At 41.3% G+C, this 72,089-nt stretch overlaps 1 protein-coding gene across 1 annotated transcript; it reads right to left on the bottom strand.

Moving 5' to 3' along the window:
• Positions 1 to 24,048: 24,048 nt before the first annotated feature.
• On the bottom strand, positions 24,049 to 25,502 carry LOC114373829. Its single transcript, XM_028331375.1, has 2 exons — positions 24,671 to 25,502; positions 24,049 to 24,203 (listed from the first exon to the last, which is right to left on the bottom strand). The coding sequence occupies exons 1-2, from the start codon at positions 25,500 to 25,502 to the stop codon at positions 24,049 to 24,051; spliced, it is 987 nt and encodes a 328-aa protein (XP_028187176.1).
• Positions 25,503 to 72,089: the final 46,587 nt, after the last annotated feature.

Genomic DNA, 72,089 nt, shown 5'->3' with positions numbered 1-72,089 from the left:
TTATCAAAGGTAAAAGATTGGCAGCCATGAGCCATGGGCAACTATATCAAAACAGAGCGAAAAATGCTTTTGACAAGAGGGTGCGTCCGCGTAAGTTCAGCGAGGGGGACCTTATTCTAAAGAAGGTGTCTTAGGTTGAAAAGGACCACAGAGGGAAATGGGCCCCGAACTATGAAGGGTCATTTTTTGTGAAGAAGGCTTTCTCAGGAGGAGCGTTGTTGCTTATGAACATGGATGACGAAGAGCTGCCTTCGCCTGTGAACTCCGACATCGTCAAGCGGTATTACACGTGATGCTTGTGGCAATTCGAAGACTCAATGTTTGGGCTTCCTCAAGGACTAATATGGATCTCTGAGTTTTAAAATTTTTGTAAAACATAATCACAACATTAATAAATATGGATTAATGATTTGGATCTCTACCTCCAGTGTTGTGTCCTTTACATTTTATTGTCTTTAAGAACATACATTCTTGTTTTTGCTCACTTATTCCAGAGCCACTTTGGCACGTTCAGCAGGGGTGTCGTAAGCGTTAAGTAAAATTGAATAGGACAACATTCATTTAATTATTACATTTTAACATTCGATCATAAACATGCATGCATCTACATCTTATCATCAAGGGACCCTGCAAATCGGAAAATGAACGAAGAGTCATTTTGGGTGTTGGTCAACACCACACCGACTTGGGTAAGCACTAGGGGCAAGTGAAAGGTGATACAAGCATCTTGTAGTATTGTTTCACATTTGCAAAATAACATTTTCTTTGTCAAAGCACTAGGGCAGGTACTAACAGGTGCTAGGCCTATGATCAGATCGATCATCACCCCGCGTCTGGCTAAAGAAGTTAAAGAAGCACTCCTAGGAGGCAGCCTAGTATCTCTAACTTTGCTTTTTAAATTTCATATTTGATACTTAGTCATTTTTCTTGAATTATCTCATGAACTCACCAAAGCTTATACATAATTAATGAGATTTAAAAGAGGAGTATAAATGACCAAGTGTAACGACCCGCCTCATCGATACGATATCACCATTCTAAATCACGAGAATTTCAATTTTTAAATGAAAACTTCATTAATTTGCTTATGAAAATTGAATGTAATTTTTTTCTCGATATACATTTACCAAAAAAAGCACCATTACTTAAGTGAATATATATATATATATATATATGTATATATATATATGTATGTATGTATGTATGTATGTATGTATAGTAACTCAATACACATCATTCACATAATGGAACCAGCTATGGAGGAGTTGATTAACAAAACACAACTCTCACCCAAAATAATCCAAACGTCATCACGTCAGCTCGGCGACTCCACAAAAGAATTTCACTTCTCGTACTCTACTGCTACCATTCTACTCCCACAAACAAAGGTTCGCGATCATCACACGTACCAACCACACGACAAAAATATTGCGAGGGGTGAGCTTATTATAAAAGAAATTAATAGAAAAAAAAAAGCACATAACCACAATTAGTAAGAAAACATTAACAAATATCATAAGCTTACACAAATATTAATTAGCCCAACACACACTCAATGAATAGTCATCATACGTTCATAGTTCCAATCAATCATGCTCAATATGATGCATGCACCTGACCTCAACTTTCAAATGTATTGTGGTACCATCCCAATGGAAATAGCCTAAGCATGTCCACACGACACTCTCACTTAGGAAAACTAGGCAGTAAGTGTCGAGGTCACCCTGTCGTGCATAGGCAACTCCCCCCCATGGTGATCAGCCTGAGTCTCAAGGGAGTTCCAAACCAAGTGACATGCCCCAAGTACAAGTATTCCTCCTCATGAGAAACTACAAGTACTTACTGACAAAGTTTATACTATTTTCATGTCATATGAAGTATGAAACATGGGCACCATCAATGCACTGACTGTGGATAATTAAATATTCTAAGTCATCCCCCTCTAGAGATGGTTAAAACTCTTTAACCACTTTATTTCCCCCACCAGGGATATCCAACAAGGTCACTGCACCCCCCATGTACATACACAACATACAACGTATGAAACATGGGCACCATCAATGCACTGACCGTGGATAATTAAAGATTCTAAGCCATCCCCCTTCAGAGATGCTTAAAACTGTTTAACCACTCTATTTCCCCCACTAGGGATATCCAACAAGGTCACTGCACCCCCCATGTACATACACAACATACAACGTATGAAACATGGGCACTATCAATGCATTGGTCGTGGATAATTAAAGATTCTAAGTCATCCCCCTCCATAGATGCTTAAAAATCTTTAACCACTTTATTTCCCCCACCAAGGATATCCAACAAAGTCACTGCATCCCCCATGTACATACACAACATACATCATCACAGTGACATTTTCAACATCATTAACATCTCACCTCAATATCATTATCTACATCAACATTGCCTCATCTTATTTCAATGACATTATCCACAACAACAACATCATATCAAATTAACATAATCATCAATAACAACATCAACTTATATCAACATAATCATCAATGACAACATCATCTCACATCAATTAATATCCTCAATAATAGTATCATTAGTAAGTCGCATTCCGCATATACATATATGTATAGTTCATGCCTGAGATTCACACTCTCGAGGTCTTCAGACCATACAAATCTAATAAAAACAATAATGTTATTCATCAATAATAGATATATCGCATCGCATTAATCAAAAACATTGTTTTCTTGAAAACCAACATGCAATAGGGACAGGCATACATCCCCATAGTTAGGTTCCCTGAACCCCAACTATGGTATTAAAAATTGTAAATGATAATAAACCCCCCTCACCTATCGTGAGCTCTCTGTCAGTTCCTTTTTGCATCACTCAGAGGTCTCTCTCGTTCACGCTCGTCAGTCCAAACACAAGGTTCTATATACCAAATTGAAGGAAAATTTAGTATAGATTTCAGAAATAAGGTTAATAACAATATTCAAAGTCAAATACCCCTGTCAAAACATAAAGGGCTAAGGGGTGTTTCTGATTCTACTAAAAGGAGACATCATTTTGAAATTTCACTCACGACAATGTGATCGGGGTTCAGTGAAGGTCACGAAAATAACATCAATGTTATAAAAGGATAACTTTTACAATGTCTCATTTTCAAGGGTTTTCAAAAGAAGTGTAAAAACACCCTATTACAGTACCCAACACGAGAGATGCTAAGAGAAACTCAAACTAACTAGGAGAAAGGCTTAGAAGTCAAGATTACCTCAAAGAAGCTACATAATGAAGGATTGGGGGAATTTTCTCCACCAAATCCTTGAGGAGGATTCTAAGGATTCCGCTCGATTACAACGTTCTTCTTGGCGTGGAGGTTTGGCAACAATCAACGGTGGCTCGTGGTGGCCACCGGTAGTCATGGGTGGTGGAGAAGGAGGTGTTAGGGTTTGGGTGGCGTTTGGAGAGAAGTAGAGGGGGAAAATCATGTTTTTCACACTGGAGAACGTATTTATAATCTACATATTTCGCTTAGCGAGCTTGTCTCGCTAAGCGGGAGTCTGCTTTCTGCTCTTAGCACGACAATTCGCGCTTAGCGCAACTCCCTATGCACTAGTTCTCGCTTAGCGTAATTCCCTCTTGGTTTGGAATTGCACTTAGCGTGCCCCTCGCACTTAGAAAGACATTAGAAGTTGTTATTTTAAAAACCCCAATGCTAAGAATGTGGGGAATTGTCTTAGGAACCTCTAGCCAAAATTTGAAGACGATCCAACGGTTAACGAATCCGGGATCGCGATTTTACTGAAATAGATTTAGGTAAAATTTGAAATCTCATAATTTCAACTTAACTCAACAAAACTCCACATAACTCAACATCCACATCAATAAATTCACACATGACTAATTCAACCCATACCTCAACTCATTCAAGTCAACCATATAGTCAAATAACACGATAAATACAATTAAACATCGATTTATAATTAGTAATATTTCAGGGTGTTACAACTCTCCCACCCTTTTAGAAATTTCGTCCCCAAAATTTACCTGACTCAAACAAGGATGGATAGGCTGCTCGCATCTGACTCTCTAATTCCCACTTGGCATCTTCTACTGATGCACCTCCCCAGTCCATGGAGTGACTCTCAAGAATACATGATCACCAACCTCGAGTTCCAAGTCTTTCCTCCTCTTGTCCTAATAACTTTTCTGCCTACTCTGAGCAGTTCTCATCCTTTCTTGGATCAACTTGACCTTCTCAGTGGTTTGTTGTACCATTTCAGGTCCTAAGGTGAGGTATTCTCTGGGCTCTAGCCAACATAGGGGTGTCTTACACCTTCTACCATACATAGCTTCAAAGGGAGCTGTCGCAACCTACCCTTCGGCGGGAGGGCGACGCGTGACTCGCGGGATGCGTGTTCCACGAAAGGAATACGCGCGGAGTCGCCACCAACGTTTATTTGAGGAAAACGTCGGAAAAACCGGAAAAGACGAGATCTACGAACTTTTTAGTGAAAGGTTCGGGAGTTGTATTTACGCACGGGGAAGGTATTAGCACCCCACACGCCCGTCCCAAAGGACGGCAGCCTTTAATCGAAGGTGCAAACATGACTTTGATTTTTATGTTCCCTTTTATGTTCTTATATCCTTTATACCCTTTTTATATTTTTTTCTTTTTTTGTGGTCGACAAGGGTGTTTCCCTTTGCTCCTACGTATTCCTCAATTTGGGATGAGAAAATCAGACCTACGTAGTTCTTTCTTATCAAGTGATTCTTTTTTACTTAAGTGGTGATCATTTTAAGGCGTTGGACCTTAAAAATGATCCATTTTACTTAGTGAGAAATTGAAATGACAAACTTCAAAAGCCTATTTTTGTGGACGAGCTTGACTAGGCGAGTTGATTTTAGCCTTAGTTTCACTTTAGTTATTAATCAATTCGGTTAAGAATGAGAAATCCCAAAGAGAAAACGTCCGATTGATTTTCCGCTTTATTTTACTAAAAGATGTCTTTTTGATTATTATATTATTTTTTTACCTCTTTTTGATTTCCAACGTGGTTACGGCATGACCGAACGGTCGGAATTTATTTTAACCGAAGCTAATGGATAATACAATTCAAACATTCGGTGGAAATTTATTTTATTTTTAAGTTAAGCGAGAAACGACTTAAGTAAAATGGCTTAAGCACGTCAACAGGGGGTATAAAAAGTAAACAAAACGAGAATCAAAATGCACGAAACACAATGTGGACCACTACGGGTACATAGAATGAATCGAAAAGCTTGGTTCGAGGCACTTACCCGTTGAAGATCGAAGAATGATGAAGAACGAATGAAGAACGTCGAAGAACGGTTCAAACCTTTGCGAGATTCCTCACGGAAAACGTTACGAAAACGTTTTGGAAGCGCCTCGGCTTAGATTTTCTTCACGGAAACGATTTTTCCAAGCAAATTCGAAAGAGAGAGAAGTGCCTAAGGGGCTGGGATCCCTTTCTTCTTGCATTCCTCCCCTATTTATAGCAAAATAGGGGAGGTGGTTGCCGCCCAGCTCGCCCAGGCGAGCTCAGCTCGCCCAGGCGAGCAGGGTTGCTTCCTCCAGAAGCAACCGCCTTCTGGAGGAATCTTCTGGAGGGCCCAAATGGGCCTGGGTGCTATTTGCACCCCCATTTTTACTAAGTACACCCCCCTCTGCTGTTTTTTGGTGATTCTTTTTTCGTAAAGTTACGGAAACTTACGAATTTCGTAACGATACTTGTTTTCTTTCCGTAATGTTACGGAACCTTGCGGATTACATAATCATCCCCTTTTTGACTTACGGAATGTTACGGAACCTCACTTAATTATGCAACGATGCTTTCTTTTGATTTCCGGTGTGTCACGGAAACTTACGGATTGTGCATCAATATTTTTTGGTTTTCCGGCATGTCCTGAAATTTCACAAATTGCCTAATGATGGGTGCCAAGCACCTCACGAGGACCAAAGAATGGTCGCACGTCGTCGAGCAAAGGTCCCCGGACGAAATTAGGGTATGACAGTTGCCCCTCTTTACTTGTCTTTTATTGGAGATAAAAGAAAAGTAAAGATAAGACACTAATTTCGTCCCTCTCGATTTGACGAGAGTCGCGGGTGACCATAAAATCTCCACATGCAAATGACTTGTTGTTCCCAGAATTTCACAAATTGCCTAATGATGGGTGCCAAGCACCTCACAAGGACCAAAGAATGGTCACATGTCATCAAGCACAGGTCCCCTGAAAATCAGTGTATGACACTAATTTCGCTCCTCTCGGTTGACGAGAGTCGCGGGCGACCATGAAATCTCCACATGTAAATGACTTTGTTGTTCCCGGAGGAACAAAAAGGTGCAGAAGACTGTGTCAGCCCCTGCATGCTATCAAGCGTTCTGTCTTACAGATAACAAAAGAATGGGTGCGAATAACCATAAGGTATCTCCGCGTATCATGGGTGCAGAATGACCAAACTTGGTCTCTGCTTGCCATCGGACACAACTGTGTCTGAATGGCACAGGGGTGCGGATAACCGTAAGGTATCTCCGCGTATCATGTGTGCAGAATGACCAGACTTGGTCTCTGCTTGCCATCGGACACAACTGTGTCTGAATAGCAAAGGGGTGCGGATAACCGTAAGGTATCTCCGCGTATCATGTGTGCAGAATGACCAAACTTGGTCTCTGCTTGCCATCGGACACAACTGTGACTGCCTAGCAAAGGGGTGCGGATAACCGTAAGGTATCTCCGCGTATCATGTGTGCAGAATGACCAAACTTGGTCTCTGCTTGCCATCGGACACAACTGTGTCTGCCTAGCAAAGGGGTGCGGATAACCGTAAGGTATCTCCGTGTATCATGTGTGCAGAATGACCAAACTTGGTCTCTGCTTGCCATCGGACACAACTGTGTCTGCCTAGCAAAGGGGTGCGGATAACCGTAAGGTATCTCCGCGTATCATGTGTGCAGAATGACCAAACTTGGTCTCTGCTTGCCATCGGACACAACTGTGTCTGCCTAGCAAAGGGGTGCGGATAACCGTAAGGTATCTCCGCGTATCATGTGTGCAGAATGACCAAACTTGGTCTCTGCTTGCCATCGGACACAACTGTGTCTGCCTAGCAAAGGGGTGCGGATAACCGTAAGGTATCTCCGCGTATCATGTGTGCAGAATGACCAGACTTGGTCTCTGCTTGCCATCGGACACAACTGTGTCTGCCTAGCAAAGGGGTGCGGATAACCGTAAGGTATCTCCGCGTATCATGTGTGCAGAATGACCAGACTTGGTCTCTGCTTGCCATCGGACACAACTGTGTCTGCCTGGCAAAGGGGTGCGGATAACCGTAAGGTATCTCCGCGTATCATGTGTGCAGAATGACCAAACTTGGTCTCTGCTTGCCATCGGACACAACTGTGTCTGCCTAGCAAAGGGGTGCGGATAACCGTAAGGTATCTCCGCGTATCATGTGTGCAGAATGACCAAACTTGGTCTCTGCGTGCCATCGGACACAACTGTGTCTAAATAGCAAAGGGGTGCGGATAACCGTAAGGTATCTCCACGTATCATGTGTGCAGAATGACCAGACTTGGTCTCTGCTTGCCATCGGACACAACTGTGTCTGCCTAGCAAAGGGGTGCGGATAACCGTAAGGTATCTCCGCGTATCATGTGTGCAGAATGACCAAACTTGGTCTCTGCTTGCCATCGGACACAACTGTGTCTGCCTAGCAAAGGGGTGCGGATAACCGTAAGGTATCTCCGCGTATCATGTGTGCAGAATGACCAAACTTGGTCTCTGCGTGCCATCGGACACAACTGTGTCTAAATAGCAAAGGGGTGCGGATAACCGTAAGGTATCTCCACGTATCATGTGTGCAGAATGACCAAACTTGGTCTCTGCGTGCCATCGGACACAACTGTGTCTAAATAGCAAAGGGGTGCGGATAACCGTAAGGTATCTCCGCGTATCATGTGTGCAGAATGACCAAACTTGGTCTCTGCGTGCCATCGGACACAACTGTGTCTAAATAGCAAAGGGGTGCGGATAACCGTAAGGTATCTCCGCGTATCATGTGTGCAGAATGACCAAACTTGGTCTCTGCGTGCCATCGGACACAACTGTGTCTAAATAGCAAAGGGGTGCGGATAACCGTAAGGTATCTCCGCGTATCATGTGTGCAGAATGACCAAACTTGGTCTCTGCTTGTCATCGGGCCCGCCGCCTCTGGATGACAAAAGGGTGCGGATAACCGTAAGGTATCTCCGCGGGCTACCGGCTCTTGAGTTATGGCAACAAAAGACGGTGTGGTCGACAAAAGCGAGGCTCTTGCTCCTACGTATCCTCCAATGAGGAACTCAGACCTACGTAGTTCTGGATAACTTGTGAGACTTGAAAAAGTCTCGGTGTTTTCTCCACTAAAATGCAAACATGCTTTAGCAAAGAGACAAATATTCCAACTGATTTAGAGCAGCATATGATTTGAGTGACAAACAATGCGCCTACCAGGGAAGGAGAGTCTGCTGATGAAATCTCCCATAACCATAAATGAGATTTTGGATGTTAGCATTTCGTTTCTAAATGACCATTTAGAGGAAACACTGGTTTCGACAAAAATAGAAGAAATCCACTCAAAGTGTATCAATCTCGCACAGGTAAGTGTTTCATCCTAATTCCGAACCATAGATATGTCATGACTTGACTTTGCAAATTATTTCCTATCAAATCAAAAATTACACGCGTGATCATGGATCAATAGGGCTTTCCTTGGGAATGGGTTCTTTTGGTGGTTTCTTCTTTCGGCTTTTGTGTGTTTTTGGCTTTTGATTTTTCTGGCTTTTTCTTTTTTCTGTTTTTTTTTTCGTTTAGTGCGGGGCGAGGAAAAAAGGGGCCGCTAGCGCACGGGATTTTGGTTGGTAATTAAAGGGAGAAGACCATTTTAAGTCGTGGTTTCCTTTCCTTCCTTTTTTACTTTCTCCCATTCTTTGGTTGGGAATTTTCTTTCTTTTCTTTTTGCTTTCTCCCACTCTTTGATTGGGGAATTTTCCTTTTTTTTTCCTTTTACTTTCTCTTTGATTGGAAATTTTCCTTCTTTTCCTTTTTTGCTTCCGAGGGTAAGGATTACGGTGAGTCAGGATTTTGGCTCAAGGTTTGTAGAATGGCTAGACATGATACATGTCGGGGTTTGGTTTGGTTCAAGGATAAAAAGGGGTGCCCCACATTATTTCCATGACACAAATGCAAAAATGATGATTTGGAAACCTTATGCAAAACTGGTCATGCATGCATCTATGCGGACACTCAAATGTCAAATTTTTATGGTCATGTGATGCTAGGGCTCAGGATTCATTTCCTCTATTTTAATCAACCCAATGTTTCCAAAATATGTTCTTTTATCAATGTGTGCATTCACCCGAGTCCATTTCGGGCGTCCGGGGAAATTTCACAGCATTCACCCTTCAGGTGTAGACACATTTTCCAAAAATTGGTTATGATCAATGAACTTTTTCAAAGAAAAGTTGGGAAATCGTCTCTTTTCAAAAGCATGTTGGTTTTTCAGCTTAACAACTTATTTTCTTTTTTTTTCACCTTTTTCCTTATTTGCTTTTTTCTTATTTGCTCTCTTTTTTCTTTTCACTTTCATTTGTTTATTTCTTTTTCTTGTTTGTTTTCTTTTTTTTTTTTTTTTTTCTTCTTTTTTTTTTTCATGAGGTATTTTGCTACCTAAACATGTGCATATTTTTGTGAGGTATTTTTGCTATATACATGCATATCCAAGGTATCTTGCCACCTAAACATACATATATATGTTTTGCGAGGTATTTTTTGTTTACATACACGCACATCTAAGGTATATCTCTACCTAAACATACATATATGTATTTTGTGAAGTATTTTTTTGTTTACATACATGCATATCTAAGGTATCTTTCTACCTAAACATACATATATATATTTTGTGAAGTGTTTTTTGTTTGCATACATGCATATCCAAGGCATCTTTCTACCTAAACATACATATATATATTTTGTGAAGTGTTTTTTGTTTACATATATGCATATCTAAGGTATTTTCACTACCTAAACATACATATATATATTTTGTGAGGTATGACTACCTTTCGAGCTTGCGCTTGTTTTATTTAAATCCCCAGGATCATGAGCAACTAGGTGCGTCCTACTATAAAAAGTGATCAAATAACAAGCATAGATTCAAAAGGTACTAGGTTGCCTCCTAGTAGCGCTTCTTTAACGTCTTTAGCTGGACGCCTTATGACTTGTCGGTCACTGACCTAGTACTTTCCTTACCTTTGGCTTTGGACTTGGTTGCCTATTGGTCGGCCATGTGTCGTAGGCAACGCTCTAACCTTGCTGGAGGTGACAGGTACTCCGTAGAACTGACAGAGACCCGTAATTAGAGCTTGACAACTCCAAGACCCTGTTGGACTTCTTCGGGTCCACTGGGTGTCTTGCAGGCGCGATCCCTGCAAACAATAGATGAAATCAGAAATCAGTTGAGTGATGTGCATACTTACCTATGATGACATAACCTTGCCGGGGGGGTACGGGCACCCTGTAGGACTGATAGAGGCCCGTAACCAGAGCTGGAAACCCCAGGGCCCTGTTGGACTTTTCCGGGTCCACTGGGTGTCTTGTGGGTGCGATCCCTGCAAACAATAGATGAAATCAGAAATCAGTTGAACTATATGCATACTTACCCATATCGGGACGACACAGACCAACTGATACTTTTGCAGGGGGAGATTGGCGTTGCGGTCGCTGGGCAGAATGTTGCTAAGTAGCAATGTCATCTATATCTGTGTAAGAGTGGTCATGTTGGTGCGCATGATCCGCACTCGTCTCTTTGCAGCGGCACGGGTGAAATCTTGCCCCAGTATGCATAGTAGCAGTGTGATAGCCTCCCTCTCTAGTTGTGCTCGCACAGTTGGCCCTCCTCCAATATCAGGGGATGGCCCAGGAACCGTTAAAAGGAAACTACTGGTCCCTTAACCGGGAGTGCAAGTCTCGGTTAAGCATTTAAGGGCAGAGGACCTTAAATTCTTTTAAGGTGTGGATGTGGAGCCCACTGAAAGTGAGGACGCGTAGTCCTCTAAAGGCGAGGGCGTGTAGCCCTCTGAAGTTCAGGATGCGTTGCCTTTCGAAGGCGAGGGAGTGTAGTCCTATGATGGCAAGGACGTGCAATCCTCTAAAGGTGAGGGCATGCCCCCCTTTGAAAATGGGGAACATGTAGTCCTCTGATGGCAAGGACGTGTAGTCCTCTAAAGGTGAGGACGTGTAGTCCTCTGAAGGCGAGGGCGTGTAGCCCTACAAAGGTGAAGGCACATGACCCTTTGACGGCGAGGACGTGTAGTCCTCTGAAGTTGAAGGTACATGACCCTTTGAAGGCGAGGACGTGTAGTCCTCTGAAGGTGAAGGTAACTAGTACCCAAGGTGAGGGCGTGTAGCCCTCTCAAGGCGAGGACTTATAGTCCTCTGGAGGTGAGGGCGTGCAGCCCTCTGGTGGTGAGGACGTGTAGTCCTCTCAAGGCGAGGACGTGTAGTCCTCTGACGGTGAGGGTAACTAGTACCCAAAGTGAGGGCGTGTAGCCCTCTCAAGGCGAGGACGTGTAGTCCTCTGATGGTGAGGGCGTGCAGCCCTCTGATGGTGAGGACGTGTAGTCCTCTCAAGGCGAGGACGTGTAGTCCTCACAACGGTGAGGGTAACTAGTACCCAAGATGAGGGCGTGTAGCCCTCTCAAGGCGAGGACGTGTAGTCCTCTGATGGTGAGGGCGTGCAGCCCTCTGATGGTGAGGACGCGTAGTCCTCTCAAGGCGAGGACGTGTAGTCCTCTGACGGTGAGGGTAAGTAGTACCCAAGGTGAGGGCGTGTAGCCCTCTCAAGGCGAGGACATGTAGTCCTCTAGAGGTGAGGGCGTGCAGCCCTCCGATGGTGAGGACGTGTAATCCTCTCAAGGCGAGGACGTGTAGTCCTCTCAACGGTGAGGGTAACTAGTACCCAAGGTGAGGGCGTGTAGCCCTCTCAAGGCGAGGACATGTAGTCCTCTAGAGGTGAGGGCGTGCAGCCCTCTGATGGTGAGGACGTGTAGTCCTCTCAAGGCGAGGACGTGTAGTCCTCTCAACGGTGAGGGTAACTAGTACCCAAGGTGAGGGCATGTAGCCCTCTCAAGGCGAGGACATGTAGTCCTCTCAACGGTGAGGGTAACTAGTACCCAAGATGAGGGCGTGTAGCCCTCTCAAGGCGAGGACGTGTAGTCCTCTGGAGGTGAGGGCGTGCAGCCCTCTGATGGTGAGGATGTGTAATCCTCTCCAGGCAAGGACGTGTAGTCCTCTCAACGGTGAGGGTAACTAGTACCCAAGGTGAGGGCGTGTAGCCCTCTCAAGGCGAGGACAGGTAGTCCTCTGGAGGTGAGGGCGTGCAGCCCTCTGATGGCGAGGACATGAAGTCCTCTCCAGGCAAGGACGTGTAGTCCTCTCAACGGTGAGGGTAACTAGTACCCCAGGTGAGGGCGTGTAGCCCTCTCAAGGCGAGGACAGGTAGTCCTCTGGAGGTGAGGGCGTGCAGCCCTCTGATGGCGAGGACATGAAGTCCTCTGATGGCGAGGACATGTAGTCCTCTGATGGCGAGGACATGTTGTCCTCTCAAGGCAAGGACGTGTAGTCCTCTAAAGGTGATAGGTACAAGTACCCAAGGGTCCACCCTTATGAGAAAGCAAGAGATCGACTCATCGAGAGGGCCGGTCATCCCAAATCCACAAGATTTGGACATTAGATGTAGGAAATCTATGCAGTTAACATGATTTTTAGGGATGCAGATGCATGCAACCTTTGTCGTGAAATTTGGTAAATGCGGACTTCATTTGAAACAATGCAATGTAATGGAAAGTTGTACAATGTTCATGACATTCTTCCCCTATTTTGAAAAATTTTTTTTGGAAAACACAGATTGACTGTCCTTTTGAAAGAGGTGATAATTCATGCAACCTCATCCTATCTTTTTTGCAAACCTCTCCGGGAACTCCCTCAGAGTGTGTGTTCTATTTGATTTAGTCACTTGACCATTTTGGAGTGACGACAATGGAGTCGTTTGATGTTTGATCAATCCATTAAAATTCCAGGGCTTGTCTCCCTTTTTTTCTTGTTAAAAAAACATCGACGGGTGTGAACTTTTGATCGGCCCTTATGTTCACTTGAGGCTCATGCACGATGCCCCTCATTGCCCCAGCGTAAGGCTTTGAGGTACCAATCGTTGCCTTTCGTCATGACCTTGTAGGAGGGAACCTATTGGGTGAGAACTGCTAATCTGCCCCTAGGTTCGCTTGAGGTTTTTGCATAGTGCCTTTCGTTGCCCCAGCTAGGGCTTAGAGGTACCAAGTGTTGTCTTGTTTTCACGACCTCGTAGTGAGGAAGAATGAAAGAAGCAGTTGATTCTTGCAAAAAGAATTTTCCAAGGACGAGAAATAATTGAAGGATCTTTCAGTTGATGGATTAAGTCAAATGACTCCTATGTAGAAGCAAAATGTTTTGATGTTTCGATGATGCCAAAGGATCAAGTGCTTCCAAGTTTTATTCAAGACAAGAATCCAAGAAAATCAAGATATATGATCAAGTTGATCTCTAGAATCTTAGGAAGAAGTTTCCAAATTGAAGCAAAAGGTTTGACCAAGGAATTCTATCCTTTCAAATTGAGATTTGCTCTCTGGTAATCGATTACCAGCAGTTTGAAAATGTTTTAATTCAAATTTTTAAAACCTGTAATCGATTACATAAGTCTTGTAATTGATTACTAGAGGGGATTTTCAGAAAATAATTTCCAAGAGACATATCTATTCAAATGTTTTATGAACGGCCATTCAAATGTTTTAAAGAGAGTTTTCATTGCCCAAACAGTTTTATCCTCTCGAAAGATCGAGAGTTTTTCTGAACTGAAAATGTCTTATCCTCTCAAAAAGATTCCTTGGTCAACCACTTGTTTATTCAATAAGGAATTTTTGATTGATCTTTATTTTACAATCTACCTCTTTTTACGAGAGACCTCTTCTTCTCTTCTTCTTTTTTCTGAAAAGGGATTAAGAGACCGTGGGTCTCTTGTTGTAGGGGATTCTTGAACACAAGGGAAGGGTTGTCCCTATGTGCATTGTTAATCCGAAAAGAGAGAGTGAAAGTTTAATTGGGGAATAATATTTGCATCTTAATTCAACCCCCCTTTTTCTTAAGGTAACTGAGGCCATTTGTCCAACATCCTATTCTTGATAACTCACTTCTCTCTAAAAAGACAAAATGAGGTCACATGAATGTCTATATTTTTACTTGAAAACACAGTCAATCAAATGCCTTTTTATTTTTTATTATTTTTTTATTTTGAAACTTATTTGTTTTGAACTTTGCTCGTTGTTTTACGGCACCCCCACCATCGTGCAAGACGAGTAATCTCTGATTGAACGGTCTTGGAAGTCCAAACTCAGGAGCACAGGTCGCTTGAGCAAACTGACCAATGGCTTGCACTTGAAAATCCTGATGAGTCATTAGAGACATCTAACAACAGCTTTCAAAATTGCCCCATGTGTGGCATCTCTTGTCAATGTCAGGATTTACACGCGATTCTCCTCAAATTTCAGCTAGCCCGCATCAATTAGACCTTGCACCTTACGCCTGAGGGTCATACAGTGCTCAATGGAATGCCCCAGGGCTCCCCCACGATATGCACATGTTGCGTTCGAGTCATATCCTCAGAAAAATGGGGGTTTGAGGGAACCTAGCAGGGGTTATGGCTACCATTGCGTTATCAAGTACATATGGGAGCAAGTTAGCATATGACACCGGAATTTGGGGTGAATCCTACAGGCTTTTCGCTGCAAAATTCATTTCTTGGTTGGTGTTTTTTTTTTGTTTGTGCTAAAGGTGGTCTTCGTCATTGGAAGTGCGGTAGACAGGCTTTGTGGTTGATTTAGGGATGGCCTTTGTGGATAACTGGGTGGTGGGTAAGGAGGTGGTTTGTTATTGACTGAGTAATGACATTGTTGGGTTTGGTGGGAAACTTGGCCGTATAGGAATGGCAGTCACAGCATGGGTTTCTCCCTCATCCTCACCCTCTTTATTTGCCCCAGTTTTCTCATTCGTTTAAGCAGGATGATTAAATTTGCCTCTTTTCAGATCCACTTCGATCCTTTCACTGGCGAAGACCAAATCCGCAAAGCTTTGAGGGTGTGTAGCCCACCATCTTTTCATAGTAGAGTATCGATAATGTGTCTACCATCACGATTATCGTCTCCCTTTCCATCATTGGGGGTACCACTTGGGCCGCCAGATCCCTCCACCTTTTGGGCGTGTTCTTTGAAAGATCCGTCCCCCTTTTTGCAAATGTTCTGTAGTTGCATCCTATCCAGAACCATATCAAAATTGTACTAATACTGCCTAACAAAGGCAACCATTAGGTCCTTCCAAGAATGGACTCGGGAAGGTTCCAAGTTAGTGTACCAGGTAACAGCTACCCCAGTAAGACTTTCTTGGGAGGAATGTATCAGCAATTCCTCATCTTTTGCGTATTCCCCCATCTTCTGACAATACATCTTTAGATGGTTCTTGAGACAAGTAGTCCCCTTGTACTTGTCAAAGTCCAGCACCTTGAACTTGGGAATGACCATGTTTGGGTATTAGGAACAACTTTTCTAGGTTAGCAAAGGCATAATCTTCACCTCCTTCAATGGCCCTGAGCCTTTCCTTTAGATGATCCACCTCTCCCTTTTCGGCCATAGCAGGAGGGGCTCTTCCCACCGCAAAATGCAATGGTTGTGGTTGTGGGCGAAACTGAGGGCCCTCCAAAGTGTTTTCAAAGGGTATACCACCAACTGCTTGCCCTTCAGTGGCATATCCGAGCCAAGGCTCGAAGTCAGCTAGATTGTGGTGGGGAATTTCATGAGTCTCTTCCACGGTTTAAGAGACATGTGCATGATCAGTTTGGGGTTGTTTGTTCTCAATGAGTATCGGAGTGGAGTTATTGAGATTTTCATTGAGAGTGTATGCCACATTGGGTGGTGTATAGTTGGGAGGCAAGCCATATGATGGGAAGGCGTGCTCGTTTTGAATTTGCACATCATGGGGTCATCCGTACTTCCCAAATCTTTGCCTACCATATTTGAGGTTGGATGATTCATTTGCTTGAGGCCAGATGGGAGCATCGGGTTCACCTTAGCGACAGCGCTAATAGCGGCAACTATAAACGCATTGGCTTCCATTATCTTCTTCATGCTCATCATGGCCTTCATCATTGTGGCCATTTGCTCTTTTATGGCCTCCATGTCGGCCTTCATCTTCTCTTGCACCTCCTCTGCTTCACCCATTACTCTAGCTCTAGCACGAGTTCGGTAAGGGCGCCGTAAAGCGTGTCCTTTTCTTTTTGATAACAATGATTAAGTTCATTTTATTTTATTTTATTTTATTTTTCAAGGAAAGAATGCAATGAGCAATGCAACCAATGAAAAGCATGGATGTATGCGAATGATGTACAGTTGAAGTATTGCGAATTTTTACGCAGGATATGGGGTTGAATCAATTTAGATTTCCAACATGGTCCATGACATTTTTGTCAAGGTGAAACTGGAAGTAACAAGGACATCAATAATCCTAAATATGTTTGGCAGTAGACGAAGCAGTGATGTGACTCGATTCATCTTTTGCCCCAATTTTGCAAGACGGTTACTTCCATATTTCAACTTGACTTGATGAACCTTTTTGTAAAAACATGAGCTTGGTTCAACCCTATAATCCAAGGAATGGCAATTCTGGTCGCCAATACTTCAACAACATCTCATAGGGATGAATGACTCGGGCATACTTTAAGCTATGCATGGAAAATGTAATTATGAAATTGAGATGCCTGAAGAAACACCATTTCCTAGTTAACCATGCATTAGGTACCATGTTCAATTCTTTTGTTTTGTTGTTGTGTGTTTTTTTTAGAAATGGGTTTATGATCCCAACATGGTTGGCTCATGGTGCCTAACACATGCAACTAAGAATGTAGTGTGAAGTTTCACGCTTCCCCTTTTTTGTTTTTGTTTTGTAGAGGAAAATGCAAGGATGAGCAAACATGAAAACAAATGGGATGCAATTTTGCAGACCAAAAAGTTTGTTGAACGCATATGCATGATGATGCCATGACTCATGCAAAATGTGAGGCTGGAATATGATAACGGACAAATGCAGGATATGTCCATTATGATGTTATGAAGAGATGCTTATGCGATGCATGATATGAATGCATTTTACGGACACGAGAGCCCGGAAAATTATCTCTTCTTACTTGCGCATTTGGGGGCGTAGTGCCCCATGTGTACAATTAAGAAGGTGATATGGACCTTCCGGCTTCCCGTGACAAAGGATGAGACCAACATACAATGCATGCTAGAGATAAAATGTAGGAGTAATTTGATTTGCACAAGCTTTTTGGAGTAGAAACATGGGACCAACTCATTTTATTTCAAAAAAAAGAAATCATATCTAGTCAAGGTCTGAGATACCATACAAGTTTCTTAACGATTTCTAATTATGTGGGCCATTAAGTCTATCATATGCTGACAATAGCCGAGAAGCCCATGAATCTCTTCGGGGGCGGAGTAGGTGTCTGCCATCGCCTTGGCCTTGGCTAACAATCTGGGAAGTTCTTGACTCCCGTTCAAGGTAAGAGCAAACCGATCCATCCACATGGTTGCCTTTTGGTGTAAAGAGTCGATCACCCTTCCTCTAGCCTCTTTTTCCGCATATACTTGGGCATACTCATCCGCGATTCTATGCTCGTGGGCCGTGGCTAGACCTAACTCTTCTTGGTACTTGGCAATGATAGCTAGCATGTTGGTCTCCGTCTCGCATAAACGCTGAGACAAGCTTCTTTTGGACCTCGAACAGGCAACTAACTCCTCTTTCAAAACCATGCTATGTGCTCGCGACTGGTCCCTTTCTTCCTTTCGCAACTTGAGTTCACTATTGCTACCCCATAGAGCTCCGCGAAATTTGTTCCGGCCATACTCTTCCTTGCGAGCCCTCTTGGTCTCTTGTTCAAGGGCTCTTGCAGTAATTGCATTCTCTTCCCGTAACCCGGCACACTCCTTCCGAACGTGTGTAGCGGCCAACTTGAACTTCTCCTTGGCAAGTTTTGCCTTTCCTAACTCGCTTTTGAGAGCTTGGACTTCTTCGTCCTCTTCCGGTGCTTCAAAGCTCTCTTTGCTGACGACTTTTAACTTGGCGAGCCAATCTAAACCTCGTATGCGAACTTTCAGCCATTCGTGGTACCCACCAATGATGCCATTACGAATGCCTCTAAGCTCTTGATCTTTCCTTAACGGGGTTTCCCATGCCTTATGGATTCTTGGTATAGTCTTGGAATTTTGTGCGCCGAAATCCCTCACAAGGAAAGGAGACATGCTTTCTTCCGTCGGTGCTCCCCTCATGGGGTACCCTAGTTGTCTTATAGCGAGCGCGGGATTGTAGTTAATACAACCCCTCGTTCCTACCAGCGGAATGTTTGGGTATCTTCCACATGAGAAAAGGACTCCTTCTTTTCCTTCCTTCCATCGGGGAAACCAACTGATTGTTCTACCTCCTATCCCGGCCAAGAGCTGGTCCCAATCTATTCTCCTCTTTTCAGTACATGAGCGATGGCTCAGGAGCGGACATGGATGTCTTGTGTCTTGTTGGAACAAGTGTGAAACCAACCAAACACAGAGGGCGGGTAAGCAACAGATGATCCGTGCGCTACTCTTTTCGCACCTTCGGTCAAATGTGTCAAATAGATCTGCCAAGACAGCTACCACCGGACTTTCCTTGCTATGGTGGTAGGCAAGGAAAGCGTCGATTGCTGCTAGGTCTATCAAACCATCCACGTTTGAAAAGAGGACGACCCCAAAAATTAGCAAAGCTAACACATCCATAAACGGGACCCAGTCTCCTTGATTGGCCATACCCCTCGCCTTGTCTTCTAGGTACTTCTGTGGCAGGCCCGCTATGCCGTTCCGAGTCTGTTTTATGCGGTCCAAACCTCTGGCTGAATCCTTGACCACAGTTGCAATTCTGCTCAAAGAGGGGAGACACCCGGAGGAAAGATATGGTTTCCTTCCCCCGAGAGGACATCCTAGAATTTCCTCAAATTCTTCAATGGTTGGTACTAATTGGAAGTCCCCGAATATGAAGCATCTCAAGGGCTGGTCGTAGTATTGGGTAAGTGATGCAATGGCTTCTATGGACACCTCTGCTATGGTCAACTCTAAGATCTTTCCGTAAGTCTTGTGGAAGGCTTGCATTTGGAGGGGTTCCATCAACCGCCCTAATTCCTTGATGCTGGTGGTATCTAGGCTTTTGACCTTGACTTGGTAGAACCTCTTGCCGGTTTGATTTGTTCCCATGCTTACTAAAGTGAAATAAAATCTAGTGCGAATCAAAACTCTGACATCTATCATGGGTGGAATGGACGAATGCATGAAGAAATGCGTATGACACAGATGCAATTTACGAATACGGGAGCCCGAGAAACTGTCTCCTTCTTAGATACAACGTCTAGGGGTAGCAAAGTGCCCCAACGTATGTATTTAAAACGGTGACACGGACCCTTCGTTGGTTTGTTTACAGAGGGGATCAAGACAGAACCCATGTGCGATGCATATGCGAAAGGCGCAACACGGGAATGTACATAGTATGACAATACTCACTGAATATAAGCAAAAGGGTATATGACACTTATGCATGGCAGTGTGAAAAATGGCACGCAGCGTGTTTGCTCCGTGCCCCTATTTAAGGGACCTATAAGGGAGAGAGCTAACTAGGCTTTTAGTAATAACCCCCAAGGTAGTCATATTTCTCTTGATGGTTTCTAGAGGTATCATCCCCTTCGAAGAACATACTGCAGCAGTAGGGACTACTAGCAACAATATGTTTTCAAAGAGAAAAACTCTAGATGAGGGTTCACTGTAATCAAGCAAGTCGGAGACCTAGCATGATCACGGATTCACCTCCACTCCTTATGTTCCCACGAACCCGGGTATAGGGCCCTTTTTCACTCACAGTGTGTGCAAATAGTGTATTGTTTGTGTGCATCAAATGAATAAATATTTACCTCATGCATACAAAAAAATGCACTAAAAGCATCAAAGAGTTATATATACAAGAACATAATGAAAGGAAACCAACAAAGGGGTAAGTCACGGTAAAACATTGCACAAAATTAAATGGCCTAACTCTCTAAAAACAGTCCCCAGTGGAGTCGCCAACTGTCGCAACCTACCCTTCGGCGGGAGGGCGACGCGTGACTCGCGGGATGCGTGTTCCACGAAAGGAATACGCGCGGAGTCGCCACCAACGTTTATTTGAGGAAAACGTCGGAAAAACCGGAAAAGACGAGATCTACGAACTTTTTAGTGAAAGGTTCGGGAGTTGTATTTACGCACGGGGAAGGTATTAGCACCCCACACGCCCGTCCCAAAGGACGGCAGCCTTTAATCGAAGGTGCAAACATGACTTTGATTTTTATGTTCCCTTTTATGTTCTTATATCCTTTATACCCTTTTTATATTTTTTTCTTTTTTTGTGGTCGACAAGGGTGTTTCCCTTTGCTCCTACGTATTCCTCAATTTGGGATGAGAAAATCAGACCTACGTAGTTCTTTCTTATCAAGTGATTCTTTTTTACTTAAGTGGTGATCATTTTAAGGCGTTGGACCTTAAAAATGATCCATTTTACTTAGTGAGAAATTGAAATGACAAACTTCAAAAGCCTATTTTTGTGGACGAGCTTGACTAGGCGAGTTGATTTTAGCCTTAGTTTCACTTTAGTTATTAATCAATTCGGTTAAGAATGAGAAATCCCAAAGAGAAAACGTCCGATTGATTTTCCGCTTTATTTTACTAAAAGATGTCTTTTTGATTATTATATTATTTTTTTACCTCTTTTTGATTTCCAACGTGGTTACGGCATGACCGAACGGTCGGAATTTATTTTAACCGAAGCTAATGGATAATACAATTCAAACGTTCGGTGGAAATTTATTTTATTTTTAAGTTAAGCGAGAAACGACTTAAGTAAAATGGCTTAAGCACGTCAACAGGGGGTATAAAAAGTAAACAAAACGAGAATCAAAATGCACGAAACACAATGTGGACCACTACGGGTACATAAAATGAATCGAAAAGCTTGGTTCGAGGCACTTACCCGTTGAAGATCGAAGAATGATGAAGAACGAATGAAGAACGTCGAAGAACGGTTCAAACCTTTGCGAGATTCCTCACGGAAAACGTTACGGAAACGTTTCGGAAGCGCCTCGGCTTAGATTTTCTTCACGGAAACGATTTTTCCAAGCAAATTCGAAAGAGAGAGAAGTGCCTAAGGGGCTGGGATCCCTTTCTTCTTGCATTCCTCCCCTATTTATAGCAAAATAGGGGAGGTGGTTGCCGCCCAGCTCGCCCAGGCGAGCTCAGCTCGCCCAGGCGAGCAGGGTTGCTTCCTCCAGAAGCAACCGCCTTCTGGAGGAATCTTCTGGAGGGCCCAAATGGGCCTGGGTGCTATTTGCACCCCCATTTTTGCTAAGTACACCCCCCTCTGCTGTTTTTTGGTGATTCTTTTTTCGTAAAGTTACGGAAACTTACGAATTTCGTAACGATACTTGTTTTCTTTCCGTAATGTTACGGAACCTTGCGGATTACATAATCATCCCCTTTTTGACTTACGGAATGTTACGGAACCTCACTTAATTATGCAACGATGCTTTCTTTTGATTTCCGGTGTGTCACGGAAACTTACGAATTGTGCATCAATATTTTTTGGTTTTCCGGCATGTCCTGAAATTTCACAAATTGCCTAATGATGGGTGCCAAGCACCTCACGAGGACCAAAGAATGGTCGCACGTCGTCGAGCAAATGTCCCCGGACGAAATTAGCGTATGACAGGAGCCATGCCAATGGTAGAGTGAAAACTATTATTATAAGTTAACTCTATCAACGGTAGAAAACTCTCCCAATTCCCCTTTTACTCTAAGACACACGCCCTCAAAAGGTCCTCCAGAGACTGAATGGTCCGTTTAGTTTGGCCATTAGTCTGAGGGTGGTAGGCTGAACTTAGTCTAAGCTTGGTTCCCAATTCTCTATTCAGGCTCTCCCAAAATCTAAAGGCAAACCTAGGATCTCTATCAGACACTGCTAGATAGCACACCATGTAATCTGACAATCTCGATAATATACAGGGAGGTCAACATCTCCAAGGAAAATCTGATATTAATGGGAATAAAGTGAGCAGACTTGGTCAGTTTATCAACAATAACCTAGATAGAATCTAAACCTTTGGGGGCTTCTAGGTAGCCCTACAACAAAATCCATGGAAATATTGTCCCACTTCCACTGGGATATCTCCAAGGGTTGTAAATTCCCTGAAGGTCTCTAATGTTCTATCTTAGCCTTCTGACAAACTAAACATGCATACACAAATTCACTAACCTCTCTCTTCATCTTGGGCCACCAAAACATCATCTTCAAATCCTGACACATCTTGGTAGCACCAGGATGGATGCTCAGGTTACTCCTATGTCCTTCCTCCAAGATCATCTTTCTAAGTTCAGGCACATTAGGAACACAAATCCTATCTTAAAGTCGCAAGGCTCCATCCAATCCAGCATTGAAACTACTATCTCTTCCTGACTCTATAGCTTCAAACTGAGTCCTTAGAAAAGGATCAGTCTTCTGGTCCTTCCTGATATCTCCTAGTAACTCACTGGTGATCCTGAAAGTTCCTAATCTCAAACTGTAAGGGGTAACCTCACATGCAAGGCTAAGGTCTCTAAATTGTTCTAGGAGATCCATCTCTCTAACCATCAAGGCAGATATATGTAGGGATTTCCTACTCAAGGCACCAGCCACTACATTGGCTTTGTCAGGATGGTAGCTAAGCTAAAAATCATAACCTTTAAGAAACTCTAACCATCTCCTTTGATGCATGTTCAGCTCTTTCTGACTAAACAAGTACTTAAGACTCTTATGATCACTAAACACCTCAAACTTGGAGCCAAGCAGGTAATGCCTCCATATATTAAGGGAAAAAACTACAGCAGCCAACTCCAGATCATGGGTGGGATAATTCCTCTCATGAGTCTTAAGTTGTCTAGAAGCATAGGCCACTACTTGGCCATTTTGCATCAACACTCCTCCTAAATCCATCTTTGATGCATCACAATACACCTCAAAGGGTTCTCTCAGGTTAGGCAAAACTAGCACTGGAGCGGTCGTGAATTTTTCCTTAAGGGTTTGGAAACTATGCTCACATTGGGTATCCCACACAAAAGCTTGACCCTTACGTGTCAATTAATTCAAAGGTAAAGCTAACTTGGAGAAACCTTCTATGAATCTCCGGTAATATCCTGCTAAGCCCAGAAAACTCCTAATCTCAAAAAGAAATTTAGGACTCTCCCACTCAAGAACGGCTTCTATCTTAAAGGGATCTATAGCTATAACCCCTTGAGATATCACATGCCCTAGGAAACTAACTTTCTCTAACCAAAACTCACACTTGGACAGCTTAGCATAAACTGGTCGGTCCCTAAGGGTATGCAGCATAATCCTCATGTGTTCTTCATGTTCTTCTCTAATCTTGGAGTATACCAAAATATCATCTATGAATACTACTACAAAACTATCAAGGTAAAGGTGAAAGACTCTATTCATGTAGTCCATAAACACACCTGGAGCATTAGTCACACCAAAGGGCATGACTAGATACTCATAGTGACCATAACGGGTCATAAAAGCAGTCTTCGATATATCCTTAGACTTCACTCGGATCTGATGGTAACCTGACCTAAGGTCTATCTTGCTAAACACCCAAGCTCCTACCAGCTGGTCCATAAGGTTGTCTATTATAGGCAAAGGGTACTTATTCTTAATTGTCACCTTATTCAACTAGTTGTAGTCTACACACAACCTCATGGTCCCATCTTTCTTCTTTACTAACAACATTGGTGCTCCCCATAGAGATACACTGGGTCTCACAAACCGCTTCTCCAACAACTTCTCTAACTATTTCTTAAGCTCGGCTAACTCTATAGGAGACATCATATAAGGGGCTATGGATATGGTCCAGCACCAGGTACCAGGTACCAGGTCTATGGAAAACTCTATCTCTCTCTCGGGTGGTAGACCGGACATATCCTCAGGGAACACTTCAGGAAACTCTGACAATAGGGACGTAACACATGGAAACCTTTGTCTCTATATCCAGGTTAGACAAGATCATGTACACTTGAGCATCTTCTTTTAAAGATGTCACAACTTGGTTGGCGGAGATAAAAATCATATCCTTACTCACTCCAGAATTATCAAGCACCACAGTTTTATCAAAATAGTTTAACAAGACATGATTCGAAGATAACCAGTCCATACCCAGAATAACATCAATTTAGCTCAAAGGCAAACAAATCAGATCAATCAAAAATGTTCTACCAGAAATTTCCACAGGACAATTCAAACACACATTAGAAGTTAACACAAAACCACTAGTTGGGGTCTCTACCACCAGATCTTTATTTAAAGAAAACACAAAAAAGCTTAAGTCTCCCTACACACGAACAGGATATAAAAGAATGGGTTGCACCGGAATCGAATAGCACAAGTAAGGGAATCCCATTTATGAAACATTTACCTTGGATTAGATCTTTGGATTTTGAAGCTTCGGCACTGTTAAGGGTAAAGACTCTTCTCATGGCCTTCGGATGTCCAGTTTGGTCATTCAGGCCCCCACCATTATGCTCCTTCTTGGGATATGGACAATCTCTCTGAATATGCCCCCTTTGTCTACAATTAAAATAGGTTATGCCTTTATCAGCACAATTTGAGGAGATGTGCCCTGGCTTACCACATTTGTAACAAGTGATCTGAGTGGGGAAAGTATTGGGTTTGCTACCACTATCACCCACAAACCCCATAGCAACAGTCCTCTGATAGTTGGGGCATTTACCATATTGCTTAGTAGGGGTTGAGTACGGTTTTCCCCGATGTTGAGGTCCATTCTTTTTGTTCTTCATTGGGCCCGTACTCCTATAATAGCTCGCCCTGTCGCGAGAGTCTTCATCCCAAATCCGGCACATGTTAACCAAGAGTGGGAACTGACGAACACCTTGGTAATTCATAACTTGCTTCACTTCAGGTTGCAAGTCGTTTAGAAACTTCACATATTTGGAAATTTCACCATTTCTCCCTTGATAACGGGGAAAGTACCTCACCAGCTCCTCAAACTTGGCTGCATATTCAACCACAGTCATGTTCCCCTGCTTGAGCTCCAAGAACTCCATCTCCTTCTTGTTCCTAACATCCTCGGGAAAGTATTTCTCCAAAAATACCCTCTTGAAGACATCCCAGGTCACAACTTGACCTTCAACCTCTAAGCATTGGCGAGTATTCTCCCACCAATACTCAGCTTCTTCCACCAGAGTATATGTACCAAAAGCAACTTTTTTCCCCTCTGGACATGCCATCACTTGGAAGATTTTCTCGATTTCCCTTATCCAATTCTAAGCACCATCAGGGTTGTATCCTCCATTGAAAGAAGGAGGATTATTTCGTTGGAAGCGGTCTAACCCTTGGTACTCAGTAGCTCCAGCAGCTTCTCCCTTATTCGGATTCCCAATAGCCTGAGCTAAGGCTTGGAGAGCATCATCTATCGCATGATCATTCCGTCCAGCCATCACTCCTTATACACACCAGGAAGTGAGACATGGAAAGAATACACACAAGAAAAAGAACAACACAAAAATCACAACCATCTCAAGTCCCTACTTGGTTACTTTTGAGAGTTGATGCCTCGAGAAAGTATTCCTTCAAACTAGTCCTCTCTCGAGACATTAACAATCACTTTCCATCATTTGTATTTCCTGATCACTTGCCACATCATCCCATGACACAACATTGAAACTCATGGTATAGCAGACATCAGGAGAACAAACATGTTATGACTACAACAATCAAATCTCTATAACTCATGGAAGCACAACAAAGTGAGTAAGTTCCAATTCCAAACAACAAACATCAAGCATTCAACAAGCCAACCACAAAATGAACAGAAAAACACAATAGACTCACAACTCACTGGCCAAAAAGGTTCGATCGGCTCTGATACCAGTAATGTAACGACCCGCCTCATCGCTACGATATCACCACTCTAAACCACGAGAATTTCAATTTTTAAATGAAAACTCTGTTAATTTGCTTATGAAAAATGAACGTAATTTTTTTCTCGATATACATTCACCAAACAATGCACCATTACTTAAGTGAAAACATATATATATAGGTATAGTAACTCGGTACACATCATTCACATAATGGAAAGTAAATTTGTTCATAGATATAATTAAATTTGTGATTTACATCCTCAATTCAACAAAAAGAGTTATGGAACCAGCTATGGAGGAGTTGATAAACAAAACACAACTCTCTCAAAACATAATCCCAACGTCATCACAACGGCTTGGCGGCTCCACAAAAGAATCTCACTTCTCGTACTCTACTGTTGTAATTCTGCTCCCACTAACAAAGGTTCACAATCATCATAGGTACCAATCACACGTGACAAAAATTGCGAGGGGTGACTTTATTATAAAAGAAATTAATACAAAAAAAAAAGCAAATAACCACAATTAGTAAGAAAACATTAACAAATATCATAAGCTTACACAAACATTCATTAGTCCAACACACACTCAACAAATTGTCATCATCCGTCCATAGTTCCAATTAATCATGCTCAGTATGATGCATGCACCTGACCTCAACTCTCAAATGCAATGTGGTACTATTAGTCGTCTTATACGACTAACTTTTGTATAGAAAACTTTTACAAAATGTATATAAATATCCCAATTTATGGTTATTTTTGGTAGGATTGTAAATATTTCTAGTTTAGTTTTCATATGTGCTCAATAGAAGCCTTCCTTATGAATTTAATGTAAATTTCACCTCAATTTCAGGTAAAAAGGAGAAAATTATGAAGGTGCAAAAGTTGCGGTCTCGCTAAGCCTGAACCATGAGTTTAGCGAGACCAAACCACTAAGCGAGACAGCAGTGGCTTAGCAACTGAGGATATGCCTGAAGAGAGTTCTTCCACACCAGCACGCGCCCAACACGTATGTAGCTCGCTAAGCGAGACAATTGTCTCTTCTACACTAAGCACGAGATTGGCGTTAAGCCAAATCTCACTTACTCGCACTTAGCGTGAGAATGGCGCTAAGCGCGCCTTCACAGACAGGAAGCCCTTTTTTTAAGCCTGATTTGTGGAGAATGAAAGGAGGAAAAAAATACACAAGAAGGAGTAGCCGTCAGAGCTTGAAGAGTGAAATACAGAGGCAAAGAACAGAGCAAAAAGCCAAGTTTTAACTTTTTAGGAAGATTTCTGAGTTTTTGAGTGATTGTGAGATTCCTAGAGGTGGAGGAGACATCCCCACTCCTTTGTAAGCCAGCAATTTCTCTTAATTCTTCTTCTTCATTGTAAAAGGAGCTTCCTTGCTATGGAAGGCTAAACCCTCAGTTGGGGATTCTTGCTGAGTAATTGATGTAAACTCTTTCCCTATCTAATTAAGGTTGTTTTATGTGTTCATTGTTTCTATCAGCACTATATTATTGCATGCTTGTGGCTTAATCACCCATATGTGTGTACTTGAGCCTTCAGCATAGAACACAAAAACATCTTTAATTAGAGAAATATCTTTAATTGCATTAATTTGCTCAGTAAGAGGACCCAACGCCTTTAGATATCTGTGTTCACACTTACTTGCTCATGTTTATTGCTTTGTAATTAGGATAGAATATACTTTTACTTTCATTCACAATCATAATTTCTATTTTCAAATGCCTGCTTATTAAACAAACCTTTACCAAATGAACAAGTTCCCTGAGTTCAATACTCGATTCACACTGTTTTAATTATTTACTTGACGACCCGGTGCACTTGTCGGTAGATTTCGCATCCACACAAACAAGTAGTATCCCGAAGCGAATCCATCAAGTATTTTGGCACCGTTGCCGAGGAACTTTTTCCATTTGGAAAGTTTAGTTCAGTTTGAAGGCATTAATTCATTATTCTTTGATTTATTAATTTTTGTTTTTGTTAATATTTTTTTAGTTCAGAATTTATTTTCTTCTTGAATTGGTTAACTGCTTTTCCTGTTAGTGTTTGCATGCGTAGATCTTCTGCAAGTGAATTGGTCCCATTGGATTTAGAAATTAAAGCAACCTTCAGAAGAAACAACGCAGATAAAAAAAGAAAGTTTTGCATGACAGAACAGTAGCATCAATCCTTGAAGAGGCTCACTTTTCTGAGTCATCATCTTCTAATTCACCTACATCCAGGGAATCTCAAGTAGCAGAAATTGAAGCCGAAGTCATGGCTGAAGAGCAACCTAGACGAGTGACCCTAGAAGATTACTCAAGTACATCTGCGCCACAGTTCTTTACTAGCATTGCGTGGCCGGAGGTTCAAGTACAGAATATAACTTATCCACATTCATTAATTCAGTTGGTTCAAAACAATTTGTTTCATGGTCTGCCCAATGAAGACCCGTATGCACATCTAGCCACTTATATTGAGATTTGCAACACTGTCAGACTGGCTGGCATGCCTGAGGATGCTGTTAGATTGATCTTGTTTTCATTTTCTTTGTCCGGAGAGGCAAAAGGATGGCTCCATTCATTTAAAGGTAACAGTCTTAAGACTTGGGATGAAGTGGTTGAAAAATTCTTGAAGAAATACTTCCCAGAGTCCAAGACTACTGAAGGAAAAGCTGCCATCTCATCCTTTCATCAATTTCTAGATGAGTCTTTGAGTGAGGCTTTGGAAAGATTTCGTGGGTTACTAAGAAAGACGCCTACTCATGCGTTTTCAAAACCGATCCAGATCAATATTTTCATTGACGGGTTAAGGCAACTATCCAAGCAGCTTTTAGATGCTTTTGCAGGGGGGAAAATAAAATTGAAGACTCTTGAAGAAGCCATGAAATTAATTAAGAATATGGCTGCTAGTGATCATGCAATCTTGCGTGGTAGAGCACACATCCAAACCAAAAATAAGCCTGCTGGAGCTTTCATCACAGGATGCTTTGTTGGCCCAAAACAAGTTGCTATCCAAGCAACTTGAAGCTTTAACTGAAACACTAAGTAAGTTGCCAACTCAATTGCATGTTGGACAACCTTCACCCTCTTCTATTTTGCAGGTTGCAGGTTGTGTTATATGTGGTGGAGCACATGATTTTGGCTGCTGCATTCCCACAGAAGATACAGCACATGAAGTGAACTACATAGGGAACCAACCAAGACCATACTTTAATGCAGGTGGATATTCTGGATTTCATCATGGCCAACAATATAATTAGTAATATGGACAGTGGAGAACTCAACCTGGTAATCAGTTCAATAAAGACCAGGGTGGGCCACCTAACAGGCCACAACAACAAGGGCCTAGCCTCTATGACAGAACAACGAAACTGGAAGAGACTCTTGCTCAGTTCATGCAAGTATCCATGTCCAATCAAAAGAGCACAAAGTCAGCCATCAAGAATCTAGAAGTCCAGGTGGGACAATTGGCAAAGCAACTGGCAGACTGACCATCAAGCAGCTTTGGAGCCAACACAGAGAAGAATCCTAAGGAGGAGTGCAAGGCTGTTATGACTAGAAGCAAAATGGTGAGCATGAATGAAGGTGAGAAGAGGATAGATGAAGAAAAACAACAGCTAGTAACTGAACAAAAAATTGATCCAGTGGTGGAACCTTTGAGTGAGACTGAGGAAGAAGTGGAAGCAGAAGGAGATACCAATAATAGTGAGTGAAAAAGAAATAAGTGAGAAGGAAAAGAAAGAAAAAGAAAAAGAAAGAGAGAAAGAAAAAGAAAACGAAAAAAATGAAAAAGAAAAAGAGAATGAGAGAAAAGAAAAGAAAAAGACCAAGAGTGAGCTGGCTAGAGAAAAGAGAAAGGAGGCAACTCCAAGCAAAAAGGAGGAGGTGTCATATCCATTGGTACCAACAAAGAAAGACAAGGAATGACATCTGGCTCGTTCCCTTGATATCTTCAAGAAATTGGAGATTACTATGCCCTTTGGAGAAGCTCTTCAACAAATGTCATTGTACTCTAATTTTTTTTAAAAGATATGCTCACACGAATAATAAGTACATTCACAATGAAAACATCATTATGGAAGGAAACTGCAGTGTTGTAATTCAAAGGATCATTCCACCTAAGCACAAAGATCCTGGGAGTGTGACTATTCTGATGTAAGCTCCATTGGAGCTTGTAGGCCTAGGATCTTCTTCATTAATGGATTCCTTTGCTTCTTGGAAGATGAATGGCAGAAGAATGGAGAAGGAAGAGAGAGAGGAGACGCCACTTCAAGGAGAAGATGAGTCTAGAAAAAGCTCACCACCATAGGAGGCCATGGATAAGAGCTTGGAGGAAGAAGGAGATGAATGAAGGGAAAGGAAGAGAAGAGCACGAAATTTTGTGCTCTAAAAGAGCTCTGAAATCTGAATTTTAATTTTCAAATGATCAAAGTTCAAAAAAATACACACACATGACCTATATTTATAGCCTAAGTATCACACAAAATTGGAGGGAAATTTGATTTTTTATTCAAATTTCACTTGAATTTGAAATTGAATTTGTGGAGCCAAATTTTGGAGCCAAAATTCCACTAATTACGATTATTGAATTTTAGATATAGTTCAGCCCACTAATCCAAGTTCAAGTGCAAGATTCTCCACTAAGTGTACTTAGGTGTCATGAGGCATGTAAAGCATGAACGACATGCACAAAGTGTGACTATATGATGTGGCAATGGGGTGTAACAAGCAAATGCTCACCTCCCCCTCTAAAATTTAATTGGATTGGGCTTCTCCAAATTCAATTTAATTTATTTCTCAATACACACATCAAATACTCACTTAATGCATGTGAAATTACAAAACTACCCCTAATACAAAAAACTAGTCTAAGTGCCCTAAAATACAAGGGCTGAAAAATCCTACATTTCTAGGGTACCCTACCTACATTATGGAGCCCTAAATACAAGGCCCAAAAATAATGAAACCTTAATCTAATATGTACAAAGATAAGTGGGCTCATACTTAGCCCGAGTCTTCTATCCAATGCCCTTACGGGGTAGGATTGCATCATATTTCGTGTTCAATTGGTGAAGTTTTTGTTGGCAAGGCTCTTATTCATTTAGGAGCCAGTATTAATTTGATGTCATTTTCCATGTGTCGGAGTCTTGGAGAGTTGGAGATAATGCCGACTAGGATGACTTTACAATTAGCAGATTGCTCCATCACCAGACCCTATGGAGTAATAGAGGATGTTTTGGTTCGGGTCAAACACCTTACCTTCGCCACTGATTTGGTAGTGATGGACATAGAAGAGGACTCTGAGATTCCCTTAATCCTAGGGCGTCCATTTATGTCAACCGTGTTGGATCAAGTGGCCTCGGAATAATTAAGAAGGGGGGGGGTTGAATTAATTATTAATGTACCTTGACTAATTAAAAAACTATCCTTCTTAATGTTACTAGAATCAATTAGGCTTTTACTACTAAGTTAAGAAAGTAAAGAATAGAAATAGAAACATAACCAAAAGTAAAAGCGATAATTAAAGTGCACAGCGGAAATTAAAAGTGTAGGGAAGAAGAAGACAAACACAAGAGTTTTATACTGGTTCGGTAACAACCCGTGCCTACATCCAGTCCCCAAGCGACCTGCGGTCCTTGAGATTTCTTTTCAACCTTGTAAAAACCTTTACAAACAAAGATCCATAAGGGGTGTACCCTCCCTTGTTCTCTTTGAACAACCAAGTGGCTGTACCCTCCACTTGAACTGATCCACAAGAGATGTACCCTATCTTGTTCTTAGTTACAACAACCCAAGTAGATGTACCCTCTACTTGTACCACAAAGGATGTACCCTCTAATGTGCTAAGACAAAGTTCTCAGGCAGTTAGTCCTTTGAAACTTTGTGAAGGGTGTTGGATCGAGTGGCCTCAGAATAATTAAGAAGGGGGGGTACCCTCCCTTGTTCTCCTTGTGCAAAGATCCACAAGGGATGTACCCTCCCTTGTTCTCCTTGAACCTAGTGGATGTACCCTCCACTAGAACTGATCCACAAGAGATGTACCCTCTCTTGTTCTCAGTCAAACCCAAGTAGATGTACCCTCTACTTGTACCACAAAGGATGTACCCTCCAATGTGTTGAGACAAAGATCTCAGGCTGTTAAACCTTTGATACTTTGTGAATGGGGATACAAAAGAATTCTCAGGCGGTTAGTCCTTCGAACACTTTTGTATTAGGGAAAGGGAAGAATCAAAAGAATTCTCATACTGTGTCGTTTTGAATTCTTTGACAAGGGAGAAGGGAGACACAAAAGAATTCAGGCGGTTAGTCCTTTGTTCTTTTGGAAAAGGGAGAAGAGAGACACAAAAAGAATTCAGGCGGTTAGTCCTTGGCGAATTCTTTTTGGCAAAGGGAGAAGAGAATGAAAAGATGAATAGCACAAGTTTTCAAGGTTTAGAAAACCAGAAAACTTCAGAAAGCTTTTGGTACAAAGAAGAAGAAGAAGGTCAAAGAGATTCAAGGCTTGTAAAGGATTGTATGAATATGTGTTCAAGATAATTGAAATGCAAAACAAAGCCTTGCTTTTATAGACTCTTCATGTCTGGTCAAGACAACCATTTAGAAGAGTTATAACTTTTAGAAAAACTTAAAACCAATTTGAAAAAGTCAAAACCTTTTTTAAGAGTTACATCTTTTGATTTATCAGAAACAGTCACTGGTAATCGATTACCAAATTAGTGTAATCGATTACACAAAACTTTTGTGTGAAAGGATGTGACTCTTCACATTTGAATTTGAATTTCAACGTTCAAAGGAACTAGTAATCGATTACCAAAACATTGTAATCGATTATAGCTTTTTAAAAATAATTGGAACATTGTAAATTCAATTTGAAAACTTTTTCAAAACAATTTTGCTACTAGTAATCGATTACAACAATCTGGTAATCGATTACCAGAGAGTAAAAAACTCTTTGGTAAAAGGTTTTGTCAAAAACTCATGTGCTATTCAAAGTTTTGAAAAAAAAATTTAATACTTATCTTGATTGAGTCTTTTCTTCATTCTTGAATCTTGATCTTGATTCTTGAGATCTTGAACCTTGAATCTTGATTCTTGAGATCTTGAACCTTGAATCTTGATTCTTGATTCTAGGCTTTCTTCTTGAGTCTTGAATTCTTCTTGATTCTTTTCTTGAACTCTTGAATTGTTCTTGATTCACTTGAGTTGTTCTTTGATTGATCTTTGAGCTTTTTTTCATCACCTTTGTCATCATCTTTTATCATCATCATTGTTATCATCAAAACACCTTTGAATCACCTTTGATTCACCGTGAAGCTTTGCTTCTCCAAAGGGGAAACAAAAGATATCTCAGGCGGTTAGTCCTTTGAAATCTTTTGTTTAAGGGAAAGGGAAGAATCATAAGAATTCTCAGACTGTGTCGTTTTGAATTCTTTGACAAGGAAGAAGGGAGACATAAAAGAATTCAGGCGGTTAGTCCTTCGTTCTTTTGGAAAAGGGAGAAGAGAGACACAAAAAGAATTCAAGCGGTTAGTCCTTGGCGAATTCTTTTTGGCATAGGGAGAAGGGAATGAAAAAGATGAATAGCACACTTTTGTTTTCTGTGAAAGAACAAAGTTTGGAAACCAGAAAACTCATAAAGCTTTTGGTAAAGGAAGAAGAAGAAGAAGAAGATATTCAAAAGTAAATTGGAAAATTTGTTAAAGAATATGTGAAAAGTTGTTCTTAAATGCAAGTCAAGGTCTTGCTTTTACAGACTCTTCATGTCTAGTCAAGAAAACCATTGGAAGAGTTATGACCTTGAGAAAAACTGAAAGCCACTGGTAATCAATTATCAAAACCATGTAATCGATTACACAAAGCTTTTTATGAAAGGATATGACTCTTCACAATTGATTTTGAATTTAAATGTTCAGATACACTGGTAATCGATTACCAATATCTTGTAATCGATTACACCATTTTGAAATCAATTGGAACGTTGCAAATTCAGTTGAAAACTTTTGAAATTAAACTTTTCCACTGGTAATCGATTACAGGAAACTGGTAATCGATTACCATAGAGTAAAAACTCTGGTAACTAAGAAAATTTTGAGAAAAACTCTTTTGAAAAACAAAATTGTGCTATGTTTATTTTTTGAAAAATCTTTTCAATACTTCCCTTGTGAAGTCTTCTTGATTTCTTCTCTTGAATCTTGAATTCATCTTCTGTTGAATCTTGAAATCAAACTTATCTTGATTCTTGAATCTTCTTGATTTCTTCTTATGAAACTTGAAATTAAACTTGATCTTGAACTTGTTGACTCGATCTTGAAATCATTCTTTGGGCTTTTTGTCATCATCTTTGTCATTATCAAAACTTCTTGAATCAACTTGATTCATCATCATGAAGCTTGTTTCTATAAACCGCTAGTTGTGTAGTAGATATGGGGAAAGGAAAATTAGAGCTAAGTGTCGACAATCAAAACGTTACTTTTGATTTATTTGACTCTATGAAGCATCCGAGTGACCATAAGGCATGTTTTAAGATGGATAAGGTGGAACAAGAGATTGATATGGTAGCTAAAGCCATGGTTAGGCAAACTCCACTCGAAAAAGTGTTGACCAACACCCTTGAGTGTTTGACTGCAGAAGAAGAAAAAGAAGTGCAGAGTTGCTTGGAGGAATTAGAAGGTGAGCAAGAGAGTTTCCTTGAAAGGATGAAAGTTGAAGAGCTAAAGAGAGACAAACCACCAGAGGAAGCAAAAGTGGAATTGAAGACCCTTCCTAAGCTTTTAAAGTATGTATTTTTAGGAGAGAATAACACCAAACCGGTGATTATCAGTAATTCTTTAAAAAGGGAAGAGGAAGCTCAGCTGGTGGAAATTTTGAAGAAGCATACAACAGCTATTGGGTGGCATATCTCAGATTTGAAAGGAATCAGCCCTTCTTATTGTATGCACAAGATCAACATGGAAGCTGATTACAAACCTGTAAGATAGCCACAAAGAAGACTAAACCCAGTCATGAAGGAGGAGGTGAGAAAGGAAGTGCTAAAATTGTTAGAAGCAGGCCTCATATATCCAATGTCAGATAGTGCCTGGGTCAGTCCTATGCAGGTAGTTCCAAAGAAAGGTGGCATGACAGTTGTTAGAAACGAAAAGAATGATTTGATTCCAACAAGAACTGTCACTGGATGGAGGATGTGCATAGATTATCGAAAGCTGAACAATGCCACCAGAAAGGACCACTACCCACTTCCCTTCATGGACCAAATGCTTGAACGGCTGGCATGACAATCATTTTACTATTTTCTAGATGGATACTTTGGATATAATCAAATTGTTGTGGACCCTAAGGATCAGGAGAAGATTGCCTTTACTTGTCCCTTTGGTGTATTTTCTTACAGGCGAATTGTAACGACCCGCCTCGTCGCTATGATATCACCACTGTGAACCTTGACAATTTCAATTATTAAATGAAAACTCCCTTAATTTGCTTATGAAAAATACAAGTTTTTTGTCTCAACATACATTCACCAAACAACACACCATTACTTAAGTGAATATATATATATATATATATATATATATATATATATATATATATATATGGGAATAGTAACTCGATACACATCATACACATAATGGAAATTAAACTTGTTCATACATATAATTAAATATGTGATTTACATCTTTAGTTCAACAAAAGAATCATGAAACCAACTATAGAGGAGTTGATTAACAAAACAAAACTCTCTCCCAAAATCTATCCCAACGTCATCACGTCGGCTCGGCGGCTCCTCAACAGAATCCTACTTCCTGCACCCTACTGCTGTTATTCTGCTCCCACGAACAAGGTTCGCGATCATCACAGGTATCAACCACACGATACAAAATTGAAAGGGTGAGTTCATTATAAAAGGGACCAATACTAAAAACCAGATAACCACAATTAGTAAAAAAGCATAGGTAAACATCATGAGCTTACACAACATTCATTAATCAATACACATATCCAACAATTATTCATCATCCATCCATGGATCCAATCAATTGTGCTTAGAATGATGCATGCACCTGATCTCAACTCTCAGATGCAATGTGGTACATACCATCCCCAAGGAAATAGCCTAAGTGTGTCCAAACGACACTCTCACTTAGGAAAACTAGGTTGTACAAGTATTTCTCCTCACAAGAAACTACAAGTACAAGTATTTCTCCAATGGAAAAGTATTTCTCCTCACAAGAAATCAATTAGGCAACTCCCTCCCCCCCCCCCCCCCACGGTGATCAGCTTGAGTCTCAAGGGAGTTCCAAACCGAGTGACACACCCCCTAGTACAAGTATTTCTCCTCACAAGAAACTACAAGTACTTACTGGCCAAGTTACACTATTTTCATATCATATGAAGTATGAAACATGGGCACCATCAAGTGCACTGACCATGGACAAATTAAAGATCCTAAGCCACCCCCCCCCCCTCAAGAGATGCTTAGACTCTTTAACCACTTTGTTTCTCCCACCAGAGACATCCGACAAGGTCACCTCATATCAATATCATCATACATATCAACACCAGCACATGTCAGTTAAAGTCATCAATAGCAACATCAACAGTAAGCCGCATCGCGTATATACATATATCTTTCATGCCTGAGATTCAAACTCCTCGGGTCTTCAAACAACACAAGTCAAATAAGGACAATAATTTTTATTCATCAACAATATATATATCGCATCCCATTCGTCGAAAATATGATTTTCTATAAAAGAGTCAGCATGCAACAAGGAGAGGCATATATTCCCATAGCTAGGTTCCCTGACCATAACCATGGTATAAAAATGGTAAATATATAATAAACTCCTCTCACCTATTGTGAGCTCTCCGTCATTTCCTCTTTACGTTACTCAAAGGTCTCTCTTGTTCACGCTCGTAAGTCCAAACACAAGTTTCTATATACCAAATTGAAGGAAATTTAGCATAGATTTCAGAAGTAAAGTTAACAACAATATTCGGAGTCAAATACCCCTGTCAAAACATAAAAGAGCTTAGGGGTGTTTCGGGTTCTACTAAAAGGAGACATCATTTTAAAATTCTGATCACGCCAATGTGACCGGGGTTCAGTTAAGGTCACGAAAAGAACACCCATTTCATAAAAAGATAACTTTTACAATGTCTCATTTTCTAGGATTTTTCAAAGGAAGTATAAAAACACCTTATAACAGTACCCAACCCACATGAGACACTAAGGGGAACTCAAACTAACTAGGAGAATGGTTTAGAAATCAAGATTACCTCAGAAAAGCTACGAAATGGAGGATTGGGGGAACATTCTCCACTGAATCCTTGAGAAGGATTTTTGAGGATTCTGCTCCGATTAAAGTGTTCCTCTTGGTGCGAGGGTTCAACGGCACACAACGACGGCTTGCTGCGACCACCGGTGGTCATGGGTGATGAAGCTTGGGGGTGTTAGAGAGGGTTTTGGGGGAAGGGAGGAGGAAGAAATGGTGTTTTTCGTTGCTGGTTCATAATTTGAAGCCTGCAACACTCGCCTGGGTGAGTGTGGCTCGCCTGGGCGAGCTTGTCCACAACTCAAATTTTCTGCTTCGGAAAAAAAATTCATATCTCAAAACGGTCAAACAGTGGATAATTATCTTAGAAACCTCCAGAAAAAGTTTGAAGATGATCCAACTGTTAACGAGTCCAGGATGACAATTTTACTGAGATAGATTTTGGCAAAAATTTGAAATCTTACAATTTCAACTTAGATCAACAAAACTCAATATCCACATCAAGAAATTCACACATGACTAATTCTAGCCATACCTCCACTCATTCAAGTCAACCATACATTCAAAAACACAATAAATATAATTAAACATCAAATTATAATTAGTAATATATTTCAGGGTGTTACATGAATGTCTTTCGGCCTTTGCAATGCTCCTGCAACTTTTCAGAGATGTATGATGGCAATCTTTGCATATATGGTGGAGAAGAGTATTGAAGTGTTTATGGATGACTTTTCTGTTTTTGGATCCTCATTTGAATGTTGTCTATCCAATCTGGAGAGAGTATTGAAAAGGTGTGAAGAAACCAATTTAGTTCTATACTGGGAGAAATGCCATTTTATGGTGAAAGAAGGCATTGTGCTGGGACACAAAATTTCTGCCAAGGGGATAGAAGTAGATAAAGCAAATATTGATGTGATAGAAAGATTACCCCCTCCAGTAAATGTCAAAGGGATAAGGAGCTTTCTGGGGCATGCTGAATTCTATCGATGATTCATTAAAGATTTCTTAAAGATCGCCAAACCACTCAGCAATTTGCTTAACAAGGATAATGTGTTTATATTTGATGAAGAATGCTTGCAAGCATTTAACATTCTCAAAACAAGACTAGTATCAGCTCCTGTGATTACAGTACCAAACTGGGGTCAAGAATTTGAGTTAATGTGTGATGCAAGTGACTATGCAATTGGTGCTGTGTTGGGTCAAAGGAAAGGCAAAGTTTTCCATGCCATTTACTATGCTAGTAAAGTGTTGAATGATGCCCAGATCAACTACACTACAACTGAAAAAGAAATGTTGGCAATTGTGTATGCATTAGAGAAGTTCAGATCGTACTTGGTAGGATCGAAGGTCATACTTTACATGGATCATGCAACAATCAAGTACTTACTTAATAAAGCTAATTCTAAGCCTCGTTTAATCAAATGGATTATGTTACTTCAAGAATTTGATTTGGAGATTCGAGACAAGAAGGGTTCTGAGAATGTGGTAGCTGACCACTTGTCACGACTAGTCAATAAGGAGGTAATTGTGAGAGAGATGGAAATAAAAGATGAATTCCCAAATGAATCTCTGTTCATGATGAGTGAGAGACCCTGGTTCGCTGACTTGGCTAACTTTAAAGCAGTAGGAACTAACCCTAAAGATTTGACTTGGCAGCAAAGGAAGAAATTCCTTCATGACGCTTATTTCTATGTATGGGATGACCCTCATCTATTTAAGATGGATGCTAATAACATTTTGAGAAGATGTGTTACTAAGGAGGAAGCCAAGAATATTCTATGGCATTGTCCTAACTCTCCATGTGGAGGACATTATGGTGGGGACAGAACAACAGCCAAGGTCTTGCAATCAGGATTCATTTGGCCATTAATCTTTAAAGATGCTCACCAAGATGCTTTGCAATGCGATCAATGTCAGAGAATGGGGGGGATCTCCAGGAGAAACGAAATGCCTCTGTAGAATACATTCTGTAGAAGGTGTTCTACCTTCATCCTTGGGCAATGAATACATTCTTGTAGCTATGGATTATGTATCTAAGTGGGTAGAAGTTGTAGCTGCACCTAAGAATGATGCCAAAACCATGGTGAAATTCCTGAAGAAGAACATATTTGCACAGTTTGGGGTGCCAAGAGTTTTAATCAGTGATGGAGGTTCTCATTTTTGTAACAGCCAGCTACAGAAGGTGTTAGGCCCATTATCATGTTACACATAAAGTTGCATCTCTTTATCATCCGCAAACTAATGGTCAAGCAGAAGTCTCCAACAGGGAATTGAAGAAAATTTTGGAGAAAATTGTAGCATCAAGCAGGAAAGACTGGGCAAGCAAATTGGATGACGCACTATGGGCCTATAGAACTGCTTTTAAAACTCCTATTGGCTTATCTCCATTTCAAATGGTTTACGACAAATCCTGTCATTTACCAGTAGAATTGGAGCATAAAGCATATTGGGCTTTGAAGTTTTTGAATTTTGATGAGACTGCTTCAGGGGAACAAAGAAAAACACAGTTGTTGGAGTTGGAGGAAATGAGATGGAATACTTATGAGTGTTCCAGATTGTACAAAGATAAAGTAAAGGCCTACCATGATAAGAAGCTGCTCAAGAAGGAATTCAGATCGGAACAACAAGTATTGATGTTTAACTCCAAACTGAAGTTATTTCCGGGAAAGCTCAAATCCAAATGGTCAGGACCCTTCACTATCAAAGAGATCAGGTCATATGGAGTTGTAGAATTAGTTGATCCTCATTCATCAACTCTAGACAAATCACGGGTAGTCAATGGTCAAAGATTGAAGTTGTACCATGGTGTAAGCATTGATAGGCTAAACACCATTATTCACTTGCAGGAACCATGAAGACTTTTGCGTCAAGCTAATGACGTTAAAAGAGCGTATACTGGGAGGCAACCTAACCCTTTTTAATTTTGTTCTTCTTGCATTTAGTTAAGTTTGATTGCTTGTGATTGTTTGAATTCAGCATGTTTAGTATTGAAAAAGGGGTTAAAAAGCTTTTGTGAAGTTGTGGATAGAAAAATAACTTGAGAAAAAATTTTGTTGTCCACTCGCTAAGCGCACTTTTTGCGCTAAGTGCCATCTTCTTCACGCGCTAAGCGAGCTGTTGTTCGCGCTAAGCGAATTGACCCTGATCATTGGCTGCATGGTACCGCTAAGCGTGTGACCTGTGTGCTAAGCCCAAAAACTCTATCCATTTAATTTTTGGAATTGGGCTAAGCGAGTCATCTCGCTAAGTGCGTAAGTCTGGCCTCGCTAAGCACGCTGATGTGCTAAGCGCTATTCTTCTCTGTCTGATTAATTTCAAGAATTGGGCTAAGCGAGTGCCCTCGCTAAGCCCAATTCCTTCTCTATTTGGAATAGCACTAAGCAAGACAGACACACTAAGCACGGTCCATTACTGCATTTAAGGAGCATTTTATTTGCTAAGCGCGGCCTTGGCCCGCTAAGCGAGAGTTGGGGGACCAATTAGAGCTGCAAAACTCGCTCAGCGCGTACCTTCGCACCCCAAAAACTTCTCTGGAATGTCATAATTTTGTAATGGGCTTAGCGAGCAGATCCGCTGAGCACATGAGCTTTAAAACTCAAACGTCATGTTGACTCGCTTAGCGAGTCCATGCGCTAAGCGAGTCATTCGAAATTGCCAGTAAATAAGGCAACTGCCTTAAGCAGTTGCCATTTTACTTCCTCTGAGCATTTTCATTCACCCCCTGCATTGCCTGCCTTTTTGCTCCCTCTTTGCACTCATATTCAGCAGCACAAGTAAGTTTTTTTAAAACTTTGTTCATTTTATTTGCAAATTTCAAACTTCAGGCTAGTTAAATTAGTAGTGTTACATTAAATTTCTATTAATGCTTAGTTCTGTTAGGTTAGTTGTTTGTTAGACTAGCATTAGGGTCTTATTATGGATACAATGTGCCTGTTTTGATTAGGGTTAGATGACCTAATAGGGGCCTAAGAGGAGGGGTGAGAAGCCCCTATTTTTTCTGGAAATCGTGATGAGCGTGCTAAGCGCCTTGCTGGGCTAAGCGAGTTCATCATTTTTGTTGAACATCTGGATTTCCATATAAACTCGCTAAGTGCGGCTCTATCTCGATAAGCGTGTTCATCTTCTCTGAGTGAAAATTCAATTGCTTATGAACTCGCTAAGCGCATCTATGTGCTAAGCGAGTAATGTGTTCTCAAACACTTAGAATTTTTTGTGTTTTGTTATGCGCTAAGCGTGCCCTGTCATGCTAAGCGCAATTATCTCTCTATTTTTCAAATTGTTGGAATTGGGTTTAGCGAGCTTGCTCGCTAAGCCAGTGTTGTCCAGTAGAGTAGTCGCGCTAAACGCGCCTTGCGGCACTAAGCGCAAATCCTTCTTTGTTTTGAAAATTCGTGGAATTGGGCTTAGTGAGCCTGCTTGCTAAGCCAATTTAGCAGAAAAAATTGGATCTGTGTTCACTTGCTAAGCGTGTGGCTATCGCGCTTAGCGCATGAGTAGATTTTCCTAAGGGGCGCTAAGCGAGTCAGTTGCGCTAAGCGCCCAGTCTGATTTTTAGTTTTATTTTCTGCTTTTTAATTTGAATAAATTCCTGTCTAATCTTGTGTTTTGATTCTTTTGTATTGCAGATGGCTTCCTATAAGAGAAAAGCCACAGCTTTAGCGTCTCAGGCTGGTTATGATAGATCTAGATTTGTATCACAGGAGGCCTGGGATCATTACTCAAATAACATGCTTGCCAAGAACATTCTGCCAGAAAGAAATGTCAAGTTGTATATCAATGAGTTTGACAAGTTCAAAAGAGAATTGATATAAAAGAAACTGGCATAAACAGCTGACCAACTTGACTGAGGGAAGCATTGATGTGGCAATTATGAAGGAATTTTATGCAAATCTATATGTCCCTGATGACAAGTTTCCCAAGCAAGTTAGGGTTTGAGGGCACTTGATAAAATTTGATGTTGATTCCCTCAACACCTTCTTGGAGACTCTAGTGGTTGTGGAGCAAGGGGAGAGCTTACCTTCTTACTCCAGGTTTTCTAGACTAAGGCCTGATCCTCAGGAGCTTGCAGCCCAGTTGTGTATCCCTGGGAGGGGATTTGTTCTTACCCTAATTTCGTCCGGGGACCTTTGCTTGATGGCATGCGACCTTTCTTTGGTCCTTGTGAGGTGCTTGGCACCCTCATTAGGCAATTTGTGAAATTCCAGGACATGCCGAAAAACCAAAAAATATTGATGCACAATCCGTAAGTTTCCGTGACACACCGGAAATCAAATGGAAGCATCGTTGCATAATTAAGTGAGATTCTGTAACATTCCATAAGTCAAAAAGGGGATGATTATGTAATCCGCAAGGTTCCGTAACATTACGGAAAGAAAACAAGTATCGTTACGAGATTCGTAAGTTTCCGTAACTTTACGAAAAAAGAATCACCAAAAAAGGTAAGGGGGTGAACTTATCAAGATAGGGGTGTAAATAGCAATTCAAATCTAGGCTCTTCCAGAACATTTTGGAAGTTGGGTTGCTTAAGGAGGAAGCAACTGGGCGGCAAGCTCCTCCACGTTTTTGAAAAATGGTTTTCGGGGCTTCCGTGGCTTCCGTAATACTTCCGTAAAATTTCCGAAAACCTTGGGTAAGCATATTCCACTTAACATTGGTGAAAGGGAAGAGAAAAAAGATGAAAATCAAATTCGAAAACAGTTCCGTAAGGCTTCCGTAACTTTTCCGTAAAATACGAAAAGGGGGGTGAACTTAGTAATTCGGGTGCGCTTAGAAATCTTCTTGATTAAGTCTTTGGGCGGCAACCACCTCCCCTATTTTGCTATAAATAGGGGAGGAAGTGAAGAAGAAAAGGGTTCAGCCCCTTTGGCACTTCTCTCTCTTTCGAATTTGCTTGGAAAAATTATTTCTGTGAAGAAAATCTAAGCCGAGGCGCTTCCGAAACGTTTCCGTAACGTTTTCCGTGAGGAATCTTGCAAAGGTTTCAACCGTTCTTCGACGTTCTTCATTCGCTCTTCATCGTTCTTCGATCTTCAACGGGTAAGTACCTCAAACCAAGCTTTTCGATTCATTCTATGTACCCATAGTGGTCCACATTGTGTTTCGTGCATTTTTATTCTCGTTTTGTTTACTTTTTATACCCCCTGTTGACGTGCTTAAGCCATTTTACTTAAGTCATTTCTCGCTTAACTTAAAAATAAAATAAATTTCCACCGAACGTTTGAATTGTATTATCCATTAACTTCGGTTAAATTAAATTCCGACCGTTCGGTCGTGCCGTAACCACGTTGGAAATCAAAAAGAGGTAAAAAAATAATATAATAATCAAAAAGACATCTTTTAGTAAAATAAAGCGGAAAATCAATCGGACGTTTTCTCTTTGGGATTTCTCATTCTTAATCGAATTGATTAATAACTAAAGTGAAACTAAAGGCTAAAATCAATTCGCCTAGTCAAGCTCGTCCATAAAAATAGGCTTTTGAAGTTTGTCATTTCATTTTTTTCACTAAGTAAAATGGATCATTTTTAAGGTCCAACGCCTTAAAATGATCACCTCTTAAAGTAAAAAAGAATCACTTGATAAAAAAGAACTACGTAGGTCTGATTTTCTCATCCCAAATTGAGGAATACGTAGGAGCAAAGGGAAACACCCTTGTCGACCACAAAAAGAGAAAATATAAAAAGGGTATAAAGGATATAGAGACATAAAAAGGGAACATAAAAAATCAAAGTCATGTTTGCACATTCGATTAAAGGCTGCCGTCCCTTGGGGCGGACGTGTGGGGTGCTAATACCTTCCCCGTGCGTAAATACAACTCCCGAACCTTTCACTTAAAAGTTCGTAGATCGCGTCTTTTCCGGTTTTTCCGACGTTTTCCTCAAATAAACGTTGGTGGCGACTCCGCGCGTATTCCTTTCGTGGAACACGCATCCCGCGAGTCACGCGTCGCCCTCCCGCCGAAGGGTAGGTTGCGACAGTTGGCGACTCCACTGGGGACTGTTTTTAGAGAGTTAGGCCATTTAATTTTGTGCAATGTTTTACCGTGACTTACCCCTTTGTTGGTTTCCTTTCATTATGTTCTTGTGTATATAAACTCTTTGTTGCTTTTAGTGCGTTTTAGAATGTATGCATGAGGTAAATATTTATTCATTTGATGCACACAAACACTAACACTATTTGCACACACTGTGAGTGAAAAAGGGCCCTATACCCGGGTTCATGGGAACATAAGGAGTGGAGGTGAATCTGTAATCATGCTAGGTCTCCGACTTGCTTGATTACAGTGAACCCTCATCTAGAGCTTTTCTCTTTGAAAACTTATTGTTGCTAGTAGTCCCTACTGCTGCAATATGTTCTTCGAAGGGGATGATACCTCTAGAAACCATCAAAAGAGATATGACTACCTTGGGGATTATTGCTAAAAGCCTAGTTAGTTCTCTCCCTTATAGGTCCCTTAAATAGGGGCACGGAGCAAACACGCTGCGTGCCATTTTTCACACTGCCATGCATAAGTATCATATACCCGTTTGCTTATGTTCAGTGAATATTATCATACTATGTACATCCCCGTATTGTACCTTTCGCATGTGCATCATGTGTGGGTTCCGTCTTAATCCCCTCTCTTGGGCAAACCAACGGAGGGTCCGTGTCACCTTCTTGAATACATACGTTGGGCACTTTGCTACCCCAAGACGTTGTATCTAAGAAGGAGACAAATTCCCGAGCTCCCGTATTCATAAATTGCATCCGTGTCATATGCATTCCTTCATGCATTCATCCATTCCACCCATGATAGATGTCGGAGTTTTGATTCGCACTAGATTTTATTTCACTTTAGTAAAACATGGGATCAAGTCAAAAGCCTTCGCTTAAAAAGAGGTTTTATCAAGTCAAAATCAAGAGCTTAGAGGTCACCAGTTTACGAAAGTTGGGGCAATTAATGGGTCAACTTCAACGACAAGCCTTCCGCAAAGCCTATGGTAAGCATTTGGGACCTAGCTAGGGTAGAAGTCTCCATGGAACCAATTGCCTCCCTCGCCCAGTATTATGATCAGCCGTTGAGGTGCTTCATCTTTGGGGACTTCCAGCTATCACCAATGGTGGAAGAATTTGAAGAGATCCTAGGATGTCCTCTAGGGGGAAGGAAACCATACCTCTTCTCAGGGTTCTACCCCTCATTGGCCAGAATTTCTAAAAAAGTCCAAATCTCGGCGCAGGAATTAGACCGCCAAAGGCAAGTCGAAAATGGGGTGGTCGGAATACCGAGAAAATATTTGGAGGTAAAAGCAAGGCCTTGGCAAATCAAGGCGAATGGGCTTTCTTTTATTGACATCTTGGCGCTTTTGATCTTTGGAGTTGTCCTCATTCCGAATATGGAAGGGTTAGTGGACCTAGCGGTGATTGACGCTTTCCTCGCCTTTCGGCATGGCAAGGAAAGCCCGGTCGCCGCCATTTTGGCCATGTATGACACGTTCGACCGGGGATGTGAAAAGAGCGGCGCAAGAATTATTTGTTGTGCACCAACTCTTGGCTAGCATGGAGGGGCGTCTGTTAAATGGTTCCCTCGCTAGAAGGAAGGAAGAATCAGGATTCTATCTTCATGCGAAGGATGTCCCATGAGAGGAGTGCCATCAGACGAAAGCATCACGCCTTTCATCGCACGAGGTTTCACTGACCACAACGCGAGGGTACTCCAAGGAGTTCGCAAGGCATGGGATGCGGCGTGAAGAAAGGACAGAGAGCTTAGGGGAAGCAGTAATGGGATCATCGGCGGCTATCATAAGTGGCTGAGAGTCCGAACACAAGGACTGGATTGGCTCCCAAATCTAAAGACTGTGAGAGACGATGAGGTTAAAGCTTCGGAAGAAAGTGATGAGGTACAAGCCCTAAAGGCAGAGCTTGAAAGAGCCTGGGTAGTCGAAAAGAAGTTCAAGTCCATAGCCATCAAAGTCTGAAAAGAGTATGATGAACTAAGGGATGTCAATATGGCCACCGATGAAGCCTTGGAACGAGAAACCAAGAAGGCCCGAAAGGAAGAGCACGTGCCAGCAAAGTTTTGAGGGGCTTTATAGGGCAGCAATAGTGAGCTCAAACTCCGAAGAGGTGAAAGGAATCATCACGGGTCAAAGGCATGATCTTGAAGGACGAGCTAAAGGCTTACCTTAGGTCGAAAAGAAATTTGTCCCAACAGTTAAGCGAGACTGAAGGGAATATGTGGGCCATCATTGATAAGTGCAAAGAGAAGCTAAATCTAGCGGCGACTCACGAGCAAAGGCTAGAGGATGAGTACGCCAAGATATCAGTAGAAAGGGAAGCAAGGGAAAGGGTAATTGATTCATTGCACCAAGAGGCAACAATGTGGACGGACTGATTTGCTCTTACTTTGAACAGGAGTCAAGAACTTCCCCGATTGCTAGCCAAGGCCAAAGCAGTGGCGGACACCTACTCCGCCCCCGAGGAGATCCACGGACTTCTCAGCTATTGTCAGCATATGATAGACTTAATGGACCATATGATTAGAAACCGCTAGGAAGTTTGTATTGTCGCTCAGATCTTGACTAGTTATAACTTTTTGAAAAAAATGAGTTTATCCCACATTTTTACTCCAAAAATCAGTGCGAATCAAGTCACTCCCACATTTTATCTCTAGCATGCATTGTATGTTGGTCTCGTCCTTTGTCACGGGAAGCCGGAAGGTCCATATCACCTTCTTAATTGTACACATGGGGCACTGCGCCCCCAAATGCGCAAGTAAGAAGAGATAATTTCCCGGGCTCTCGTGTCCGTAAAATGCATTCATATCATGCATCGCATAAGCATCTCTTCATAATATCATAATGAACATATCGTTCCTGCATTTGTCCGTTATCATATTCCAGCCTCACATTTTGCATGAGTCATTGCATCATCATATGCGTTCAACATACTTTTTGTTTGCTCATGCATGAGCCTTGCATTTTCCTCTACAAAACGAAAACAAAAAAAGGAAGCATGAAAATTCATGATGCATTCTTGGTTGCATATATTCGGTACCATGAGCCAACCATGTTGGGATCATAAACCCGTTTCACAACAACAAAACAAAATAATTGAACATGGTACCTAATGCATGGTTAACTAGGAAATGGTGTCTCTTCGGGCATCTCAATTTCATAATTACATTTTCCATGCATAGCTTAAAGTATGCCCGAGTCATTCATCCCTATGAGATGTTGTTGAAATATTGGCGATCAGAATTGCCATTCCTTGGATTATAGGGTTGAACCAAGCTCATGCTTTTATAAAAAGGTTCATCAAGTCAAGTTGAAATATGGAAGTAACCGTCTTGCAAAATTGGGGCAAAAGATGAATCGAGTCACATCACTGCTTCGTCTACTGCCAAACATATTTAGGATTGTTGATGTCCTTGTTACTTCCAGTTTCACCTTGACAAAGATGTAATGGACCATGTTGAAAATCTAAATTGATTCAACCCCATATCCTGCGTAAAAATTCGCAATCTTCAACTGTACATCATTCGCATACATCCATGCTTTTCATTGGTTGCATTGCTCATTGCATTCTTTCCTTGAAAAATAAAATAAAATAAAATAAAATGACCTTAATCATTGTTATAAAAAAAAAAACATGCTTTACGGCGTCCTCACCGAACTTGTGCTAGAGCTAGAGTAATGGGTGAAGTAGAGGAGATACAAGAGAAGATGAAGGCCGACATGGAGGCCATTAAAGAGAAAATGGCCACAATGATGGAGGCCATGATGAGCGTGAAAAAGATAATGGAAGCCAATGTGGTTGCAATTGCCGCTACCAGCGTTGTTGCTAAGGTGAACCTGATGTCCCCATCCGGCATCAACCAAATGAATCATCCAACCTCAGATATGGTAGGCAAAGATTTGGGAAGTACGGGCAGCCCCCATAATGTACAAATTCAAAACGAGCACGCCTTCCCGCCATATGGCTTGCCTCTCAACTATACGCCACCCAATGTGGCGTACACTCCCAATAAGAATGTCAATAACTCCACTCCTATACCCTTTGAGAGCCAGCAACCCCAAACTGATCATGCACATGTCTCTTAAACCGTGGAAGAGACACATGAAATTCCCCACCACAATCTAGCCGACTTCGAGCCTTGGCTCGGATATGCCACTGAAGGGCAAGCAGTTGGTGGTATACCCCTTGAAAACACTTCGGAAGGCCCTCAATATCACCTCCAGCTACACCTCTTGCATTCCACAACAAGTAAAAACCCTCGTGCTATGGTAGAAATGGAAAAGTTAGATCATTTAGAGGAAAGGCTCAGGGCCATTGAAGGAGGTGAAGATTATGCCTTTGCTAACCTAAAAGAGTTGTTCCTAGAACCCAATATCATCACCCCTCCCAAGTTCAAGGTGCTGGACTTTGACAAGTACAAGGGGACTACTTGCCCCAAGAACCATCTAAAGATGTATTATCGGAAGATGGGGGCATGCGCAAAAGATAAGGAATTACTGATACATTCCTTCCAAGAAAGTCTTACTGGGTAGCTGTTACCTGGTACGCTAACTTGGAACCTTCCCGAGTCCATTCTTGGAAGGACCTAGTGGTTGCCTTCGTTAGGCAGTGTCAGTATAATGTCTTCAGATAGGATGCAACTACAGAACATGTGCAAAAAGGGGGCACAAATCTTTCAAAGAATACGCTCAAAGGTGGAGAACCTGGCAGCTCAAAGTGGCACCTCAATGACAAAAAAAAACGATGAAAATGATAGTAGACACATTACCAGTATTCTACTATGGAAAATGGTGGGCTACGCACCTTCAAAGCTTTGAAGATTTGGTCTTTGCCAGTGAAAGGATCGATGTGGGTATGAAAAAAGGCAAATTTAGTCATCCTGCTTGGACGAATGAGAAAACTGGGGCAAATGAAGAGGGTGAGAAAGAGGGAGAAACCCATGCTGTGACTGCCATTCCTATACGGCCAAGTTTCCCACCAAACCCAACAATGTCATTACTCAATCAATAACAAACCTCCTCCTTACCCACCACCCAGTTATCCACAAAGGCCATCCCTAAATCAACCACAAAGCCTGTCTACCGCACTTCCAATGACGAAGACCACCTTTAGCACAAACCAAAAAAAACACCAACCAAGAAATGAATTTTGCAGCGAAAAGCCTGTAGGATTCACCCCAAATTCCGGTGTCATATGCTAACTTGCTCCCATATCTACTTGATAACGCAATGGTAGCCATAACCCCTGCTAGGTTCCCTCAAACCCCCATTTTTCTGAGGATATGACTCGAACGCAACATGTGCATATCGTGGGGGAGCCCTGGGGCATTCCATTGAGCACTGTATGACCCTCAGGCGTAAGGTGCAAGGTCTAATTGATGCGGGCTGGCTGAAATTTGAGGAGAATCGCGTGTAAATCCTGACATTGACAAGAGATGCCACACATGGGGCAATTTTGAAAACTGTTGTTAGATGTCTCTAATGACTCATCAGGATTTTCAAGTGCAAGCCATTGGTCAGTTTGCTCAAGCGACCTGTGCTCCTGAGTTTGGACTTCCAAGACCGTTCAATCAGAGATTACTCGTCTTGCACGTTGGTGGGGTTGCCGTAAAACAACGAGTAAAGTTCAAAACAAATAAGTTTCAAAATAAAAAAATAAGTTTCAAAATAAAAAAAATAAAAAGGCATTTGATTGACTGTGTTTTCAAGTAAAAATATAGACGTTCATGTGACTTCATTTTATCATTCCAGAAAGTTTGTCTTCTTAGAGAAGCGAGTTGTCAAGAATAGGATGTTGGACAAATGGCCTCAGTTACCTTAAGAAAAAGGGGGGTTGAATTAAGATGCAAAGACTATTCCCCAATTGAACTATCACTCTTTCTTTTTGGATTAACAATGCACCCTTAACATGAATTACTCAAAAGACAAATCAAAATAAACTTCTTTAAAGCAAAAGATAAATAGCAATAAAAGAAGTTTAAAGAAAGAGAGGAATGCAAACTTGATTTATACTGGTTCGGCCACTTCCCGCGCCTACGTCCAGTCCTCAAGAAACCCACTTGAGATTTTTCACTCTCTTTGTAAAACTCCTTTTACAAAGTCTGAACCACACAGGGACAACCCTTCCCTTGTGTTCAAGAATCCTCTACAATAACAGACTCTCAGTCTCTTAATCCCTTTTCAGAAGTAAGAAGAAGGGAAGAAGAAATCTCTCTTAAAAGGGATAGATTGTACAATGAAGACCAATCAAAATTCCTTATTGAATATGCAAGTGGTTGACCAAGGAATCTTTTTGAGAGGATAAGACAGTTTAGTTCAGAAAAACTCTTAATCTTTTGAGAGGATAAACTTTGTGGGCAATGAAAACTCTCTTTAAATTCGTGTTTCCAAGTCACCTTTGATGGCCATTCATAAACCATTTGAATAGATGTGACTCTTGGAAATTATTTTCTGAAAATCTCCTCTGGTAATCGATTACAAGACTTGTGTAATAGATCACAGGCTTTAAAATTTGAATAAATTGCTGGTAATCAATTGCGTCTTTCATTCTTCCTCACTACGAGGTTGTGAAAACAAGACAACAATTGGTACCTCTAAGCCCTACACTGGGGCAATGAAAGGCCCCATGCATAAACCTCAAACGAACCTAGGGGCAGATTAGAAGTTCTCACTCAATAGGTTCCCAGCTACAAGGTCATGACGAAAGACAACGATTGGTACCTCAAAGCCTTACACTGGGGCAATGAGGGGCACCGTGCATGAGCCTCAAGTGAACATAGGGGCCGATCAAAAGTTCTCACCCATCGATGTTTTTAACAAAAAAAAGGGGACAAACCCTAGGATTTCAATGGATTGATTAAACATCAAACGACTCCATTGCCGTCACTCCAAAACGGTCAAGTGACTAAATCAAAAAGAACATACACTCTGAGGGAGTTCCCGGAGAGATTTGCAAAAAAGATAGGATGAGGTTGCATGAATTATCACCTCTTTCAAAAGGACAGTCAATCTGTGATTTCCAAAAAAAAAATTAAATCAAAATCAAAATCACAAAATAGGGAAAGAATGTCATGAACATTGTACAACTTTCCATTACATTGCATTGTTTCAAATGAAGTCCGCATTTACCAAATTTCACGACAAAGGTTGCATGCATCTACATCCCTAAAAATCATGTTAACTGCATAGATTTCCTACATCTAATGTCCAAATCTTGTGGATTTGGGATGACCGGCCCTCTCGATGAGTCGATCTCTTGCTTTCTCATAAGGGTGGACCTTGGGTACTAGTTACCCTCACCGTTGAGAGGACTACACGTCCTCGCCTTGAGAGGACTACGCGTCCTCACCAGCAGAGGGCTGCACGCCCTCACCATCAGAGGGCTACACGTCCTCACCTTGGGTACTAGTTACCCTCACCGTTAGAGGGCTACACGCCCTCACCTTGAGAGGACTACACGTCCTCACCATCAGAGGGCTGCACGCCCTCACCTCTAGAGGACTACATATCCTCGCCTTGAGAGGGCTACACGCCCTCACCTTGGGTACTAGTTACCCTCACCGTTGAGAGGACTACACGTCCTCGCCTTGAGAGGACTACACGTCCTCACCATCAGAGGGTTGCACGCCCTCACCTCCAGAGGACTACATGTCCTCGCCTTGAGAGGGCTACACGTCCTCACCTTGGGTACTAGTTACCCTCACCGTCAGAGGGCTACACGCCCTCACCTTGAAAGGGCTACACGTCCTTGTCGGCAGAGGGCTACATGCCCTCACCTTCAGAGGACTACACGTCCTCACCTTTAGAGGACTACACGTCCTCGCCATCAGAGGACTACATGTTCCCCATTTTCAAAGGGGGGCATGCCCTCACCTTCAGAGGATTGCACGTCCTTTCCATCATAGGACTACACTCCCTCGCCTTCGAAAGGCGACACGTCCTGAACTTCAGAGGGCTACACGCCCTCGCCTTTAGAGGATTACGCGTCCTCACTTTTAGTGGGCTCCATATCCACACCTTAAGATAATTTAAGGTCCTCTGTCCTTAAATGCTTAACCAAGACTTGCACTCCCGGTTAAGGGACCAGTAGTTTCCTTTTAACGATTCCTGGGCCACCCCTGATATTGGAGGAGGGCCAACTGTGCGAGCACAACCAGAGAGGGAGGCTATCACACAACTACTATGCATACCGGGGCAAGATTTCACCTGTGCCGCTGCAAAGAGACGAGTGCAGATCATGCGCACCAACATGACCACTCTTACATAGATATAGATGACGTTGCTACTTAGCAACATTCTGCCCAGCGACCGCAATGCCAATCTCCCCCTGCAAAAGTATCAGTTGGTCTGTGTCGTCCCGACATGAGTAAGTATGCATATAGTTCAACTGATTTCTGATACCATCTATTGTTTGCAGGGATCGCACCCACAAGACACCCAGTGGACCCGGAAAAGTCCAACAGGGCCCTGGGGTTTCCAGCTCTGGTTACAGGCCTCTATCAGTCCTACAGGGTGCCCGTACCCCCCCGGCAAGGTCACGTCATCATAGGTAAGTATGCACATCGCTCAACTGATTTCTGATTTCATCTATTGTTTGCAGGGATCGCGCCTGCAAGACACCCAGTGGACCCGAAGAAGTCCAACAGGGTCTTGGAGTTGCCAGCTCTAAATATGGGTCTCTGTCAGTTCTAGGGAGTGTCTGTCGCCCCCAGCAAAGTCATCAGACCCTCCTACCAATCGAGCTTTCATTAAGAAGTACTGCGCCCCCAGGCAGGCGCAGGGCGAAGCACCACAGCAGCATTGGGATGGTCGGTAGCGGGCAATAGACGCACCGCCACCACCTTTAGAGTTCACCTCTGCTCATCCACAAAAAGGTTTGAGTATTGCCTACGACACATGGCCGACCAATAGGCAACCAAGTCCAAAGCCAAAGGTAAGCAAAGTACTAGGTCAGTGACCGACAAGTCATAAGGCGTCCAGCTAAAGACGTTAAAGAAGCGCTACTAGGAGGCAACCTAGTACCTTTTGAATCTATGCTTGTTATTTGATCACTTTTTATAGTAGGACGCACCTACTTGCTCATGATCCTGGGGATTTAAATAAAACAAGCGCAAGCTCGGAAGGTAGTCATACCTCACAAAATATATATATGTATGTTTAGGTAGTGAAAATACCTTAGATATGCATGTATGTAAACAAAAAAATACCTCACAAAATATACATATGTATGTTTAGGTAGTGAAAATACCTTAGATATGCATGTATGTAAACAAAAAAATACTTCACAAAATATATATATGTATGTTTAGGTAGAGAGATACCTTAGATGTGCGTGTATGTAAACAAAAAAATACTTCACAAAATATATATTTGTATGTTTAGGTAGAGAGATACCTTAGATGTGCGTGTATGTAGCAAAAAAATACCTCACAAAACATATATATGTATGTTTAGGTGGCAAGATACCTTGGATATGCATGTATATAGCAAAAATACCTCACAAAAATATGCACATGTTTAGGTAGCAAAATACCTCATGAAAAAAAAAAGAAAAAAAGAAAAAAAACAAACAAGAAAAAGAAATAAACAAATGATAATGATAAAAAAAAGAAGAAAAAAAAAAGAAAAAAATAAGTTGTCAAGCTGAAAAACCAACATGCTTTTGAAAAGAGATGATTTCCAACTTTTCTTTGAAAAAAAAAATTCACTGATCATAACTAGTTTTTGAAAAAAATGGGTATACACCTGAAGGGTGAATGCTGTGAAGTTTTCCCCGGACGCCCGAAATGGACTCGGATGAATGCACAAATTGATAAAAGAACATATTTTGGAAACATTGGGTTGATTTAAAATAGAGGAAATGAATCCTGAGCCCTAGCATCACATGACCATAAAAATTTGAAACTTGAGTGTCCGCATAGGTGCATGCATGACCAGTTTTGCATAAAGTTTCCAAATCATCATTTTTGCATTTGTGTCATGGAAATAATGTGGGGCATCCCTTTTATCCTTGAGCCAAACCAAACCCCGACATGTATCATGTCTAGCCATTCTACAAACCTTGAGCCAAAATCCTGACTCACCATAATCCTTAGCCAAAAAAGAAAAGAAGGAAAATTTCCAATCAAAGAGAAAGCAAAAAAAGAAAAGAAAGGAAATTCCCAATCAAAGAGTGGGAGAAAGCAAAAAGAAAAGAAAGAAAATTCCCAATCAAAGAATGGGAGAAAGAAAAAAGAGAAAAGGAGGAAAGAAAGCTCCTGATCAAGGATCGAAAGAAAACAGAAGAAATGTGCAGAGAAGTCTTTGGACCGGACAATATCTGAACAATACAGAATTGTCACCAAATGAACAAAAAGGGAAGGAAAGGAAACCACGACCTAAAATGGTCTTCTCCCTTTGATTACCAACCAAAATCCCGTGCGCTAGCGACTTTTTTTTCTCGCCCCGCACTAAACAAAAAAAAAACAGAAAAAGAAAAAGCCAGAAAAATCAAAAGCCAAAAACACACAAAAGCCGAAAAAAAAAAACCACCAAAAGAACCCATTCCCAAGGGAAGCCCTATTGATCCATAATCGCGCATGTAATTTTTGATTTGATAGGAAATAATTTGCAAAGTCAAGTCATGACATATCTATGGTTCGGAATTAGGATGAAACACTTACCTGTGCAAGATTGATACACTTTGAGTGATTTTCTTCTATTTTTGTCGAACCCGGTGTTTCCTCTAAATGGTCATTTAGAAACGAAATGCTAACATCCAAAATCTCATTTATGGTTATGGGGGATCCCATCGGCAGACTCTCCTTCCCCGGTAGACGCATTGTTTTTCACTCAAAAAAAAAAAAAAGCATATGCTGCTCTAAATCAGTTGGAATATTTGTCTCTTTGCTAAAGCATGTTTGCATTTTAGTGGAGAAAACAACGAGACTTTTTCAAGTCTCACAAGTTATCCAGAACTACGTAGGTCTGAGTTCCTCATTAGAGGATACGTAGGAGCAAGAGCCTCGCTTTTGTCGACCATACCGCCTTTTGTTGCCATGACTCAAGAGCTGGTAGCCCGCGGAGACACCTTACGGTTATCCGCAACTCGTCATTCAGTCACCCCAAGTGTGATTGACGAGCAGAGGCCAATATGGTCATCTGCGCCCTTTCCGGAGATGTCAGCATTTTCCGATGGAGACTTTTCAAGTCTCACAAATTATCCAGAACTACGTAGGTCTGAGTTCCTCATTGGAGGATACGTAGGAGCAAGAGCCTTGCTTTTGTCGGCCGCCCCATAATCTTTGTCATACTGACCCTGAGGTCATGTGACGTGCACCCTTGTATCATCCAGAGGCGGCGGGCCCGATGATACGCGGAGATACCTTATGGTTATCCGCACCCTTTTGTCATCCAGAGGCGGCGGGCCCGATGACAAGCAGAGACCAAGTTTGGTCATTCTGCACCCTTGTATCATCCAGAGGCGGCGGGCCCGATGATACGCGGAGATACCTTACGGTTATCCGCACCCTTTTGTCATCCAGAGGCGGCGGGCCCGATGACAAGCAGAGACCAAGTTTGGTCATTCTGCACCCTTGTATCATCCAGAGGCGGCGGGCCCGATGACAAGTAGAGACCAAGTTTGGTCATTCTGCACCCTTGTATCATCCAGAGGCGGCGGACCCGATGATACGCGGAGATACCTTACGGTTATTCGTACCCTTTTGTCATCCAGAGGCGGCGGGCCCGATGACAAGCAGAGACCAAGTTTGGTCATTCTGCACCCTTGTATCATCCAGAGGCGGCGGACCCGATGATACGCGGAGATACCTTACGGTTATTCGCACCCTTTTGTCATCCAGAGGCGGCGGGCCCGATGACAAGCAGAGACCATGTTTGGTCATTCTGCACCCTTGTATCATCCAGAGGCGGCGGGCCCGATGATACGCGGAGATACCTTACGGTTATTCGCACCCTTTTGTCATCCAGAGGCGGCGGGCCCGATGACAAGCAAAGACCAAGTTTGGTCATTTTGCACCCTTGTATCATCCAGAGGCGGTGGGCCCGATGATACGCGGAGATACCTTACGGTTATTCGCACCCTTTTGTCATCCAGAGGCGGCGGGCCCGATGACAAGCAGAGACCAAGTTTGGTCATTTTGCACCCTTGTATCATCCAGAGGCGGCGGGCCCGATGATACGCGGAGATACCTTACGGTTATTCGCACCCTTTTGTCATCTAGAGGCGGCGGGCCCGATGACAAGCAGAGACCAAGTTTGGTCATTCTGCACCCTTTTGTCATCCAGAGGCGGCGGGCCCGATGACAAGCAGAGACCAAGTTTGGTCATTCTGCACCCTTGTGTCATCCAGAGGCGGCGGGCCCGATGATACGCGGAAATACCCGAGTGGTTATCCGTATAAACATTCTTTTGCTATCTGTAAGACAGAACGCTTGATAGCATGCAGAGGCTGACATAGTCTTCTGCACCTTTTGTTCCTCCGGGAACAACAAGTCATTTACATGCGGAAATTTCATGGTCGCCTGCGACTCTCGTCAACCGAAAGGAGCGAAATTAGTGTCATACACTAATTTTCGTCCGGGGACCTTTGCTTGATGACATGCGACCTTTCTTTGGTCCTTGTGAGGTGCTTGGCACCCATCATTAGGCAATTTGAGAAATTCCGGGAACGACAAGTCATGGTCACCCGCGACTCTCGTCAACCGAGAGGAGCGAAATTAGTGTCATACCCTAATTTTCGTCCGGGGACCTTTGCTTGATGACATGCGACCTTTCTTTGGTCCTTGTGAGGTGCTTGTCACCCATCTTTAGGCAATTTGAGAAATTCCGGGAACGACAAGTCATGGTCACCCGCGACTCTCGTCAACCGAGAGGAGCGAAATTAGTGTCATACACTAATTTTCGTCCGGGGACCTTTGCTTGATGACATGCGACCTTTCTTTGGTCCTTGTGAGGTGCTTGGCACCCATCATTAGGCGATTTGTGAAAATCCAGGAACAACAAGTCATTTGCATGTGGAGATTTTATGGTCACCCGCGACTCTCGTCAAATCGAGAGGAACGAAATTAGTGTCTTGTCTTTACTTTCCTTTTATCTCCAATAAAAGACAAGTAAAGAGGGGCAACTGTCATACCCTAATTTCGTCCGGGGACCTTTGCTTGATGACATGCGACCTTTCTTTGGTCCTTGTGAGGTGCTTGGCACCCATCATTAGGCAATTTGTGAAATTCCAGGACATGCCGAAAAACCAAAAAATATTGATGCACAATCCGTAAGTTTCCGTGACACACCGGAAATCAAATGGAAGCATCGTTGCATAATTAAGTGAGATTCTGTAACATTCCATAAGTCAAAAAGGGGATGATTATGTAATCCGCAAGGTTCCGTAACATTACGGAAAGAAAACAAGTATCGTTACGAGATTCGTAAGTTTCCGTAACTTTACGAAAAAAGAATCACCAAAAAAGGTAAGGGGGTGAACTTATCAAGATAGGGGTGTAAATAGCAATTCAAATCTAGGCTCTTCCAGAACATTTTGGAAGTTGGGTTGCTTAAGGAGGAAGCAACTGGGCGGCAAGCTCCTCCACGTTTTTGAAAAATGGTTTTCGGGGCTTCCGTGGCTTCCGTAATACTTCCGTAAAATTTCCGAAAACCTTGGGTAAGCATATTCCACTTAACATTGGTGAAAGGGAAGAGAAAAAAGATGAAAATCAAATTCGAAAACAGTTCCGCAAGGCTTCCGTAACTTTTCCGTAAAATACGAAAAGGGGGGTGAACTTAGTAATTCGGGTGCGCTTAGAAATCTTCTTGATTAAGTCTTTGGGCGGCAACCACCTCCCCTATTTTGCTATAAATAGGGGAGGAAGTGAAGAAGAAAAGGGTTCAGCCCCTTTGGCACTTCTCTCTCTTTCGAATTTGCTTGGAAAAATTATTTCCGTGAAGAAAATCTAAGCCGAGGCGCTTCCGAAACGTTTCCGTAACGTTTTCCGTGAGGAATCTTGCAAAGGTTTCAACCGTTCTTCGACGTTCTTCATTCGCTCTTCATCGTTCTTCGATCTTCAACGGGTAAGTACCTCGAACCAAGCTTTTCGATTCATTCTATGTACCCATAGTGGTCCACATTGTGTTTCGTGCATTTTTATTCTCGTTTTGTTTACTTTTTATACCCCCTGTTGACGTGCTTAAGCCATTTTACTTAAGTCATTTCTCGCTTAACTTAAAAATAAAATAAATTTCCACCGAACGTTTGAATTGTATTATCCATTAACTTCGGTTAAATTAAATTCCGACCGTTCGGTCGTGCCGTAACCACGTTGGAAATCAAAAAGAGGTAAAAAAATAATATAATAATCAAAAAGACATCTTTTAGTAAAATAAAGCGGAAAATCAATCGGACGTTTTCTCTTTGGGATTTCTCATTCTTAATCGAATTGATTAATAACTAAAGTGAAACTAAAGGCTAAAATCAATTCGCCTAGTCAAGCTCGTCCATAAAAATAGGCTTTTGAAGTTTGTCATTTCATTTTTTTCACTAAGTAAAATGGATCATTTTTAAGGTCCAACGCCTTAAAATGATCACCTCTTAAAGTAAAAAAGAATCACTTGATAAAAAAGAACTACGTAGGTCTAATTTTCTCATCCCAAATTGAGGAATACGTAGGAGCAAAGGGAAACACCCTTGTCGACCACAAAAAGAGAAAAATATAAAAAGGGTATAAAGGATATAGAGACATAAAAAGGGAACATAAAAAATCAAAGTCATGTTTGCACATTCGATTAAAGGCTGCCGTCCCTTGGGGCGGACGTGTGGGGTGCTAATACCTTCCCCGTGCGTAAATACAACTCCCGAACCTTTCACTTAAAAGTTCGTAGATCGCGTCTTTTCCGGTTTTTCCGACGTTTTCCTCAAATAAACGTTGGTGGCGACTCCGCGCGTATTCCTTTCGTGGAACACGCATCCCGCGAGTCACTCGTCGCCCTCCCGCCGAAGGGTAGGTTGCGACAGTTCTTAATGCTGAGGGTCTGCCATGGAAGCTCTTGAGGAAAGATCTCACCACTCTGGCCCAAACCTAGAGTGTTTTATCTTATTCTAACTTGGCCCCGACATCCCATATTCTGATCTTAATATGGATAGGGCCAAGTTAGTTTACGGGCTTGTCATGAAGATGAATATGAACTTAGGTTCACTTATTTCTGGTCAGATTTCACTTATTGCTCAGTCTAACTCCTTGCGGCTTGGATTTCCAGCCCTAATTACTGCCTTGTGCAAGGCCCGAGGAGTTACCTTAGATTTTGTTTCCTTCAAGTCACTTAGCCCAACCATTAATTTGGCTTATATTAAGAAGAATTGTTGGAACCTGGATGACCCTTCAGTCACTTTTCCAGGAACCCAGAAATCCAGGGCTAGAAGATCTAAGGCCCCATCTACATCAGCTCCATCTACTTCTGCTCTTCCTTCACCACCAGCAGCTCCAGTTCTTCTAGGTCCCTCCACTCAGAGCTTAGAGCTTTCCTTGTCTATGTTGCAAAGCCTGCATCAGGGCCAGCTCCTGATCATGCAGAGTTTGCAGGATGTGGTCCAGCAACGGCCAGTTATGAGCATCGAGGAGTTTCTTTAGAAAGTGGCCTGGCCAAGAGTCCAGCCTTCTCCTTTGGGAGGGGGTGAGGCCTCTACATCCCAAGAGCCTCAGCCAAACTAGGAGGATGACATTCTAGAGGCCTCAGAGCCCACTCCACCCGAGCCTTTCATTTTTTAGACTTATCTAGTAGCAGCTACCCCACAAGTGACACCAGAGCCTTCCACTACAGTGCTGGACATGTCTTCTTCTCAGCCTGAGTCATCTGCACCAGTGCCAGACCTACCCCTTCCTCAGGATTCATCATCAGGCACTCCTGCACTGGATCTGAATGAGCATGCCATAGACTCTGCACAGGATCATTGGCAGGATCAGGATTTTTAATTCCCTGTGTTTTGAACAGTTTTATTATTATCATGTCTTTAGTACATTTTATAATTTAGATTTATGTTTATGCTTCAGTCTTTAGATTTATGTTTATGCTTCAGTCTTTAGATTTATGTTTATGTTTCAGCTTTTAAATTTCAGTTTATAGTTTTTAATTTGGTTGAAAGCTTGTACAAAGCTTGATTAAACAGTGCATTTATATTATCCAGTGGTTGATACTTGATTTCGGAATTTAGTGTTTGTGATTGGTTTGAATTGATCAATTGCGTGATTTGAGTGAATTGGAATGCGTAGATCATGTGCCTTGAATGAGCATGCAATCATTAGAAGAGAAAGAACATGGAATGAGGATCATGAATGAAAATGTTAGTTGGTTTGTCAGGTTGATTGTGAAGGAACGCATTAGCCGTAACCCGGTGAGAGTGTGATCTTTAATTGTGAGAGAACGACTAACATTGAGTAATGATTTTTGCATGAATCTTTGAGTATGGAATGAATGCGTGAAATTAAAGATGATGAAGGCCATGTTTGGATTGAAGATAGCCACTTAGCTAAAAAGCTTACCTCGTGCATGATTGATTTATCCCTTGCACCATTTTGAGCTGAAAGTATAATTGTTTGATTGAACCTTGAGCCTGTATAGTTTATCTCCTTCTACCTTATCTTAGGTTGTAGGAGAGCATCATTCATAAAAGGAAATTTTGGTTCAAAGCAAATTTGCCCAAATTTGGGGGAATTATGGGGTGAAAGCTTGTAATGGTAAGAAAAGAGCAACACACACAGGCATCTAATAAGCAGCAAGTATATATATATATATATATATATATATATATATATGTAACTGTAAGTATAAAATAAAAGTGTGTGCTACTATTTAAGAAAAAGAAAAACTAAGTGCAAAAAGGCAAATAATAGAGCTGGAATAAAAAGAAAAAGGTTGATCTATGGATGAATGCTCTCCTAGAACCTAAGCTTTTGCATCCTAGAAAAACCATGAATTGATTGTAGCCCAGCCTTGTTACAAGCCTAGAAAAGTCCTTCAGATTCAGTTTGTGTGTTCTTGACTGTATGATATGAGATGAAGTGCAAAGATTGAGACTTATGTTGGTTGTTGATTGATGGATAAGCCTAAACACTTGTGCTTGAGTGAAATAGTAGTTGTGAGGCTTTGGTTAATGATCCTTCCTTGATTATATCTGTCGTTCTTACTAGCTTATTTCAGCTGTGTTTCTTAATAATCATGTTCATATCTTTGAAAAGTTGCATGTCTTGTGAGAAGCTGTGGTTGAAGCATTGTATGCCATTCATTTCATGTGATTGAATCCTTTGGAGCAAAAACCTTGTGAATAACCACTGTGATTTTGTCACTTGAGGACAAGTGAGTTGTTCTTTATTTGCTTGAGGACAAGCGAAATTGTAAATTTGGGGGAGTTTGTTAGTTGTCTTAGACGACTAACTTTTGTATAGAAAACTTTTACAAAATGTATATAAATCTCCCAATTTATGGTTATTTTTGGAAGGATTGTAAATATTTCTAGTTTACTTTTCATATGTGCTCAGTAGAAGCCTTCCTTATGAATTTAATGTAAATTTCACCTCAATTTCAGGTAAAAAGGAGAAAATTATGAAGGTGCAAAAGTTGTGGTCTCGCTAAGCCTGAACCATGCGCTTAGCGAGACCAAACCGCTAAGCGAGATAGTAGTGGCTTAGTGACTGAGGATAAGCCTAAAGAGAGTTCTTCCACACCAGCACGCGCCAAGCGCGTATGCAGCTCGCTAAGCGAGATAGTTGTCTCTTCTACGCTAAGCACGAGATTGGCGCTAAGCCAAATCTCACTTACTCGCGCTTAGCACGAGAATGGCGCTAAGCACGCCTTCGCGGACAAGAAGCCCTTTTTTTAAGCTTGATTTGTGGAGAATGAAAGTAGGCAAAAAATACACAAGAAGAAGTAGCCGTCAGAGCTTGAAGAGTGAAATACAGAGGCAAAGAACAGAGCAAAAAGCCAAGTTTTGACTTTTTAGGAAGATTTCTGAGTTTTTGAGTGATTGTGAGATTCCTAGAGGTGGAGGAGACATCCCCACTCCTTTGTAAGCAAGCAATTTCTCTTAATTCTTCTTCTTCATTGTAAAAGGAGCTTCCTTGCTATGGAAGGCTAAACCCTCAGTTGGGGATTCTTGCTGAGTAATTGATGTAAACTCTTTCCCTATCTAATTAAGGTTTTTTTATGTGTTCATTGTTTCTATCAGCACTATATTATTGCATGCTTGTGGCTTGATCACCCATATGTGTGTACTGTTAGGGGCTTTAGCATTGAAAGATGTATTGTCTCCTTAGAACTTGATAGAGTAGGATTAGGTTACCGTATGTCTGGACACGGAGTGTGGTAATTTAGTTTTTATTAGGTTGTGACTATAAAGCTGTTCAATTAAGCTAAGTTCAATAAGAGACATCTGTGAACAAAGTTTAATTAGAATTAGGCTAAACTCATGGGACATTAGTGTTTAGTACTTGAGCCTTCAGCATAGAACACAGAAACATCTTTAATTAGAGAAACATCTTTAATTGCATCAATTTGCTCAGTAAGAGGACCCAACGCCTTTAGATATTTATGTTCACACTTACTTCCCCACGTTTATTGCTTTGTAATTAGGATAGAACATACTTTTACTTTCATTCACAATCATGATTTCTGTTTGCAAATGCCTGCTTATTGAACAAACCTTTACCAAATGAACAAGTTCCCTGAGTTCGATACTCGATTCACACCGTTTTAAATATTTACTTGACAACCTGATGCACTTGCCGGTAGATTTTGCATCCACACAAACAAGTAGTATCCCAAAGCAAATCCATCAGGTACTGATGTGCCATTATTTTCTCCTGTTTCATTTACATTACTGTCTTTAGCTTCAATTGCGTTTTCTGTTTTTGGTTGATATTATGGAAGGCTAAATTTCTGGTGTTGTTTCCTTCTGAGGATGAAGCTTAACTCTCTTTGAGGTTCTGTCTATAATGTAGCTTCCTGGCAATTTTTCCCTTCACCAATTAACCCACATTCGTTACTGTTAATCTATGCACGCTAAGTGTTCGATTAATTGCCTCTGTGCTTAACTTACGTTCGTGCTTAATGAACGAAGGGTAAATTGGCGTATGTGTTGCTTAATCACATATTGACAACCCTAAATTGATTTTCGCTTAGTAAATTAAAATAAGGTTGGATTAAGTGGTTAGCTGTTAGGGACGAATTCTTCATAACCTAGGACAAGAGAATGGCTTCTGAATCAGAGGAAACAACACATTTTTACTATTATTAATTTCGTATTCCAATTCGCTTGTTCTTTAATTCACACAACAAACACCCCCCCCCCATTGTTACTGTTACTGCAAGTATATTATGAACATTTGGTTTATCATTTTGCTCGTTGGGAAACGACCTAGGATCACTTCCTAGTTACTGCATTTTAATGTTTATTTGATTCGGGTACGGCTTCGATCAAATTTGGCGATGTTGCCGAGGAACAGTGTCCAAATGTTCATAATAGCTAGTGATTCGTGTTTTATGTTAGTTGTTTTACGCTTTCGTGTTGTGTTAGTGTGTTTAGTGTCTTGTTATTTTGTTTAGTGTGATGTTTTGTTTTAGTTTTTCTGTTCAGCGCTTCCCCTGTTTCAGTTTTTGTGTTTTTCTGTGAATAGTGCTTTGCGATGAATTTAGTGATCACTTTTGCTGAACTGGGAAACAGGGCAGTAGTGCAAATCCCTTAGCGAAAGATTTAGAGACCACACTTGCTGAATTAATTGGGATTTTTTGTTTTGTTAGCTAGAGTTGTTATTTTTGGCTGAATTTTTTTTTATCACTTCTTTTGATCCATATTTTGTGGGAATAATAGTTGGAGCCCTTAGTTTGGTCAGATGTGAAAGTTCCCAAAAAGTAGCAAATTTGATTTTTGTGAAAACTTCAAACGGCCATAACTTTTGCTCCGGTTATCATAATCGCTATTATTATATATGTATTTGGGGTAGAAAAAAATTTCCCATGCCTTGGTAGCCTGCTGTAGGTTGGTTGTGGTCTCCTTCTTCCAAAAATTGCAATTCTGTCAAAAGTTTTTTATTTTCCAAGTATTGTTCTCTTATTTTTCTTAACTTATCATTTTTAGCTTCTATAGTTAGACTTTGAATTTTCATTTGAAATTTTTTGTGCTATATTCTCATCATTTTATAAGGTTGCTCACAAAATTTCAAGTCATTCTTATATCATTTAATGGTAGCTGTAGTTCAAACCTACACTGTTACTTGCATAAGAAGGCAACTAGTTGTGCATGCTGAATGTAGTGTATGACTAAAGGCAATCCATCTGACTTATAACCCTTTGATCCTAAGATAGATAGGACATTTCATAGATTAGTTATACATCATTTTATACCTTTTGAGCATCCTGAGCATTCTGTTACTAGAGAATCTATGCATTCTGTTATTGGTAATTTTGAACATCTTGATTTTAAGCATTATAATTTTGAACATTCTGAGAACATGGCACAACCTCCACCCTGTGAGAGGACTCTAAGGGAAATGGCTGCACCTGATTTCACCTACGAAAGCCTATGCATCCAGTACCCTGATGAGGATGTCCCATATGTTCTTAAAACTGCATTGATCCATTTGCTTCCAAAGTTTCATGGCCTTGCAGGTGAAGACCCACACAAACATCTGAAAGAATTCCATATTGTCTGCTCCACCATGAAACCCCCAGATGTCCAGGAGGATCACATATTTCTGAAGGCCTTTCCTCATTCTTTAGAGGGAGTGGCAAAGGACAGGCTTTATTACCTTGCTCCACGGTCCATCACGAGTTGGGATGACCTCAAGAGAGTATTCTTAGAAAAAAAATTCCCTGCTTCCAGGACCACGGCCATCAGAAAGGATATTTCAGGCATTAGGCAACTCAGTGGAGAGAGCCTATATGAATACTGGGAGAGATTTAAAAAACTATGTGCCAGTTGCCCTCACCACCAGATTTCGAAGCAGCTTCTTCTCCAATATTTTTATAAAGGACTCAGTACATGGAGAGAAGCATGATAGATGCTGCCAGTGGTGGAGCCCTTGGAGACATGACCCCTGCTGAAGCCAGGAATTTAATTGAGAAGATGGCTTCCAACTCCCAGCAATTTAGTGCCAGAAATGATGCTATTGTCATTAGAGGAGTGCATGAAGTAACCACGAATTCATCTTCATCAGCTGAAACTAAGAAGCTTGAAGGTAAACTAGATGCCTTGGTTAACCTGGTAACCCAGTTGGCCTTGAATTATAAATTTGTACCTGTCGCAAAAGTCTGTGGTTTATGCTCCTCTGCTAACCACCATACAGACCTTTGCCCTTCTATGCAGCAACCTGGAGAAATTGAGCAGCCTGAAGCTTATGCTGCAAACATTTTGCCTTCCAAAATGCTGCTAGCCCAAGCAGACCATACATTCCTCCACCAATCCAACAACAGCAACAACCCCAGAAACAGCCAACAGTTGAGGCTCCTCCTCAACCTTTCCTTGAAGAACTTGTGAGGCAAATGACTATGCAAAACATGCAGTTTCAACAAGAGACCAGAGCCTTCATTCAGAGCTTAACTAATCAGATGGGACAACTAGCTACACAGTTAAATCAACAACAGTCCCAGAATTCTGACAAGCTGCCTTCTCAATCTGTCTAGAATCCCAAAAATGTGAGTGCCATTTCATTGAGGTCGGGAAAGCAGTGTCAAGGACCTCAACCAGTAGCATCTTACTCATCCGCAAATGAACCTGCCCAACTTCACTCTACTCCAGAAAAAGATGATGACAAAAATTTAAAGAGTAAGTTACCTAATAATTTCTGTGCAGGTGAATCTTCCACTAGTAATTCTGATTTACAGAAGCAGCATATCCCTCTTCCATTCCCTCCAAGAGCAATTTCCACAAAAAAATGGAAGAGGCAGAGAAGGAGATCTTGGAAACATTTAGAAAAGTAGAGGTAAACATACCTCTGCTGGATGCAATAAAGCAAATCCCAACATATGCTAAATTCTTGAAGGAGCTGTGCACTAATAAGCGGAAGCTTAAAGGAAGTGAAAGAATTAGCATGGGCAGAAATGTCTCCACATTGATTGGTAAATCTGTTCCCCAAATTCCTGAAAAATGTAAAGATCCAGGTACATTCAGCATACCTTGTATTATAGGGAACAGTAAGTTTGACAATGCCATGCTAGATTTAGGAGCTTCTGTTAGTGTTATGCCTCTGTCTATTTTTAATTCTCTATCTCTTGGCCCCTTGCAGTCAACTGGTGTGGTAATTCATTTAGCTAATAGAAGTGTTGCCTATCCAACTGGTTTCATAGAGGATGTCTTAGTTAGAGTTGGTGAACTGATTTTCCTTGTTGATTTTTATATTTTGAATATGGAGGACGGATTTTCTAAGGATCAGTTCCCATCATTATAGGCAGACCCTTTATGAAAACTGCTAGAACTAAGATAGATGTATATGCAGGCACACTATCTATAGAGTTTGGTGACATAACTGTTCATTTTAATATTCTTGATGCTATGAAACACCCATCTGAAGATCTTTCTGTATTTCGTGCTGAAATAATTGACCATGTTGTTGATGAATACATGACTGATCTTTATTCTTATCGGCATGCCTGTCACTCTTCATGCATTGAATCTGAATTTGTACTTGATCATATGTCTGAATTTGATGTTGAGAGTGAATTTGATATTGATATTGATTACATGTCTGGTGATGTTGTACCTCTTGAGATTGATTTTATAGAGTCAGATAGAACTAACCATGTTTCAGGAAGTACACATACCTCTGACTTTCTTTATTAGGTACAGGCTGAGAAACCATCTCTTTCTACCACTATCCAGCCGGCCACACCAGAATTGAAGCCTTTGCCATCAAATTTAAAATATGCTTACTTGGATGATAGCAAAAGTTTTCCAGTAATTATATCTGTCTCCCTTACTGATGAGCAAGAGGAGAAGTTCTTATCTATTCTCAAGAAGCATAAGAAGGCTATAGGCTGGACCCTGGCGGACATTCCTGGTATTAGCCCATCCACATGTATGCATCGAATAAATTTAAAGGATGGGGCTAAACCAGTAAGCCAGCCACAGAGAAGACTCAACCCGATCATTCTTGATGTAGTGAAGAATGAGGTAACCAAGCTTTTGCAAGCTGGAATCATTTATCCTATCTCTGACAGCCAATGGGTGACTCCTGTCCAGGTAGTCCTGAAGAAAACCGGCCTCACCGTGATAAAAAATGAGAAGGAGGAGTTGATTCCTACTCGGGTGCAGAATAATTGGAGAGTCTGCATCTACTATAGGAGACTGAACCAAGTTACCAAAAAGGACCATTTTACCCTGCCATTCATTGACCAGATGCTTGAACGCCTATCAGGTAAATCTCACTATTGTTTCCTTGTCGGTTTTTCTGGTTATATGCAAATCACTATTGCTCCTGAGGATCAGGAAAAAACCATATTCACCTGCCCCTTCGGAACTTTTGCCTATAGGAGGATGCCTTTCGGCCTGTGCAATGCCCCTGGTACCTTCTAGCGGTGCATGATCAATATTTTCAGTGATTTTTTAGAAAATTGCATAGAGGTGTTTATGGATGATTTCACTGTATATGGATCCTCTTTTGATGTTTGTTTGGATAGTCTGGAAAAGGTTTTGAATAGATGCATTGAAACTAATCTTGTTCTAAATTTTGAAAAATGTCATTTTATGGTTGAGCAAGGTATAGTTTTAGGCCACATTATTTCCAATAAGGGCATTGAAGTAGATCCTGCAAACATTTCTGTTATTTCACAATTGCCTTACCCCTCTTGCATGCAAGAGGTGCGATCTTTTCTTGGTCATGCAGGATTCTACAGGCGCTTTATAAGAGATTTTAGCAAGGTAGCCCTTCCACTATCCAACTTGTTGCAAAAGGAGGTGGAGTTTGACTTTAATGATAAATGCAAAGAGGCTTTTGATTGCCTCAAAAGAGCACTGACTACCACCCCCATCATCCAGGCACTCGACTGGACAACCCCTTTTGAGCTTATGTGTGATGCATCAAATTATGCATTGGGGGTTGTCCTTGCTCAAAAAATTGATAAATTGCCTAGGGTGATATATTATGCTTCTAGGACTTTAGATGTTGCCCAAGCGAATTATACTACTATTGAGAAAGAGCTACTAGCCATAGTTTTTGCTCTTGAAAAATTTCGTTCTTATTTGCTTGGTACTCGCATTATTGTTTATACTGACCATGCAGCTTTAAAGTACTTGTTGAAGAAGGTTGATTCAAAGCCTAGGTTGATCCGATGGATGCTCTGGCTCCAAGCGTTTGACTTGGAGATCCGTGATAGGAGAGGAGCACAAAATTTAGTTGTTGATCATTTGAGTCAGATCGAACATGTGTCTGATGATGACACACCCATTCGAGATGATTTCCCGGATGATCATTTATATATATTGTATAGTATTTCTGATTCTCTTTCTATTCCCTGGTTTGCTAACATTGTCAATTATTTAGTTGCTTCTATTTTTCCTCCCTTAGCATCTAAGGCTCAAAAAGATAAAATTAAAAGTGATGCTAAGCATTTTATTTGGGATGACCCCTACTTGTGAAAATTGTTTAGTGATCAAGTCATTAGACGATGCATTCCAGATCATGAGACTGACTCAGTCCTGCAATTCTGTCATTCTTCCGCACCGGGCTCGCAAAGTGCTTGACTATGGCTTTTATTGGCCCACCATCTTTAAAGATGCGTGGAAGATTTGTAGCCCTTGTGAGCAGTGTCAGAGAGCAGGAAGTGCACTTACATGGCGACAACAAATGCCTTAGCAACCCATGCTATTATGTGAGGTGTTTGATGTCTGGGGCATTGATTTCATGGGCCCTTTTCCTGTCTCTTTTGGTTATGTTTACATTCTCCTTGCAGTTGATTATGTTTCAAAATGGGTGGAAGCCAAGCCCACTATAACTAATGATGTTAAGGTTGTTGCAGATTTTGTCAGATCTAATCTATTTTGCAGGTTTGGAGTACCTAAAGCAATCGTTAGTGATCAAGGATCCCATTTTTGCAACAAATCAATGCTTGCCTTGCTTAAAAAGTACGGGGTTGTACACAGGGTATCCACACCATACCACCCCCAAACCAATGGACAGGCAGAAATTTCTAACAGGGAGATCAAGAGAATTTTAGAGAAGATTGTGCAGCCAAGCAGGAAAGATTGGAGTACCAGGCTTGATGATGCTCTTTGGGCACATAGGACTGCCTACAAAGAATCCATAGGAATGTCTCCTTATCGGGTTGTCTTTGGAAAGGCATGTCATTTTCCAGTGGAGATTGAGCACAAAGCATACTGGGCAGTGAAGACCTGCAACTTCTCTATGGATCAAGCTGGTGAGGAAAGAAAGTTGCAACTGAGTGAGATAGATGAGATCCGCCTAGAAGCCTACGAGAATGCCAAGTTCTACAAATAAAAGACCAAGAAGTTCCATGATAGCATGATAATTAAGAAGGACTTCATGGTTGGGCAAAAAGTGTTATTGCATAATTCTAGGCTTGGGCTCATGAGTGGTAAGTTGAGGTCTAAGTGGATTGGTCCTTTTGTTGTTACTAATGTTTTTCCTTATGGCATAGTTGAGATCAAAAGCAACTCCACAAACAAGAGCTTCAAGGTCAATGGACACCGACTTAAGCCATTCCTCACAAACCCTTCTTTAGTGGACGTAGTGGTGGAAGAGACTTCCTTACTCCACCCTACTCTTCCTCCACCATGACTTAGGGAGTTCTTCTTTTCCTATCTCCTTCTTTGCTTTTATTACACTTGTCTGATTCTATTTGATGGTTTAATTGCTTTTAATCTTTTAATTGTGCTACATTGAGGACAATGTGTTGTTTAAGTATGGGGGGAGTGTTCTTTGGTTTTGCTAGTTTTGTTGGTTTTGTTAGTTGTGTTAAATTTGTTAATTTTGTTAGTTTTGTTGGGTTTCTAGTTTAATATTTTAGGTCAATTCTGTTTGCATGTACAACTTTGCATGTTTTTCTTTGAATTATAGGATATGTTCAAGAAATGGGTAATTGTTTTGAAAATAAAAGTCTCTTGACATTTTGTGATTTGAAATCCTTGATTTTCCTCTACATGTCATGATAGTTTTGAAAGCTCAATTCGAAAGTGATAAGTTTACCTTTGTGAGAATTTGAGCCATCCATCATCATAATCATTTGGTGTGTTTTACCTCATTGATTGCTTGCACAATAGCCTTGGCTTGATTCTTGTTGATGCTTCCTAATTCACATGCATATTTGGAAATGATTTAGGCAATTTTGTTCTTATAAGCCTCTAGCCAAATGGACTTACCTTGAATTAATTCCTTTGATAACCCTTTTGAGCCTTGTTTCTCTTTCCTTGTTTTGAAGCTCACTACAAGCCTTAATTGAAAAACCATGATATCACCTTACCCTTAAGGAATTTTGGAGCTTTGGAATTGTTTTGGGAATAAGTGTGGGGGGGGGGGTTTGTTGGATAACATGTTTTGTTGGCTATGCTTCATAATGTATTTTTGGGCCATACTGATGTACATTGTATATGGGTTAAATGTTGGATATGCTACTGAATGATATGCTAGTTCTCAAATGCTACTGTTCTAAAAAAAATCAAGTTGAATCAATTTGAAAAAAAAAGAAAAAGAAAAGCAATAAAGTTAAGTGAATAAGATCTTAAAAAAAGAATGATGAGACTCTTAGTTATACTCTTTATGTTTAAATTTTATCTTTAGGTCTTCTTATTTTTTCTTAATATGCACTTATTCCCCATTGCTCCTCTATTCCTTTGGGATTTAGCTACTTATTCCATATTTTTCCCTACCTTGTCCTTGGCCCCATTACAACCTTAATTGTCAAATTAATTAGGCATTTTTATTACTTGGGCTCATTCAACTAATTTGATGTTTTCAATCTAATTTCAGGAATTAATGAAGCATTGGGCTTAATCCGGATTTTGGTCGTGGGCTTAAAGAGGGCAAATAAAGCAACGTTTACCTTAGTTAATTTTTAATTAGGAGATTGCAATTTTATTTTATGTTGTTCAGTGTTTATTTCGTTTTGGGCCAGAATAATGTAATAGGGACCAGTGACTCTGAGTGACCCTTATAAATAGTAGCCTTGGGATTCGTGTAAGTGGCTATTATGTTAGGCCATTATTCAGAGCAGAGGGTTTAGGGTTTTACGTTTTTGAGCTTATTGTTACTGTTCACGTAATGCACTTTTCCATTCTCTGCTTCTAATTGCATTTTGATTTTTTATTTCTTCTTCTGCATTTAGTTTCATTTACGTTACTGTCTTTAGCTTCAATTGCGTTTTCTGTTTTTGGTTGATATTATGGAAGGCTAAATTTCTGGTGTTGTTTCCTTCTGAGGACGAAGCTTAACTCTCTTCGAGGTTCTGTCTATAATGTAGCTTCCTGGCAGTTTTTCCCTTCACCAATCAACCCACATTCGTTACTGTTAATCTATGCACGCTTAGTGTTCGATTAATTGCCTCTGTGCTTAACTTAAGTTTGTGCTTAATGAACGAAGGGTAAATTGGCGTATGTGTTGCTTAATCACATATTGACAACCCTAAATTGATTTTCGCTTAGTAAATTAAAATAGGGTTTGTCATACCCTAATTTCGTCCGGGGATTATTACTTGATGATATGCAACCTT

This window comes from Glycine soja, chromosome 2, assembly GCF_004193775.1.
Source record: "Glycine soja cultivar W05 chromosome 2, ASM419377v2, whole genome shotgun sequence".
Classification (NCBI taxonomy): domain Eukaryota; kingdom Viridiplantae; phylum Streptophyta; class Magnoliopsida; order Fabales; family Fabaceae; genus Glycine; species Glycine soja.
This window is presented reverse-complemented; position numbering and strand designations above follow the sequence as displayed.

Coding starts and splice junctions, on each gene's coding strand:
- LOC114373829 (XM_028331375.1), bottom strand. CDS start 25,502: ATGGCATGTCCAGAGGGGAAAAAAGTTGCTTTTGGTACATATACTCTG. Junction 24,204..24,670: donor ATCCAAAGATCTAATCCAAG/GTAAATGTTTCA, acceptor CCCTATTGTCAG/AGTTTCCTGAAGTGTTCCCT.